Below are 72089 nucleotides of genomic sequence, written 5' to 3' on the forward strand. Positions count from 1 at the left end.
TTTAGCAAGCCTATCGCTCACCCTGTCAGGCGGCATTTAACCCGCGGCTTTGTAAGAGAAAAGGAAATGACATTACACCCAAGTGAAGGCCGCAGTTACCCCCGAAACGAGATGGCCCCTCGGAAAAAATAATGCCATTCTGAAAGCTGCATAATTCCCGGCACATCACTGAAGACTGATTTTGTGCTTCAAGCTGATAGTGGCCACAAAAGAGAGAGAGAACTTGGCCGCGTGACAGCCATTACCTTGATGAGGGATAGCCTTTGCTCAGAGAGAGTGACACAGCTGTCCTGCACAGGCTCCCGGCTGTACGCGTCTCGCAGCCATGGGAACTGTGCCTCGTGAACAAGCCTTAAAGGCACTGAGTTGAATTGAGGGGAGTTGTCTAGATGCCCTTTAGTCTCTCCAAACACCGCAGGCGTTGGGGGCAGTTTTCGGCCCTGCGGTGGATTTCCTCTAATCCCTCGGGTGCTGAATAAGTTCCTGTTTGCCCACCTTCATCCAGCTCGGAAGGAGAAGAGGATACAACTGTTCTTGTTCACCAAAGAATCCAGGATCCAGAAACTAGAAGGACAGTGCTTGCCCCCTCGTGTTCCAGATGCTCTGCACACGCCGGAGCACACGAAGTGAGGGCAAAGGGGAGGAATGTAACCAAACGCCGAAAGAAGGTCCTCCTGCCCGGGCGGCGTGTCCTCCTGGAAGACAGGGAGACGGCACAGGCGTTTGGTCCGGTGGAGGTAGCCAGTGACAAATCAGTCACATAGAGAAGAAAACCGTGTAATGAAAAGTGTCACTGTTTGAGAAACATTGAAAACCCTAGGAGAGACCTCGCGGCTGCGTGGAACACCTCCCGCCACGCCCCGCTAGGAAAGCCTCTGCTGCTGAATAGTGACTGGGCGGAGGGACGGTCACCGCCCCCAGTGCTGGCCGGGCTCCCGTATTGCCCCCAGAAGGAAGAGGAATCGCCTCTTGGTCCAGCCCTCGTGCCCTGAGCGGGCAGTCACTTAGTAGCAGAGGCCAGGATGCAGCCCGAGCTTCGGTAAACTAAGCATTTCCCAAAACTCCAATGTTGTTCAGGCCTCAGGAGATTAAATTTTGATCAGGATGTAGTTTAAAGAGCAAAGCAACCACATTTCCATTCCATAAAAATCAAACCAACCAACCAAAACACCCAAAACAAAAATCCATCTGTTGGGGTGTTTTAAATGGCATGATGAAGTTACTTTTCACCCTTTGCAACCCCGATGTTCACTGAAATCCAGCCACCAAGACCCGTGGCTGTGGACGGAGACTCTGGGCATTCAGGGCAAACGCTTGTTTTAGGGAGAGCGACTTGCCTGCAGCAGACACAGGCTGAAAGCTTTTCATGCTGAAGGAACATTCTGGGCTCCTGAAAGGAAGCAACAGATGCGCCGAGTGTGGGGCTGGAGCCGCTTCGGCCACACATGCCCATTCAGGTGAAACACACACACCCCTGGTGTCTGGTGACAGAGGCAGGTGCAAAAAAACAGGAGGCCACTCCACAGGACGCCAGGGGCCTCGGCTATGGAAAAGAACACCCTGCTCATTTGGGATAGGCAGCTAGGAAAATAACAAGCTATGTCTGCTTTGGTTTTTACGTAGGACATCCTAAGACTAAGACAGCTGCAGCATTGTCCCTTCCGGTTGCTGACCCAGTGAATGGGGCCATGGATAAGGCAGAAGAGAAAAAGGAACGGGGTCGCTGAGCTGATGGCTCCAGCAAGGCGGCCGAACCTGAGGCTGCAGCGCACGGCGCCCTGGCTGTCGGTCCCCCGTCAGCACGCCCGGGTCCTGTTCCCCTGGCTGCAGCCACTCGGCATCGGACCCGCGACCAAGGGCTCCCCTCTGCTCTGGCGCGCCCTCTCCTCCCGCCTTTGCCAACAGTGCCCAGTTGCTCTTCATGGCGTTGCACTGCTGCCACCAAGGGTACTTATAGCGGCATTGAAAACAAAATTTAAATTCCAAATATTCCAATATATCCATATATATTCTCTCTCTCACACACACACACACACACACACAGTCTTTTCAGAAAGTATCCAGCCATGGAATATGAAAAATAGATATTTCTTGAAGAAGATACAAGACACAAGAAACATTGTCCATAGGACAATGACGCTGACTGGGCCTTTGTTTTGGGATCACAGCTGTAGACCCACGATTCACCTCTGGTTGTGACCTTCTTGAGGAAACCTGGTTCATTACAGGCAGTTTGAATCAAGTCATTAAAAACTGCAGCATGATGTTCCTTCTGCTCTGGTAGCAGAAGCTGCGGAGTGAATTTTGCTGCGACACGTTTCCTGCCAAGACCCTGTGTCAAAATCTCGAACATGGTAGTTTTTAGGGTCCCCAGATCAGCTTGTAGTCCTTGCGCTGCCAGTTGCCGACCTGTGCTGCTTGCAGCCCACACACATTCAGCATTCAGTGGCAGGCCTTCCAGAACATGGGTCACTTTCAACAGATTCTTGACCATCTTTGGAATGTTCGTGCCACAGTTATTTGTGTTGCACTCATTGCATCGTCCCCGAAAGCCTTCTGAATCATCTGAATAGTTTCTGAGGAGAAATGTTCAAGTTTAACGCAAAATTTGATGCAGATTCATTGTTCTACTCATTTAGTCCTTTTTGAATGCGATGGCCACACAGTGCACATGCTCACTCAACGGCGTCCCCCACACTGATGAGTATAGAGAAGTTGTCATTGGTCACGCGTGCTCATCCCAGTCCACTCTCCTTGGCTGCCAGGTGACACTGATGTTGTGCAAACTGTTCTTGGAAAATTAACAATGGCTGGACTTTTTCTGGACGGGCTATATATAAAGCAGTTTGGAAAAAGGCACTTTGTTGATACAATTTTTAAAAGTAGGAAGAGGGCTCCCTGATCAGAAACAAACACTATTCGTGGCCTCACAGTTTTCCGGATTTAAATGTTTTCTGCTCTGTACAATTCCTTCAAATGTCTTCTGCAGAGAGTCTATTTAACATTACTGTATTCATATGGCTTTTGCCTCCTATTTCTAAAGATAGTGTGCAAGTAAAGATAGAAAATTCCAAATCATTTCTGATCATTTTATATCCGTCAGACACACAAAAGATGCAGTGATGTTTAGGAAGCACTAAGGGAAGGCGCAGAGGCATTACACTTACTTACTACACAGACACGCATGTTTATTGAGCATTAGCTGTGTCCCAGGAAGCTGACTGAATCCTCTCCATGCATGATTGCATTTAATCTTCCAGTGACCCCATCAAAGAAGGTGTAGGGACCACTGCAATTTTACAAATGAGAGGGGGAGGTTCAGTAGCACACTGAATTCCTCGTAGCTGCCAAGGAGGAGAGCCACAGCCGACACTGAGTCTGGAAACTTCAAACGGCTTACCATCCAAAATGGAAAGTTCGTTCCTCTTTTCCAGTTCTTCTCTAGCTGCTTTGCCAGAGTATGCCTCCAAAAAATTTCCTTTCACACCAGCAACTGGAGAAGTTCAAATAACAGAGTAACAAATGTCATCAAAGGACAAGAGCAGGTCACCTGGCAAAGCCTCCCCTTGTTATGGGAACAGCAAAGTCCTTGTCAGCAGAATTATTTCAGGTCATTGCCAAATCAGCCTGTCTAGACACCCTAACAGTCAAACACAGAAACAGACAAAATTGTATATTTATTTGGAGACATAAGGAGCCACCCAGCAGTAAATTTTAATAATCCCTCCCAGCTAAGAGCACCAGCCAAAGATCGCAGCAAGAGATCCTTTGCCAACATGAGGGGTCCTTATCAACCAGACTGGGAGGTCCTTGAGGGCAAGAAGGCATTCTTGCATGTGGATGGCCTTTGTAGCCTCACTAGTGCCCAATATTTATCGAACTGAGTTAAATTAATTAAGTTCATTGACCAGGGTAAGTAATCAGTTAGGTAGGGTTGTTGTTAATTTCTAAGTGGTGGTGTACATCTCAGGTGACGCACCGGGTAGAATGTCCCCCTGTTTATGGAATAACAAGACACTTCAGCTGGAAGAAAGTTGAGACATCCTCCAGCTCAACCTCCTCCTCCCACTTTTCCTAAATGTTAAACCGTACAACGCTCTTTTTTTTTTTGGCGAGAAGACTAATTTTGTCATTTTTAGGGTTTCCGCAGCTGACGTGGGTTGACAGAAAGCCTCTTGGTTAGGTGTACTGCTTCACACCAGGAGCTGGGACGCTTAGGTTCTAGCAAACCCTCAGCCCTGAGCCGGCAAGCATGGCTGACCTCCCCAAGCACGCGGAAACAGCTTCCCTGAGATCCGAGCAACTTCAGCTGGAGGAGCCAACCAGGCAGCCCCCAACTGTTGTGTAAGCGTATGTCTTTATGTTTATCTCTCTGTGTGTTTGTATGAGGACTGAGTGGGTCTTCTGATCTGAAGGCTCTAGAGTCTGTAGGCCAAATAAATCCATGCCAAAATCAAATATTTATACGCTCCGTGGGAAGGACCTTGGTGAGTTAGGGTTTGAAAGCAAGCTGACTTCAAGCTAGCCCTGTACTCTCAGCCAGAGGAGAAATATAGCCGATGAAACAAGAAAACGTGATTTAAATGAAGCAAGGGAAAGTTAAAGAGGGTGCCTGATGCCGTGGTTTTCAGACTGGGAGGTGGGAGAAACTACCCGGGCCGGGCCCGTGGCAGGGATTCGGCCGTTGTGCCGGCATGGCGGGGCCCAGGCAGGAGGTCCTTCCACAGCTCGACTGGTCAGTGGGGTCTGCGCTGCGTACTCCCCGAAATACTGTGTTCTGGCAGCAATAAATTCAACACAAAAGCATGACCAGAGTTGAAATGGGCCTTTGGTTCATAATAGATTAAAATTTACCTTTTCCTAGTACTATAAAAATGAAGAAATGTCTACATACACATTGGTCTTCTTTTAGTCTGCTTAGGAGTGGAGAATTTTTAACTTAGAAAACATAGCAAGATAGCGAGTTACTCAGGTGACAGCAATGTCTAGTGGAGACAGTGCTTATTTCCCATGTGTCTTTGCACAGCATGTGCTAGGACTTATCTGTGTGTACACAGGCATGCGTGCATGAAACAATGCATCACAATTGATTTTTTAATCAGATAAGGGAAGGGAACAAATTATCATCAGTAAAGCCCTTCCCTATAATGAAACCAAAGGACATATATAAAGAGAAATGAGCCTTTGGAATCAGTAATAGGATATGAACACATTGACCTCTTAAATGCTATTTTTAAATTTCCTCAGGTCAATAATAGGCAAATGTTCTAATATACTGACTTCTCAGTGACCCATGTCAGTTGCCTAGATAATGTAAGTCTTATACTAGTAAAAAAAAATCAATATTTTAGAGACAAAATTGCATACGTACTTTGTAAAATTTCTTCAATGAAAACCAATAAAAATATTTACATATGTAAAATAAAGTCAGAGTGATAGATAATTTTTAAAAGCCAAAAACTTGACCAGTAGAAATTGTGAATATTTGGAAATTAATTGACAACACTTTAAGAATTGATTTGCACCCAAATATTTGCTTTGAAAGCAGACATTAACCTGATAAATTAGATAGGGATCTCAGCACCATGTCATCTAAAAAGAGATTTCAATTTCTCTTCATTTAAGGATCCACTTCAAGACACAAAATGTATGAAAATGTATCATGAATCAACATCATGGTTAGTAAAAATTTATATGGGTGGTCAAGCCTATATATATATATTTCTGGGGCAAATTTTGTACTGAATCAACAATCATCTAACCATTAAAGTACTTTATGAAACATTGTAAGTTGGCTCTCAATAAAATTTATACCATCTATGAGTGCCCAGTAAGGAATATAAAATAAATACAACATCGAGTTTTATGTATGATAACCCTCCATATCATATTTCACATGTATAACATATGTGTTACATAAAGATTACCTAGAATCTTCTTGTGGCATACAAATGTGCAATAATGATGTGGAGAACTTACAGCAGAAGTCAAACAATCACATAATGGTTTCCACTTGTTTTGAAGGTCAAGGTTTGTTCACCCAATGACAAGACAGAGGAATGAGGGCTCCAACCAGACTCGAAGAGCAAGAAAGCTGGGTTGTCTTCATAGAATTATTTTGGGGGGCGTTGGAAAGTTATCCAAAATAATTTAGCTAACATGGCGGACAGTATACAGAATTCATTAGAAAACCATTCCTTACACTTCTTAAGTGAAGTTTACACTTTAACAGTTCTTCAAATTATTTAATGATGTGGTGATTTCCCATATGCCTTCTTTTTGCCCAGGGAGACTGGACAGCTTGAGGTCGGTGGCCACACGGGTGACGAGGAGGAGAGAAGAGCTGAAGGGAAATGAGAGTAGTGACAATGAAGTGGAACACTTGTCAAAAAAGAAAACGATCTCTGTCTTTGTTGCCACATTTGCCTAAACCATGCTGTGAGCTTAAAAAACATCAAGTACCAGGGAAGGAGTAAGCTAAATGGCTGGGAATACGGTACAGGTTATACTATTAAACAGTTTACTATATGGAATATTTTGGACTTCATTAAAAATGAAGACATGAAAAAAAAGCTTGAAGGAAACTTAAGTGAAAAAATAGATACATGAATTCATTCTGACTATGGCTATTATGTATATTACATACATACATGTATTAGCACACATATATGTATATCAATATGATATATGTGATAGTATGGTATGATCATTGGTGAACTTTTTTATTCCCATAATTTAAATTGTTCCAAAGGTAAATTATAGTTTATTGAAAAGAAGGAATTGTGACTACCCAAGTGACCCTTTTTAGGGAAAAATAAGCACCAAGAAGGAACCCTTGGGGTCAAACAGAGCACGCAGCCGCACACATAGCAAACATTGCTGTCCCACTTAAAGGGAAAGTGAGCGAGCGTGAGAAGCCAAGTAAAGCAAGAGGCTGTGAAAGTTACCGGGTAAGAATCGGTACAGGATACAGACTGTTAGGAAATTATAAACTGATTTCAGCCACCGTTGTCTGCAAGAGTCGGTTTTCTTCAACATTTCCCAACCCACGTTGCTCAAATATCACGTGACATTTTCCATTCCACTCACATGAAACCCTGTCAGGTCTCTTCCTCTCTTATCAGCCCCCCGCACCCCCATCCGAGTATCAATTTCGTGCCAAGGTGCTGACTTCGCAGAAACGCTGCGCGCAGCGGCGCGGTGACTTCCAGCCGGACCCTCAAGACTCCTCTCATTTATATTCATCAAGGAAACCCTCCGCAGGCTTCAAGCCCTGCACCCAGACCTCAGTTTGCTATTTGATTATCCAGCTTAATCCCATTAGACACTGATCTTTTAAATAGCACAGAAAATGCTGACAAAATGCCTCCGCAAACGTTAAAAATCGCCCCTGGGAGGAGAACTCCATTTCACAATTAGCCGTAGGAAAAGGGATGTTTACATTTATTTAAATATTTGCCGAAGACAATTTCAAGTGAAAAATGGAAAGACTTGAGGGCCTCAAGAAAATAAAACCTTGTGAGACACAGTGGGACTTAGTGAGCTGAGCCAACTGCTTCTTTCCCCACTCGGAACGCTGGGGGTTGTCCCGGCACTTCCTCCATAAATGGCCAGATGGCTCAGTCGCCTCAGAAACCGAGGTTTAACAGCCGATCTCCCTTTATGGGGAATATCTGATTTCACGCAATTTGCGGGGTGCATACTGTATATAGCGGTGTGCACTCCATAATAAGATACACAGGAAACATAAAATATCTATTGATATTTTATTATCTAGGAATTCAAAATATAAAGAAACAGGGAACTCCAAACTATATCAAGGTTATATGAGCACTTTTTGAACAAACAAAAACAGATGAAACTCAATATATAAAAAAATTATGAAATCATATGCAGAGGTGGTGTTCAATAATGGAGTGATTATGCACCACTCAGTAACACATTCATGGAGAGAGAGGTTATGAAAGATCTTCTGAGGTGACCGTTATGAACAGGGAGCCAGACCAAAGTCAGAAAAGCCGCATCACAAACAAATCACAGGAGTGACTCACAGCTCTGTTTCCTCATCGGCTGGGTGGGAGCTTAGGGGAAATATCATATTAATATTATTATATAAATGCACTTGTGGAAAGCAAAACTCTATAAATGGCAAAGTATCTTTTTTCACTTACATTGTATTCTTTACAAAAATGATCAAGAAACAGAATAAAAGGGAAAACTTAAAAGCACACTTCTACATAAAAGATTCCCACAAAACATAATGAGCTTCCTTTTTTTGAAAAACAAAAAATACAAATATGAAGTTTCTAGAATCAAAATAATATATCAACAAATGGTATAAAAATTCACAATATTGACAAATTTTTCCATATAAGTTACTGAATATTAAAAAACAATCCTTGTTAAAGAGACAAACCCGGTATTTTGTTCTGGCCCCACCGTTTTGGCACCATTTCGCCGGGGGCGGGGTGGGGGGGGAGAAAAGGAGGGGTCTGGTGGCGTCAAAATCAGGACCTGGGTTGAATAACAAACACGTTTTTCTCTGGCCCTGACCCACCATCCCTGTTTTCTTGATGTTTGTCCTAACTGGTCCTTAAGCGATTGGAAATCTAACCATTGCACGTTTATGGCGGACCTCTGTGAACTGACTCCCGAGCCAGGGGTCTGAACTGTCAACGAGGCAGGTAAGAGGTAGCCCCTGATCCGGAGGGCTCAGGGCTCGCTGGGAACCGTAGCTCGCTGGGAACCGTAGCGTGCGAACGCACAATAAAGGGGCGGCGCCCCCTGTTGGTAGGAGGGCGCACTGACACGCACATTTGTGATCAGTTGTTTCTTCTAAAGTTGAACAGGAATACATTCTACCACCCAATGATTACATCCCTTCAAAGCGATTCTTGTATGCATTCATTCATGCAATGCTCAAGAGTGCTCCTACCAACAAAATATTTAAAAACTGAGGGCACAAGCATTCATTTTAAAGGGATTTAAAGTAAATATACAGTAGTCTCAAATGGAATACAATGCAACTGTGAAAATAACTTACCTGCTGGCCAAAGACCATAGCAGGGAAGTATATTAGAAATACAGTGCGGAGTAGGCAAACCTGGGTGAAGACGACACCATTTTAGTAAAATTCAAAAGCAAGAAGATATATGCACTACATTTTTAAAGACACATGCGTACCTGCCTACACTGTTTTAAAATGCGGAATAAGCAAGAGCCCTAAACCCAGCACCGGGGTCGCTTGTCCCCGCAGGGGGAGGGGGCGGGGAAGGGGGTGGGCGGGCCACGAGCAAGCGCACCCAGGCAGCTCCAGTGGGATCGCCACAGCCATTGCTTGGAGGACTCTCAGCTCAACTCACCATTATGCCTCCTGATTTGTTATGTTATTATGCATCAAATTTCTCAAAATATAAACTTGATCATTGAAAGAAAATGTCCAACGTCATGAAGAGAGGCCATGACATGTCCACAGAGCTAGGGGAAAAAAACGAGTTCCCCAGGAGGGGAGGACCCCCAAGAGGAGGAGGCGGCGGGAGCCAGGCCCAGGACGTCGCACTGCAGAGGACGGCGGTGAGAAGGGGCAGGGCGGGGGCGGAGCACGGAGCCCCCGGGGAAGGGGCCACAGACGACGTTGGCGCAGTGGATCGTGGCCTCGGGGGGGCGCCTCGCTGCCGCAGAAGGAAGAAGCTTGCCGTGACGCGATGGGAGGCGGCGGATGTCTTGTTTTAGGGCAGGCGATGCTGGATGCTGTCTCCCCCTGACACCACGTGTCACTGCCAAGAATGCTCCGCAGGTGACATAAGAAAGTGGGTTCTGTGCTGGGGCAAAGAGGCGGTTACAGTTTTAAAGGAATAAAATAATGATGCGAGACTTCCCCGCGTGCCAGGCCTCTGCCGTCCGTGCTCTCGAGCGCCTAGGGCCGGCCGCTTAGTCTCTGGCTCGACTTCCTCATGACCAAGTGTTGCTGTCTCATTTGGGCGAAGGGTATGGTTATTAATGAAAGATAAGATTGTTTTTAAAATTTGCAGAAGTACCAAATACAAAATTAAATTGATATGGGGATGTGGGGAATCTGTCGTTTCATGCGCATTACCACGGACATTTCTCCAGGACGCCTTCCCTCTTCCTCTTGATCTGCTCCTGTCCTCGACAGTGATGGTCTTGCACTGTGAACTTCCGTTGCTTTTCAGAAAGTCAGGGGCAATTGACTTCCCGTATTTTGCAGCTCTCCTCCTGCTTCCCAAAATGTGCAATGTATCTAAGCTCATGCTTGATATTTTTAAGGTTAACCATTTCATAATAAAATAAAGGGACAATTTTAAATGGCTAAATAATGGAAATTTGAAGCCAAAACATTATGTGTAAAGAAATGAATAACAAGAAAAATAGTCTGCTGCTTCCTCTATTAGTGCCAATTCCAGACTGAATTTTCCTTCAAAGAGGAATTCATCAAAATGAACATGACTAGAGATATCTTCATTTATTAGTGCCCAAATTTTGTTAAAAATTATATTCACTCTTTTAAAAATCCACAGTTATTTTATAAAAGCAGTATGTTGCTGCCTTATGTATAAATGGATGAATTTGGAGGGGGGGGCTTATGTATCATAATGAGGTAAACATAAAATAAATGAAGGAAAGAAACAATTTTATTCTGGTTTTAATTGAGTTCGGTCACAGTGAGACAAAGAAAACCATGGCGTTCCCAAGACTTTTCTGCTTTTGACATCTTAAATTATCTGCTTCAGGTGAAATTGCGTTTTTTTATTTTCCTTAAATATTTTTCACCATAAGCTTGTTTTTGTGTGTCTGGTATTTCTTTCCATTTCGCATTCTCAGTGGTGGAAAGGAGCATCTCTGGTTTTACAACAGGACGGATGGCTCAGCCTCGGCCTAGGAGACGGCGCAGCGTTTCTGTAACGCAGGCCTGTGCTGCCCTCTTTTGGAATAAGCCAGCGAGCCAGGGTCCTTCCGGCCGGGGCATCTGACCATTGTCTGCCGCTGCCGCCCTGCTCGGGAAACAAAGGGCGAGGACCCAATGGTCAAACGCCCTGTTTTTTTTAAAAAAAATTGGAGATTTATTTTAATTTAAGAATGCAAAAACATGTTATCTAGCAAAGGGTTATTTAACAGCACACAGAAAAATATAATTGCATGGAATGCAAGACCAGATTACATGATAACCCTACAAACTAAAATAGTAACGCTATCATCAATAGTTGGGATTTCATTTAACCTTGTAAATAGTGACAATTATATAAGTGGAAATTTTCAGTATAAAGTGAAAATTATTTATGAAAAATATTAGGAAAGCTTTTAGTCTAACACAACCAAAAAGCAGCGCTGAGTTTATTTTACTTTCTAATATATTTATACCCATTTTGGTGGTAACATTGGAACTTACAGGTGGCATTACCATTATTCACAGGTGTACAAGAATGTTTGCCGAGCCTGTAGAGATTTGTAAAAGTAAGTCATTTCAGACAAAACTGAGATCTGATTCTACCACTTACTACGCTCCCCTTCTCCCACCAGGAAAACTAAAGCATCCACAATGTGTGATGGCAAATTTTTAACTTTGATAATAATAACTGTAAATTACAGCTGACACCAAACATAACAAAATCAACAAAATTAAATACACGCATGCTTTTGTTGAGATGATCAAAGTCACCCTCAGGTACAATGGGGCTCAAGGTCACAGGGACATTGAGATCTGGCCATGCTTGCCAGCGGCATGAGCACCATGGAGGGATCCATCTGGAAAGCAAGGTAAATGAATGACTGCATAGAGTTCGAGTGAGAAAGAACCTACTGCTCAGGATGCTGGACTACACCACCAACAAACAGAACTCAACGCAACAGCAAACAAAACAATTAAGTGGATTTGTCCCAAATGGCGCAGAAATCCTCAATATAAATAACAACCGTAATTTGCTTGAGAAAACACTTGTTTTTGATCATATTAAAAAAATGGAATTTTAGTAAATCTTATTCCTAATATTAAAATCTTCCACTGTGGAGGACAAATTATTTATAGCAGCTTCATGTGTGGACAAGTCTTGTTGTAATCCTTCCATGTTAAGAGAAAGTTTCAAAACTCTTGGGAACTAGCTCTTCAGATGTTAGCAGCCACTAATGTGTTTTAGTATATATATAATTTTACGTAAATAGAGTATAATCTATAAAATATCTATTCAATATATAGATTCTTACAATTAGTAGTCTTCATTCCTTTTTTAGGTATTTTTGCAACTCTATTCACTCATATTCCATGATCTTTAGATGCCTAAATCAAAATACTTGTTAACTGAATTAATATTAATTATAAACATGTATTATCATTCAAACCTCCATCTTATTTTTAAATTGTATACATTTTAATTTAATTATCATTATTCAAAAGGGACAAGATATTTCAACACAGATGGCAAACAAAAATTATCAACTGACAAAGATTACATTTCTGGAAGTAATATTTCTGGATAACCTTTGGGCTGGAAGGTCACCATGGCAATGAGGTATAAATGGAGCTAAATTATGTGGTCTTGTTGTAGGAGTCTGAATATCCAGGTGCAACAGACCATATTGAATATTGTCGAGTAAGCCTAGATCTATAGATAAGTAATTTGTTTGGTTTGGGGCAAGCAAATTAAATAGACTTTGTCTAGACAGAATGACCTCATTGCATACATTTGCTCCCACAGAAGCCTGAGTCTAATGAAAATTCCAAATTACTTTATTAAATAAATGTCTTTAGCTATGCATATATGTTGCCTTCTATTGAGGTCCCAGCAATTCTACTGTGGCAGTAGAAAATTTCATATTGCATTAAAGAGAATAGAAAATCCTGCAATATGAACATAAATTGTATAGAATTCACCACACTCTTGTTTACTACTTTTGTGTGGTTGTTGACTTTATATGAATTCACTACCATCAGTGAGTGAGCATGCAGTCTTGTAGGATCCTGCTGACTAAATTGGGTCATTTAAGGACATATTGTATAATTATTAAACAAGAATTGGCAAAAATAAGAACATAAGAAAATCTCAATTTGCTTTTGTCTATTTCTAATATGGTGTGCACACATATGGGACTGTTGCTTTATTTTAATTTAATGCTTTTGTTTCTGTTGTTGCTGTCCTTTTGATTTTGACTTGCTAGATTGGAGAAACAGAACATTTAACCGAAAGAAGTGTAGGGAAAGGTATGGATGGAGCTTTCGAGTTAGGATGGAAACTCTGCCTGGAGTGGCCTAAGATGTCAATAACACAACAGATGAGGGAAGTTAGCCGTTCCAGGGAGGCCCGCTGGCAGCGACACTGAACTTGATATGTGGACCACTCCTATCATCTTTTTATATAACCAGTACTTACTGAGTCATGTCACTGTGGGGGGACTGCATACTTAAAAATCAAGTGAAAGTGCTGACAATTTTTTGGGCTACTTTCAACTACAAACACACAGCAGTGAAGGGAGGGTCATGGTGAATAATCGAAGGAAGAAACAACGGTCGCTGTGGCTAGAGGCTCTGACAAAGATACACTGGTGTAAGTAAATGTCTTGAGATTTTGTAAACCATATAGATTAGCAGGCGTCGTGTTTAGGAAATGATTGAAGACTCCTAGAGCGACCGCAAAGCAGTTCCCACTAAAGACAAGAGCAGAGATACAGTGGGCAAGACGTATGGAGATGGTTCTTTCATTTAAAAACAAAAAGCCTGCTGACGTGGCTACTTCCAGCAGAGCTGAGAAGTCTATGGTGATCGGCATTTCAGCTTTCCTTAGTTATTGGTCGCTGCGTGCAATTGATTCTTACCGTCACGGGCAAGTCAAACTCACAACACGTCCATCTTTCAGAGCTTGGTGTAAAATCCCAGTTCTGCTCTGGCCCAGAGTGACCGCCTCTGATGCCCTGCTTCGCTAGACTGCCGGTGCCGAGATGGGACCAGGAGGCCAGCTGCGGGTGCGGGGCGGGGGGAGGCTGTCTCCCACCAGCCCACGTGCACAGGGCCAGAGGAAATGTGGGACCTGTGCAGGAGGGAACATGCGGACGGCAGAAAGCGGGTAACTCTTATGTACCCCGACCCCCACCCCGACACTCACAGAAGCCTGCCAGCACTGTGGCCTTTCCTCTAGAACTCGGTCCCCACCTTGGGCCAGTGGACTGACGACAGGAGGTCACAGTGAAAAGCGGTACTTAAGAGAGGTCATATGCATGGACGACAGCAGCTGCAGAAAAGAAAGGGGAAAAGGCAGAACAAGCTCACAGAGTCTACCACATTTTCCCAACGCCGGCCAGCGGTGCCCACGGGCCAGAAAAATGGTCAAAACTACCAGCCTTTAGGGGCCCTCTTGATGCTGCTTGCTGCCCAGGGTGTGGACTGGCAGCCTGATTGCCCAGAACCCATTTCGTCCGGGCCACACCCACCACCAGCATCTGGCAGGCGCGCTCCGCCACCGTGCACAAAGCATCGGGCCTCTTTTTTGCTGAGAGAGCCCTGGCCCGGTTTGTGTGACGATGTAACCAGCCTGGGATATACCATGTTTAGTGGCCCTGTTCCCTTTTGCCCAGTTCCCTGTTTGTGCAGGGATATATGTGCAACCCAGTTAAAGAGAAGTTTGAGAATTTCACGAACCAGAGAAATTAAGAGGGAATTGTCTGGGCGTGCAGAATGATAGATGCCATGAAGAATACGTTGCTTTGTTCCATTTCTCCCTCCCTGTTGTCCTCTACTCAGGGTGCTGCTGTAGGAAAGCACGTAGCACAGGGCCTGGCTGCCACAGTGGCTCCCTGTGGTGCTGGCCACTGAGCTGGGCAGGCGGAAGGAACCTGGGTCACCGCAATGCCACCACACTGCAGTGACCACCTTCGACCACCATTCCTCCTGTGCTTCCAATAATCAAGTGCCATGTTGTTTAAGCTATTGTTGTTAGAGAATTCTATGACCTGAGGCAAAATTCACTTGTCTCAGTTACATAAGAGGGGTGCAGGAAGTCTGGGTGAGGTAACGTAAGTGATTGCCGAGGATGGGGGTATTCCGGCTGCGCAAAGAGCAAGGTCGTGGCCAGCCAACCCCTCAGCAATTAATTGAGAGAATTACTGAGCATGTTACTCTTAATAAGTCTCAAGCGTTACCCTCTGATCAAGTCTGTGACAGGAAACTCCATGCCGGGGCACACAGACTGGGTAATGAGTGAAGTTGCAGAGACAGAGACAGAGCTGAGGTACAAGGTGAAATCGGCTGTTCTAGGTAGGAAGGTGCACCATGACCTGCTGGCAGGTTCACCTAGAGACAAGGTCGGCAGGCTGCTGCCCCGATCAGGGTTCAGTGAGCTGCAGTTTCCAAGGTCCAAGGAGGCACCAAGAGGGAGAAGCCTCCCCTCATTTCTCAGGTTTCTGCCCCTGGAGATAATAACAGGAACAAAAAGAAAACTAATAGCAGCCACTGCTATCTGTTGAACAGTTAGCATAGGCCAGACAGTAAATTAAATATTATTTTGATTAATCATAATAACCACACTACCCAGGAGACCCCCAGGTATACAATAGGTCTTCAATAAACTTATGTTCATTGTAAAAAATTATCATGTAAACAAATATCATAACTTTGATTAATTTTATTAGTGGGTGAGGAAATTAAGGCTCAGAAAGCTGAAGCAAATTGTCCAAGGCTACATAGATAGTAAGTGGAACAGCTAAGATTTAAGGCCATGTCTTTCTAATCTCAAAACCCATCTCCTAAAGAAGTCTGGCCCACACGTCGCTTCCAAGTTTTCTGGTGGGTGACCAATTTTAACACTTAAAAGTAGTCAGCACATGTATTCTGGTGTGACCTGAGATGTCTAATCTCTGATGTTCTGAGACCTCAGCTACCTGGGTAACAGGAGACTGAATATTGGACGACACCATTTCCTCAGAGCATTCTTGTGTTTTCCACTGAGTGGAGGTGGTTTCTTGAATGGCATGGTCTCCAAAAAAGGTCGTAAGCGGGCAATGACCCACCACAGTGATGGACATGGGGATCCATGTGCATTAGAGACCACTGGGCGTGGCTTTGTCCACAGAGATGCTTGAAATTAGAGCTTCAAACTGGGAGCAAGAGTTGATCAGCCCCAGTTCCTTAGAGACAGAACACGCCTCCCTGTTCTGCATGCTCATCACGGCCGAAGTGTTAGGAGTAAGGTTATAGAGCTTTGCAGGCACCCCTTGGTCCCCTGGTATCCTGGTTCTCACGGAGTTAACACCAACCCTGGTCTGCAAGCCACTTTCAAAGGGGCCAATGCAATTTATTATACACAAGGTCACCTGGACTTCAGTTGGCTCTGAGGGACTTGCTTGGAGTGTCTACTTATAAGTAGCTTTCTTTTATAACAAACCAAATGACATCATGGGGAAATAACTGACATGTGAAAAACACAAACAAAGGTTAACCTCAATCTTTAATATGAAATCCATTTAATGTAGGTGCTGATAAATTTGTACTGGAAATTCATACAGTCTTTGAGATTTGCAATATATAAATTTTCTTCCATATGGCATCTCTCTCCAGAGGAAAAATCATTATCAAATAACAATCAATTAACTTCTGTTACTTAGTGTTGGTTAATCATTGATTAATTTTAGTAAAAAAAAACACTATTAATTGTAACCAATAACCCACTATTAACTGTTGGTATGGAAAAAGAACTAATAATTCTTAGTTACTTAATGCGAAATACATTTAACATAATTGCTGATAAACATTTTCTGGAACAATAATGTGGTCTTTGATCTCTTTATGGCATAATATATCTTCATAAAATTATTTTATCTGAGAGAAAATTGTCCTCATCATCAAATAGTAATCAGTCATGTTTTTACATTGAATGTAAACTGTGTTTCTTGAATTTACTTATTACATCAGTGCCAGCCTTCAGTCTATCATCTACCTACAGACTGGCGGTGGAAGGCCCTTTGGTCCAGAATTGCTGAAAATGAGTAATTCGATTATAACTTCCAGTTCATAAAATTAGGAGGTGAGCTGACTCATTTATTTATCGCAGGTTGAAGAATTACTCTTTTAACTGATTTGAATTTATCATATGATACCAACTAAGCGATAAACAATACTTCTATTTTAAATTTAAAAATATTCATTGATAACCATTTATAGTTTGCTTCTTTTGTAAGTACCTGTTCAAGTCCTTTGCCCATTTTTTTCTACTTTCTTCTCTGACCTAGTTGCAATTGATTTTTAGGAGTTCTTTGCATTTTGTGGATCTGAGTGTTCATGAAATACATACTTCATATATACCCTCAACTTGATAACATACTGTTTCACTCTCTTAATAATAAATTATTGTCTTGTAACAATAGATTATTAATTAAGAAATTCTTAATTTTGTGATAGTCCAATTTTCCAAAGCTTCCTTCATGGTTAGCATTCTTTAAGTTAATAAATATTTGTCCATCTTCAAGATCATAAACATATTTTTTCTCCTAAAAATCTTTATTTTTCTAATTTGTCATATTGAGATCTGGAATGGATTTTGTATATAGTTTAAGGTCAAGTTTCATTTATTTAATGTAGATATTCAATTGGCCAAACGCTGTTTCTGGAAAATACCACTTTTCCTCCTGGCCCCACAGTGTCAGCCTTGAGCAGGGGGCGCACTACTTTTGTGTGTATGGGGGGAGGGGCCGGTGGAGTAGGGCACAGGGAGAGGGAGGTGCCCTCAGCTGGAGGGAAGGGTTGTTCCGGTCAGTCGCCTGGTCTGAGAGCAGACTTAGACCAGTCCGCTCTCAGAAGCCTCCTAATCTAAGAAGCCACCTTCTGCCATGTTGAACCATTGAGATCTGGGGCCTTGTCTGAGAAGCACAATCTAGCCCCTTCCGATGTAACAGCCAACCATGCCAAATGATTTGCAAGTAAATATATTCCACTCAGGACTGGTTGGAGGCCAGCTAGCTCATTTCCAGTCATGTGGCGTTTACTTGGCCAAGCTGCACCAATTTTACCTATCAGTGAATTGATTCTATAGAAATTCCAAAACATAACTTTAATTCAAAAGAGGGGTTTTAGAAAATTTTAAATTAACCATTTAACTCTCTACAATATGTCAATCAAAGCATTTAATATTATTTTTATGTCACCATTTGACAGAGTGGAAAATGATCAGTATTTTTAATTTTCTAAAAGCATTTCTCGTAAGGGATGCAGTCCTTTCATAAAGAAGAGACGACAGAGTAAGGGTGACATTTGTCCTGCCGAAGGGCATCACAGGCTTCTGATCTGGGCAAGCTCCAAGGTCAAGCTTGGAATGTCGGCGGCAGAGTGAAAACCAAACATACGCCTGTGACTTTCTACTCAGGGTCTCCAGCCACCTGCACTTCTCTGCAGCGCATGGGCCACGCGGATTTTCTCCAGTAGTGCCCAAGGGGCTACGTGACAGCCAGCGGGAGTCAAAGGCCGGGGGGAGGGGATCTCTGGCCATGAACTATTTTACTATCAATTCTTGTTTCCTTCAGGGTCTAAAACTGTTTCTCTGTTCAAAGGTCTGAGCACTGAGGACAGACTCAGGCAGCAGAAGAGTCGCGGTTCTACGATAATGTTCCACAGCGCGTGTTGCAGTGCGCTGTTCTCTGCTGAATGGCCGGGGGCGGGAGGGCAGAACCCCCGGGCGGCACCCTCTCTGTGACGGTGCCCAGGCGGAGCAGGGCTGCGACGCAGGGCCTCGGCGCGGTGCAGAAACGGTCTTTCCTTTCCCCTCGCTGTCACAGCCTCGTTTTTCCTGTTGGTTTTATTTCTGAAACATCTAAAGAAAACCGGTGAATCGTGAAGGTCTGAATGGGAAGGTAATAACTCACATGTCCAGAGACACTGTGAAAGTTTGTATGTTCTGTAATGTTGGCTTCTCATTCTCGAGGAGGTATCCGTTCTGAATTTTCATGAAAATGTACGAATGTCTATGAATCGATCGAATAAACTATAACTCCTTAAACATTTCCACTTGTTTACTCTGGGTTTTGTTATTTCAAACACAAACGAATACGCACGTAGGACCCAGTTTCCGCGTAAAGGCGCGTGGAGGAGGCAGGACGCACGGACCGCGGCGCGTGACCCCGCCTGTTACGGCTGCTTCCGGGTTAGCCGGCAAACACGAGGATTAGGGAAAAGCGATTTTTCTTTTCATTATGTTCCATTTTAAAGAGGGGCCCATTAATAACAGGACCAAAACATAAACGAAAACAAACCGCGCCTGACACCGCCGTCATTCGGCCGGTGTTGGAAAGGTCGGTGCGGCCCCCCCTCCCCGCCAACCAGCAGACGGCTAGAGCCCTGCCCTTGGCTTTTAGGGCTGCGTTTCTTCTGTTACAGAGGCCACCCAATCAAAATGGCCTTTTTTCTATACCAAAAAAGGAGGCACGGGTACCCATATGCTGGCAGAGAAATATTTTCTTATCTTTTATATTGGAATTTGGAAACTCTTGGTGAGTGCATTACTGGTCTTTCAAACGGCACCTGCTTGCTGCACTTATTACCTGGAGCAATAATTGAAAGTTATTTGAAGGCGTGCCAAAAATAACTCTCTAGGCAGAGGTCTCGAGCACGTTTCTCGTGTCCCTCAGCAACCCTGCAGCATCTTTGTCGTTGTCCTTTCACCGAAGGCCTCATGAGAACTGGCAGGCCAGCCACAGACTTGGAGAATATCTGTTCTTACTGTTTTTGCTAAGTGGGCTAACTAGTTACTGTTTTTGCTAACTAGTTACTAGTTGGCTCTTTTTGCTAACTAGTTGGCTAGAATATATCTGTCAAACGAACATCGTCCCGTCAAGGTAGCAGATTTTATTAAACATGTTTAAATTGGAATGTGTCGGAAATGCTCTGCCTCCTTTTTCGTAAGATAGAATTACTTCTGCAAAGGCCCAAGACGACTGGAACACTTACTTCCAAAACAGACACGTCGGGGGTGTCGTCTGTGAGCCACCTCTCCAGCCTTGAAGCAGGTCCCAGCCGGGGAAACTGAGAAGACCTTCCCGCCTGGACCTGTCTGCTTTCCTACTGGGGTCCGGATGGAGTGGAGGGGGCGGGAGCTGGGGAGGCCGACGCTGAACTACGGCGAAGTGTGACAAGGCACCTTTTAATAACAAATGTGATAGAGGAGGACCCTAACGTCGTGGAGAGCACCGGTACAGGAAGGTCTGATGTTGCTCCGAGGAGGTCAAAGAAGGCCCCTAGAGACAGATGCTTTTTGAGTTGGGCTGTGGGTAATGGAGGTCCCTGAGAGCGAGGAATAAAAGCAGAACACACATGGCTACGATCACGTTTCGGAGAAAAATCAAGCCCAAGAAGCACGAGAGGTATACTTCCCCTGAAAATGCTCTTGTCGTGCCGGCATGTTGGAGCGGACTGTGGGAGGCCCACCCTTGCCCGCGCCCACCTTTATGCGCACACCCTCGGCCTCTCGCTGCGCCCGGCGCCCTTGTCCGAAGGCTTCCCTGGGCTCAGGAGCCCATGAGGCCTGTGAGCGGAACAGGCGCGAATGTGCAGCCTTCGCCCCAGCAATGCCCTCAACCCAGCGCTGCCTGCCGTTTGGCCCCCTGGGGGATGGAAGCTCAGATACCCGCAGAATCTGCCCATCAGTGGATTCCTTGTAGGACTTCCTTCCCTTTCCTATCCCACGTCCCCGTTCCCTTCCCAGTACTCACCGCCTGTCTTAGCTGCCTGTCATTGGGTAACAAATTACCCCAAAACACGATGGCTCTCAATGACAACCACTTTATTTGCTTGCAATTTCATAGCCCAGGAGCACCGGCAGGGCCCACTGGGCGGCGCTCCTGGTCCGCGCCGGCTGGGCCAGTGGGCCGCGCAGTTAGTTAGTGGGTGGGCCGGGCTACAGGGTGCAAGACGGTTCCATCCGAGGGTCCAATGACTGGGCGGGGATGGCGGCAAGAGGCTGCACTCAGCTGGAAATGTCAACCGAAATGCTTGTTTCGGCCTCCCCAGCATGGCCGACTCGGGGTATTCAGGTCTGTTAGCGCACTCCGCAGCGCCCCCAAAGGAGACCTCTCGGAGTCAGCCCGCGGGCGCTGCCGTGTCCCTGCACGCCGGGCCCAGAGCCACACGCGAAGCAGCGAGTCGACCCAGGGAACAGGCCCTGGTCAAGGCGGTGGACCGCAGCCCTCACCTGGAAATACGGAAGTAGCAAGATCCTTCGAGGTCAGCTTCTAGGGCATCCCAGGTAAAACGGGCCCGTTCGGGGAATGCGCCGCAACGCAACGACGCACCGCGTCTCAGGGGCCGCAGTTCCACGCACTGGCGCGGTAGAAAGCGGCTGGACCGGAGGGGAGACCAGAGTTCCAGGCCGCCCAGCGGATCCCGGGGCAGCGGGGGAGGGCGACTCCCTCTGTTCTCAGAGAAGACCGTGGGCACCTGTTTCCTCGAACACTCATATGTGCCACCACCCTGTCCCCCCCCAAGGGCCACACGTGTCCTGAGGCCACTTCTCTCATGCTGGTTCTGAGTAACTCACCTCCCACCCTGGTCTCAACTGTGAAGCTGGCATTGTCCGCTCCCTTTGTGGGGGAGGGGGGAGGTGTTGGTGGACGGCCGTTTGGCTCCGCCTGTGACGCCACGGAGGGGCATGACCCGGGTGGGTGGCAGAAGACAACGGTGCGGTGCGTGTTCCAAGGTCGTCTAGGCAACGCTCAGCTGAGTCTGGTTGTTTAGGGTGGGTAGTGATATTTCAACTGAAGTTTTTTTCTTTTATTTTTTTCCGCTACTTCTTGTGTTTTTAGATGAACAAAGGGTGACTTCACACAAAGGGACCGTGTGGCTGACAGACCCTCACGGGCGCTACATCGTGCTGTTTCTATCACCTGCGCAAAAACTGTCAGTAATTTGAAGAACTAAGAATCCTGAATATTGTTTCCAAGTTATTTGCTAAATAACAGATCTTTGCGAGAAATAAGATTTATGTGATTTAGTTTCTCCCGACACGTTGCAGTAATAGTCACCTACTGCCTAGCTCCCCAATTAAGTGAACTAAGACACGGAGAAGCGATGTGAAAGCCTGGGTAAAGGAAAGCGCTGGTAAAATGTCTCAACTCTTTGAGGGCAAAGATTATCACTCTGCTTGGGTCATACTAAACATGCAATAACTATTTGTTAAAATAAATACAGCTATTATCATTAGCTCTACAAAATAATTAATAATAGCTTATAAATTTTACAGAAAAGATGCTTCGGTCCCACAGAACAAGAACCAGCAAGTAGTTAGAACAAATAAGTAATTATCCCCGAGAAAAAATTATTATGAATTGTCCCAGACTCGCACATTCAAAGAAATTGCAACATAGATAACTTTGAAAAACACAAAGAATCTTCGCCTGGTGCATTTCTGAGAAGAAACATTTGGGTTGCTTTGGAAATAGAAAGTCGTGAGGAGAGAGAATTTTTCTGTGAACCAGATGGATTATTTTTTAGCTCTTAGGAAATACTGTAACCAGCCACCATAAAAGCCTCCGGCTGAGATGTTTAAAGGTGAGCAGTGCCAGCCTTCAGCCAGGCAGGCTGGGGGAGGGGTGAGTGGCTGTGCAAAAGAACAGGGAGTCATGTGGTCCAACTGTAAAACAGAAAAATTGCATGTAATTATTTTACAAGCAGAGTGCGGCGATGTGAAAGGAAGAACTAATGATGATGCACTCAGCTTGTTAGAGGCTTTTCCTTCAGCAGAGCTCAAGGTTACAAGAAGTGCTGCTCACCGGAATTTTTTTTCTTCCTCTTCCCTGGATACATAATGTTACAATAAGCCCTGCACAGAGGGGGTTAATGCTGCAAGGATGTTTTTAAATAATTTCTGTGACCAAAGCCGGAGACAGAAGCCTGGCAATAATTCTCCCTGACTTCAAGCATCCTGTATTGATTGATTAATTATTCCACCAATGAACTAACAGGTATTGACCTTATCTGGTGGAGTAGCATTTAGCCAAAAGTCAGTAATCTACATCGATCACTTAATGGAACATCAAAGCTCAGCCTTCTGACAGGTTTATGTCATTCAGCAAAAATCTGTCTATGTTTTGCTGATACCTTGACCTTTTATATCAAGCAGTCTTTACAGAAAACAAAAAGCAATGACAAAATTAAATCTTGGAAATAATGCTTTGTTATGTAAAAGGAAGTTCCCCCTTGGACTGTTGCAAATAGCTTCTGCTAAGACCCCGCCGAGGGGTTTCTTGGCAGCTCTCTGCATGCATGCAATACGCGATACTCTGCTGAAGCACGAAAGAAATTATCGAAACAGTGAGCCCTAGGATAATCAACACTACATCAGAGCTCCACAGAGGGACCACTGAGCAAGTCAGGTTCTCTAGGGGCAGGCTTGGGACAATGATCCTGAATGGGGAGGACCAGGTGCTCTCTGTCCTTGCCCATTCTGACTGCCAGAATCCCGATGCAGATACGCACACAAGTCTGCTAATCCACTCAAATACCTCTATATCTACCTCAAAGACTGGAAGAGTTTGTTCCAGAAATAACAGAAGGATCAGTTGAACGTATCCAACCCCAGCTTCACAATGATAATGGTGTCCTTGGATACCATATTTAGGTAGTGAATATGAAAAATGCACCCTTGATTCTTAATGTCATCTGTCTCCTCCCCATTAAGCAATTGCTGATGAAACTGTTAGCAAGCAAAGCTGTTTCCTTATCAGCAGCACATGGAGGTTGGCCAAAGAGAAATTTAGCGACCATTCCATTACTCACCTACTATTATGCTTCATTGACTCTTAATTAGTAATCTACTGTAGGATATGTTGATAGTGAACTTACACCAAAACCAGAAAAAGTAGTATGCTGGCATAGCTTTTCCTCCAGGCTAAAACAAAATCAGAAAAGGCATGAAATAGGAAAGATACTCTGCGCTAACCTGAGATGACCACATGGAGTGATTTGATTGATTACAAATCAAGTTCGATGTCTTTTGAACTAAAAGTTGGTTTTGTTGAGAACCTGACCTAACAGGCACAGCTCATGTGGTGTCACAATCATGGGGTAAAAAAAGTAAACCACTCAACTGCTTAGGACATCTGAGGAAGGAAGGGCCTCTGGTCTCGGTCTTCTGCGCTCTCGCAGCTGATCGACAACGACAAGGTTCGGACGCTTAGTGAAAATCTTATGTGGATAGTTTCCCATTAGGCTTACTTTTCCTTTAAATACGAAGTGATTCAATCAAAGTAGCTAAGGAAAAGTGCACAACGATTTTGCTGTGTGTATGACATATCTGGTCTAAAATTAGTTCTTACTTTTGGCCAAGACGTACATATTAATACTGATTGCTGACTGACATTTTAGTCACTTGTTTGGGTTTTGTGTTCATTTTGTATAAACTAGAGAATTTTGTCTCCATATACATGTTGCCTCCCAGTATAAACTAGTCCATTGAATTTACATTAATGCTTATTTATCTTCATAATATGCAAAGAGACCCTATATGCTAAGTAGAAAATGCATCTTCCTCCTGGAGAATAAAGATGAGATTCACTTTTCCATAAGCACTAGCCCTTGAATTTCATAATTTGAAGAAGAATAACATGAGTCTTCTGAGTAAAACAAGTTAGCAGGTTAAATAGCCATACGATTAGGCAGAACTTGTTCCAAACAGCTTGGGAAAAAAGTATGAAACACGAACGGGTAGGATTAAATTAAGTAAATTCATACTAATTGGTAAACTTCTAGAAGCCCAAGTAATTGAAGAGAATGAGAACCCAGGAATCTAAATATATGCTGTCCAATGAGAGTAAACTTCCAGTCTTTCACTAACCCGTAAGATGCATTACTTTACCGCAGTTCGGCGGTCCCCAAATATTTGATCTCGGGACCTGTCTATGTTCTTAAATATCAGGACCCCCAAAGAACTTGGGTCTATGTGAGGTCTACTCATTGATATTTACCACATTACAAATGAAAACTGAGACTTTTAAAAAGGTACACATTAGTTTATTTTTAAGTAACAATAATATGCATTTTACATGTAAAATAACAGCTTTAAGAAAAATAACTATGCTTTTCAAAAAAAATACTGAAAAATGGTATTGTTTTACAATTTTTTTTTCAAATTTAACATGTATCTTAATTGAAGATGGCTGGACTTTTACATCTGCATTTACATTTAATCTCTGCCATACACTTTTTGGCTGGAGCAAGTGAAGAAAATCAGACGCAGATTTGTAGTTGGAATGGGGGGAGTATTTTAATAGATTTTTCAGATAAGTGTGGAGGTTCTTCTTTGGCACTATAGCAAAATTCAGCAAGTGGTGGTTTCCTAAAGCTCAGCTGCAATGAGGAGGCTATTTTCAAATCAATTAACTTTTGTATGCTTACATTAAAATTATTTGCTCTAGCCTTTGTATGAAATTTTTATTATGTACGGTATTTTGTACTGGCTTTTCACCTATAAGCGATTTTTAAATAGACAATTTTTTTAACAGAAGTTTTAGTTAGATACACAGCCAAACTGAGCAGAAAGTAAAAAGTTCCCATGTACCTCCTACCCCCAAATAGATTCCCCTGCTGTCAACATGCTGGACCCGACCGATACATTTGTTATAATCTATAAATCTACAGTGACATCTCAGTGTCACCCAAGGTCCGTCATTTACTTGAAGTTTCGCTCTTGGTGTCCTGCATTCTATGGGCTTTGACAAATGTACAGTGACATGTAGCCGCCACTATAGTTTCATACAGAATAGATTCACTGGCCCAAAAATCCTCTTGGCTCTGCCTATTCATCCCTCTCATCCCCTGTGACCCCTAGAAACCAGTCAGTATTCCTTTTATTCTCTCCGTAGTTTTGCCTTTTCCAGAATGCTCTAAGTTGGAATCATGCAAAGTGTAGCCTTTTCAGACTGACTTTTTTCACTTAGTTATATGCATTTAAGATTCCTCCATGTCTTTTTGTGGCTTGATAGCTCATTTCCTTTTTTTAAGCATATTTTATTGATTATGCTATTACAGTTGTCCTGAGTTTTCCCCTTTTGTCCCCCCCCCACCCAGCACCCCCACTCCCTCAGGCGATCCCCCCACCGCTGTTTATGTCCATGGGTCATGCGTGCAAGTTCTTTGGCTGCTCCATTTCCTAGACTGTAGTCTACATCCCCATGGGAGTTCAGAGGGAGTGAATCTGTGTAGGTGAGCCCATGAGTAGGTTTTCCAGGAGGAACTGCTTAGGGCTCCAGCAGTTTCTTCCACCCACTCGAGACCCGCTGGTTTTTGCAGCCAGAAGTTATGGGGACTTATCTTCCTGGCGCTGGAACCGTGGGATGGAGGGCTGGTGTGGGGCTGGGACTCCTCGCTCCTGAGATACCCTCCCAAATTTTTATCCACCACACTTGGGTGAGGGGCAAGCCCATTCCACATCTGTGCCCCTCCTACCAGTATGGATGGATGTGGTTTAATTCTATAGTTGTCAGGCTTCCATTTCAACTCTATTTCTATTTCTGCTGGTTATGAGTGATGGTAGCTCTATATTTTAGTTTTAATTTTGATGTGGTTGTGTGAAGAGGTGAGCCGCATTTGCCTGCACTGCCATCTTGACCGGAAGTACCTGATAGCTCAATTCTTTTCAGTGTTGTCATAGTCCATTGTCTAGATGGATCACAGTTTCCTTATCCATTCAACTACTGAAAGATATCTTAGTTGCTTCCAAAGTTTGGCAATTAGGAATAAAGCTGTTATAAGCTTCCATGTGGAGGTTTTTGTGTAGATGTGAATTTTCAACCCATTTGTGTAAATACCAAAAACTGTGATCACTGGGTCATGCGGTAACAGAAACCGCCACACAGTCTTGGAAAGCAGCTGCACCATCTTCATTCCCACAGCCGTGCGCCCTGCTGCTTGTCCGCATTGGTGGTATTGGAATTTTGGATTTTCACCAGTCTAACAGATGTGTAGAGGTATCTCATTGTTTTAATTAAGTTGCAATTTTCTCATAACATATGGCATAAGCACCTTTCCACACACTTACTGAACATCTCTATGTCTTCTTCGATGAGGCACATTGATGATTTTTTTTACATCACAAATTTGTCCTTTGGAAGCTCTCGGTTCCCTGAGTCATGCAGACTTTTCAAATGTGGACACACACTATAGCACAACAGAAATTCACGTCTGCTGCCCTCCCACGGCCAGTCGTTGCAGAGAAATGTCAGCTCGTCGTGGCAAACACAAGGCTTTCAGAATTCCAATTTCCTCTTGAATCCTCCCACGTTATTATTGGCAAACTATACTCTCAGTTGTTTAGCTCCAGCACGATCATTTCATTCACTTTTTAGAAAATGTGTGTCAAATAACACCAATCTGAATAACCCTCGTTTGTCACGTGTTCTTTAAAGCAAAAGTGTCACTTTGGAGGGAAAAGGACCCAGTCCAGCCGCAGTAACACACTGTGGTCTGCTTTGGGGTATAGCCATCCTACTTCTGTACACAGCACAGGTGTGCTATGCGTGCCTTCCGATTCCACACAAAGAGTATTCAAAAGGCACTTAGTAGTCATGATTCAATTTCATTAATTTTTATGCCACATCATCGGTAAGATAAATGACTTTTCCTTTCAACTGTGAGTGGATGATGGGTAGAACTACACCGATGATGGTATAATTTCATGTAAACCCTTTGTTTCTGTGCTAAGAGGCTACCAGCTTTACCTACTCTCGGTTTTGCCACAGTGAAAGGTAAATAACATCTTAGTATTATCATACAAATAGTTTTGAACTTTGGACCCTCTACAAGAGTCTCCAGGACCCCTACGGTTTTAAGTTGCAGGAGAACCAGCCTTTAAAAGCTGCCACTACTGCATGTTTTTACTTACTGGTTGTAGAAGTCTTGAGGGATTGCCAAAATCTGTACACCCTCATTCTAGACAAAGGCACAGACACAAAAACTTTACATATGGCTTTTGGGGTTCATAGACCACCATGAAGCCACCCCCGGACAACTAGAGCATCGTTAATAAGCCCTACTTAAGATCCATGGATTCTACTTGTTATCACTGTAGAGTTTTCTATCACAAAATTTTCAGGAGCTTTAAAGTTTGGTACTTATTTTAAATGATAAGATTCTGCTGTTTCTAAATAGTTTGCTGCACAGAATGTCATAAATAATTAAGAAGAAAATCATTTAAATAATAATGATATCTCTACAACCAAGGTTTAGAAATTCAAGTTCTCAAAATTAGTACTTCCGCCTCTTTAATTTCTTCCCTGTTAAGAAAACTAATATGAATTAATCATAAAGATTGTTTAAATTTTGATGTGCTTGACCTTGAGTGATCTGGTTGGATGCTCGTTTTCTGGTGAGTCCAGTTTTGTGTTTCCCCATCATACGCAAAGACCAGGAATATAAATACAGGCTTTCTACATTTCCATAGAGCTGCTGATGGCCTCAGGGGAGCATCCCGGGTGACAGCAGCCTCCAACCCATCTCTAAGGTGGCTCAGAACAGCATCCAGCCTGGTTCAGTAGCCCCGGACCTACCGAACTTGTAGACCATTATTGGTACCTGCAATTTTAGAAAACTATCGGTTTGGCACATTTTTTACTCCTACATATAGACACACATACTCACACCTTAATAGATGCATTTTCTGGGAAAAGGGAAAGTAGCTTTTTAGCACCTCATTGCACATAAACTGGGCTTTATGCACAGAAAGTTACTTTACATGGATAATAAACCTAACGTAAAACAGTGATTTCTGGCAGCTAATTTACCTTAGTAGTTTATAGAGGTGCGTTCTTCATAATGGTACCTTCTGATTCTACTTTCCCCGAGTTCAGTGATCAGTGTCAATTACTGCTGGTTTCCATAGAAACGAGACAACTAATGGTTTTAAAATCTTCATTCATGGACTAGTGTTACAAATAATGTAGAGTTTAGAGCGAGAGCTTGCCAAAGACATAATGCTTGAGACAGATGCCCCAAAATTTAACCCTTCAAGCGGCGTTTGGAGTTTGTTGAGCAGTTTTCACTAATAACAAACACATGTATTTAAATACAGTGATGTATGTATAGTTTGAACAGAGAGGGGATTCAGCGGCCCTCCCTCAAAGGGCTATTAAACGAACTGTATTATTCGAAAGCCACTCTTGAGCTGTCACGAAACTTGAGTTGTCAGTATGCATGGGCTACAGTTTGTCGGGAGCTTGTTGTTCTCATCCGTGTTACAGGAACTCCAGATTTTCCTTTAAATAAAATTAGACATTTAGAAAAACTTTCCATATCCCTCCAAAAATTAAGAAGAAAGAAACACTAATCAGGCTAAATTAATATTTTTCATTACATAGCTTTCAAAGACCTTCGTGTCGTTAAGTAGTGATGCCCCTTGTCGATCCTTCCTAAGTAGTAGTTTATTGAGGTGGTAGAGAACCCTCTGTATTTATAATATAAATGTGCTGTGTGGAACTCTTTAATTGGTTATTTCCTTCATACATGCTATGGTTATACCTGAATAATGCATTCACAATCCATTTATAGTACTTATTAATTAATCTAGCAATTAAAATACCATTATTAAGAGCAACACAAGTCAGAGTTCCAACAGCTGGTGTGTCCCGTTAGAGCGGGGATCCTTTCTCCCGCTGTGCGCCTCCCTTCAAACCACTGGCCAAGTGCTAATTGTGTTTTGTCAGCGTTGCTTCACACGGTTGAGCTGCCCCTACAATGGTAGATTTCCATATCATCTCCCACTAATATGACGGAAGAGTAGAGCACTACATTTCAACCTGAACAGTCCAAGGGAAGATGGACTAGCTATTCCCCAGTCTTAACATGAATGAGCAAGGCAAAAGAGCCCTAGTCTTCCGATTCTCGGGGCTCTGTATACATGTCTACTTGAGTTCACCCTAAAACTTCATCTTCTTCCCATTTCAGAACCAAGTCTGCAGGGGTCCTCCGGTAGGACGGCAGCCCACACTTTGTTGCAGGATATCATTTGCAGTCACCAGGTTCTTTGTCTGTGATGCTGAAGCTAATCCAAACCTCACCCTGATTACAGATCATGCCTCCGTGTGCACGTGTGCAGATTTGGCCTTAAGCAGAGGGTTGGCGGGACTCTTAGGTGTGTGTGTGGAAAGGGGGTAGGGGATGCTGGCCGCGGGGGGGACTACTTGTCCCACATTTGTTAATTCCAGGAGTTTGCCATAGCTGGAGCTCACTGTTATCTAGCATTTCAAAGGCGAGTTTAAAAAACCCAGCAGGGCCCAGCTGAAACGTTTCCTTTCAATACAGCCAAGCTGCAGGCATAAAACACAATGGAACAAAGTAAAAGGCCTTTATAGCAGATCTTTGTCATGCCACTGCATGTATTTCATAACATCAGCTACTGTTCTTCTCAATCGGCATCATATAGGTCTCAGTTAATGAAAAGAGACATGAAGCAGATTGCATCGGCTAGATGCTGGACAGGAAAAAGGAAATGGATCATCCGTCTGGGCCCCCGAGCTCAAGCGGCCGAGCCTCTGGATAGCAAAAGGACTAATGCGTTTTTGCCGTCCTCCCTTCCAGCCATAAACCCAAGAGCAGCACTGAAAGTGTTTTCTTTTCTAGGCGGCTCCCCCACCCTCTCTCCACCCCCACCCCACCGTGAAAGCCAGTCAGCAAGGATCAAAACCATTTCCTTTTAAATGAATCATGGCAATCCAATAAAGATGCAACACGCAGATTACGTTCAAATCAATGACAGAACCAAAGCCAGTATCAGCAGGCCTCAAGGAACAAAAATTGCTCACAGTCAGGGGGTATCTGTCCAATAATGAACTGGGGGCTAACAGCACAGAGCACACGCCACGCTCTGGGCCAAGGCCCTCGAGCTCCTCCGGCCCTGGCTTCTCTAAGTACCTCTGCTGTGCTGGACTATTGTCCCCGGCCGCCCCTGCCCCAGATGGACCGTGACAGATCAGCTGAGCTTTCGGAAGAGGGTCTTCAATGACACCGTGAACATCCAGGAAACACAGTGGACAACTGTAACGCCAACGCCTGGTAATGGGCACACATATTGTTCACAGAAATTTCAATGAGTTGATTACTACGCATGATCGTTTATAAAACTGAAAGCCACAAATAAACAAATAAGACAAACCAAAACTCACAGACACAAACAACCACATGGCAGTTACCAGAGGGATGGTGGGTGGGTGGGGGAGGGAGTAAAGGGTAAAAGGGGCCAAACATACGGTGATGGGAGGAGACTCGACTTAGAATGACGGGCACGCAATGTGCCGTGCAAATGAGGTGTCATGGAATTGTGTGCCTGGGGCCTATATAAATTTATTAACCAGTGTTATGGCAATACATTTAATTTAAAAAAGTAGAATTCTGAAAAATAAATACAAAAGGAGACTTGGAAGTGTTCACTTGCCAACAATGACCTGTCAATATTTGAGGGGGAAGAAGATATTTCCCCTTTTGAAAAGCAAAGGGATAAAATGGTTTTTTAACTATTGCTACATGTCTACCACGCACACTTTCATTCTCCGATCTCTCTGATTTCCTTAGGCACCTCTTCCCTGGTACTTGCTTTTGTTCTTTTCATATAACACTGGGTGTTAAGTTTCATAGCAGCACGGCAAGGAAACAATGACGGCGCTACGTTCAGGTGCTCAGGTGAGACGGAAAGAGCGAAAAATAAAATGGCCAGGCGTCAATCAGAAACATCACGGCACAGGTTTCGGACGCCCCGGGCGGGCACCCCGGAGTTCCAGCAACCGGGCCTGACGCTGCGCCCGGATCAGTTCTCCTCCCGCTGCCTCGGTTTCCTTATCTGCCGCGCCTTTTCAGACCGAAGAGCGCACTTCCAATTAAGAGGAGAGCGGTCCCAGGCCTTTCACATTTAATCAAAGGCAAGTTCATGGCTTTCAGACCCTTTCAAGAACATTTCATGTGCCGTGAAGAGATTTGACAACAGTTGATCTATCATGGGCTATTTTTCTTCTTTCCCATTAAAGACTTGTTATTAGTATGAGCCACCTTATTTAATCCATTACCTGCTAATAGCCTCCTTCATGATTAGCCCACAGGTCTAAAAGAATAACTAATAATCAGCTGCGTATTAGAAAACTATCTGCTCCTGAGGACACTCCTACTTCCCTGCAAACGCGACAGCCCATTGTCCTTCGCGTTTCTGTTCCCAGGGTTCGCTGATCTCTGAATAGTCGGGGCGTGTGGCGCTGTTCTCCTCTGTGGGAGGACAGAGCCAATTTAGTGCAAATGGAAAGAGCTTATCAGATCCAGACAGACCTCTAAAACACCTGTAAGATAATTTGGATTCACAGCAGTAATAAAATAGCAAACAAATTTCCCTCTCCTGAAAATGATAAATTACTGTATTTCATTGAGCAGACCTTTCCTTATCTGATTTGTTTTAAAAATGATAAATATATCTCCATAAATCTGAAGGCAAGCCAGGAGTCACCCGCTCCCTAATTGAATCAGAGCTTATATGATTCAAAGAGATAAGAACACATTAAACAAATGAGGATATCTTACATGGCAAGAGTGGATATAAAATTCACCTTTGAAGACGACGGGCTGAAGCATGAATGCTCAGAACAGATCAAGTATCACAATTGAAGCGTAATTAGTGAAAACTGTCTCCCTTTAGGAAAACCCTGCTTGAAACCTCCATTTTCCTTTAGCAAATACTCGGACCAGTTTTGTTATGTTTTCCTTCTACATTGACTGGTTGCTCACTGAGTTCCTGGCAGTTTAGGATGAAATCGTTGGTCAGTAAACCTTCCCTCCTGTGCATGACCTTAGTGTTTCCATTATGAAATACTAGATGTTCCTTGGCTTTGATGTTCAGGGAGAAAAAAATCTAACACGCTCTTGAATCTCCACACTTCCTGCCTTCAGCAGTTCGCTTGCTCCTGTCTCCCTCCGGCACCTCCCTTGGGCTCTGCCACCTCCTGGAGACTCTCTAATTGAAACCTCTGCTGCGCTTGCTCTTAACTCCTCGTCATTGTTCTTGATTTCCCACTTTTTCTTTAATTCTTCTCAAAGTGAGATGCTCGCTCCCTCTCCGCCCACCCCTGAACAAATGTTGGCTTTGGAATTCGGCTTCTGGCTCATCCCTGGTGGCGCAGGTAGGAAGAAACCAGGAGCTCTCGAGGCCTGAGGGCGAGGCCTGGGCTCTCCAGACACGCCAAGAACAGGCTCCCGGCTGATCTCCAGGAGCAGTGACACGAATGCCATTTGAAATTGGGGGTCCTCGCCACGGTCGCTCGGGACAGAAAAATGAAGTCTGCCTTTGGCATCAGGGTGGTGGGTAAAGGTTTCATTCTGTATCCGGGGAGCTTTCAAAACAAAACAAAATTCCTTCCTCTGAGGTAGCGTAAGCGACTACCCCATGAAATTAGTGAATCCTTTTCAGTTGATAAACATATGCATATGTATCTTTATTTTAACACAAGTAACAGGAAGAAAAAATGATGAGATAAAGAAATGTAAGGGGGAGTATGAGAAGGCCGAGCGGCATTCTGGGAAGAGCGTCCCCCAGAGCAGCCTGAGAGGATTCCGTGAACCATGACATCACAGTACTTCCCAGAGCAAACTCTCCCAGGGCTTCCTCTCATGTTTAGACTAAGGCCCCAACTTCCAATGAACATCCCCAGGGCCCCGTGTGCTCAGCCCTTGCCAGCGGCCCCCCCATTACACTCAGCGCTCCCCTCACCCCGCAACCCCAGCCCCGGCCCCGGGGGCCCCACTGGGGGTCTTGTTTTCTCTTCTGCGGGCCTATGGCCTCCTCACAGACACCTGCCCCAGTTCTTCCCTTAAAAAAAGAAAACAACCCACTGTTTCTTACCATTTCCCCCATCCCTTTCAGGCTTTTTTTCCTCGCACTGTAGAAAACAGTGCCCAGCACAAAATGCATTCACAAAAATTATTTGATACGTAAATGAATAGGACTAACAAGTTCACTTTAAAGTGAAATAATGCGTGAAGGGTACTGAGCACAGTGCCTGGCACGTAACATCAGTCAGTGCTCAGAAAGGGACCTTCCGCTGTAACGGTGGTTGAAGGGAACGTAACGTACTCACCAGGTGGCCATTACAGAATAGGCTGCCCGGACAAACTCAGAGACGCTTCGTGTGTGAGAAGTTATTTGTAAGTACCTCACAGTCACGAGCAGCTGCAGCTCCTGCTTAACCCAGGGGCAGCCCCGGCCACGAGACGCTGGGCGAGCGTCGCGACCTGTGTCACCGCAGCAGAGACGCCGCCTGCACCTCCCGTTAGCAGGTGTCAGCAGTGAACCTGCCGGTGGAGCGAGGGAGCCGCACGATGACGCGCAGGAGCTGACGCTGAAGCCACCCGAGAGCAGAGCTGAGAAACTGCGCGTCGCCAGAAATCCCTCAGCTCCCCTCTTCCCTCGGTCCCCAGTGTAAACTAGCCAGGAGGCCCGAGATGCTGAGATGGGCTTGGAGGCGAGAGTCCCCCACCGCCCAGGGGGCCGGCGCCTGAATGAGCCACTTTCCTCTTCGTCAGCACCTGTCTCTCCAGTATTGGCTTTCCAAGCGGTGGGCAGCCGGACCTGCGTTCCATGGCACTACGGTTACTACTTACTATTGGAATATGTTTTTTTCCCACCAGACTTTGAAGTTCTTCAGACAAATGACCATGTCCTTTCTGTTTACAACGCTATTCTCAGAGCCTAGGATAGTTCCCTGCCTGTAGGAAAGGCCCAGTTAATCTTTCTGTGTGAATGAATAGAAGAAAAATCATATGCTGGGCAACACCTTGCCATAGGCACTAATCAGACCAACAGCGAAAATCCAGATAACATGCCCAGCTCCGCCGCCTAACGCAGGAAATGAGCAAGGATTTAAATTTCCCTCATGCCATTATATTCCTTGAGAAGCTGTTATACACAAAGCGATGTTACATGCAACAGAACAAGAAAAGACAGACAGCAATAGGTGTCCCCACAAACTCAAGACAAGGCCGAGCACACCTCCCTGGCAGGCCAGGAGGGAGCGCGGCAGGCGAAGGTCTCACCATGTCACATTTGCATGCCTTGGAGAATGTATAATAACTGACTGGAGAAAGGCAAACGAAGCAAGTGGACGTTGAACTGTAATGAAACTAAAGGGGTAATGATTTTCGATCCATAGATCACATTTAATAATTTTTATGGTTTAATTAAAAACATGTACAGTTTTAAGAATTTTGGATGCAGTTATTCTCACATAGCAGGGAAAACAAAGTCATGCCATGTTCACTAAACTGTCATCTTCAAGTGCGTATGTGACACCTTCGCTACAATCTGTCTAATCTTCTCACTCATCACGTTCAATAGCAAATTCCACACCACGAAAATAAAATGCAAAGGTAAAGTATGTTAGCTAACAAGTCTAAAGATAAAATCCACAACGTGAGAGACACAAATATATGGGGGAAAAAACGATGACATTAGGGCACGAAGAATTAAATCTTCATTCAGATATCATAACCTACTTAAAGCCAGAGAGACTTTTAAGGCATTTTTGTATGTGTATTTTTAAAAGCTTGCAGCATCCGTTTATAGCACAGTAATGAATCTTAGTTTTCAAAATGTAGGTATTGAACTCTTGATTTTGAAGCAAGTTACATCTACAAAATTATTCAGGAAGTATGCGTGAAATTTTCCCTTCAACTACGATAAAAACAAATAATTCTGTTTTATACTCATCAGCCATTTTTTCTAAGTGTGCAACAGCTTGCGGGAGCCTTTTCCCATCTATTTTCTACCTAAGAATAAGGATTATTTGGATTATTTTCTCATAAAGTCAGGATAAGGTGACTTTTTAAACTGTTTTTATTAAATGTGCTTCCTAGCTAATTACTACAGTAGTTTCTTTTTTAACTAGTTCCCTTTGAATTATCACATTAAATTATGTTTATTTGGTAAATATGACATAATTTATAACTGGACCTTAACTGAAAGCTTCTTTAATGAGCTTGGAATGGATATTTTTCTGTGGATAAGCAGCTAACGCTCATTCCCTATTGTTCAACTTTAGTGATGAATTAAAGTCATTCATATAAAACAGCTCTTTTAAAAAAAATCACATACTTCTGCTCCTACATAGTCTAATTTATGGATGACTCTTACATCTGATATTAGACTTTAATCAATTCCACCACAGATGCACTCGATAAACCAGAAAGAGGAAAAAAATTACTCTAGGAAGCACGATCAAGCCCATGTTTATACTCCCTTATAAATGCAGTCATGAGCTGCGTAACAACATTTCAGTTAACAAAGGGCCGCATGGATGATGGTGGTCCCATAGATTACGGCGCGGCTGAAAACTCCTGTCGCCTGGTGACATCATCGCTGTCCTAACATCCTAGCTCGATGCATTGCTCGTCTGTCTGTACGGTGCTGACACCAACAGACCTCCTGCACTGCAGTCATATGAAAGTGCAGAACACACGGCTATGTCCAGTGCACGGTCCTCAATGCTGACAATAAATGTCTATGGTACAGACTTAGGTACTCACTATACTATACTTTTATTGTTATTTTAGCGTGCACTCTTTCTACTTAGTTTTTGAAAAGTTCACTATAAAACAGGGCCATGTTACCCTGGGCAGCCGCCTCACACGTTTTATGTTGACCACGTCTCGATTGCACCACCTTCTCTTGTGCCTAATTTAACCTCATGTCTTTTCACTCCTCATGGCCCCTAAGGGTACGGGATCCACAGCTAATGTTACCGGTGAGGGGCCATGTCGAGTGACTGAACTAGAAGCAAACTTAAAAGTGATAAAGGGCCACAAAAGTGGGAAATCAGAGATGGTTATCGCTTGCCGGTCAGGATAGGACAGGTTGCGCTGGGCTCGACAGTCCTTCCTTTCCAGGTTTGAAGGCGTTTACAGGTGAGCTCGTTCAATGGGCTGCTTCTCAGGCTGCTCAGAGGTTCCCTGTTAAACCTCTCTTGCATGTCCTTCGACTAGGATGGATGTTTCCTCTGGGCATTTAGCAAACCCAGGCTCTTTCTGCTGAGGCTTCCTTGTCTCTTGCGGATGTTACGGAAGAGAACCTGAGCTGCTTACCTTCTGGCTTCCCCTGCAGCGTGGCCACATCTGACTGGGTAGCACACAAGCCCCCTTTGACTCAACACGCTCTTGGACTGTTGCCCACACCACGCCGCTGGCTGTTTGGGCCCTTCCTGCCAAGCAGCCAAGCAGCCAAGCCGACCCTTCCCTTGCCTTTGGATTTCCCAAAAAGATACCATCTTCAGCGCCTCCCCATGTTCTCCAGGAGGCCCCTCCAAGCCCTCGTCACCGAGGTGGCAGTTGGCGTAAGTCTGCCCCACCCATTCCCAGAGATGGGTCAGGAACCTCCTGGTACCGTGACCGCTTGTGCCAAAGAAATCTACTCACCAGTTTCCTTTTCACAAACTCCTCTGCCTGGGCCCTTGTGAAAGCTCTTTGATCTTGCTGAGAATCTAAGAGTTACGGGAGTAACTCCATGCCTTTTGAAAACGCTGCATATTTGGGCAGGGGGTGGGAGGGTCTTATCTTCCAATACATTGGTATCTTGATTTCTGCCACCCTGCAACCTCACGTGGAACTACAGCTAGTCCGTTCTGTGAGTTATGGTAAGAGCTTGGTCACTCCATCCATGTGCAAATGGAAAAAATAAACAAAAAATGTTGAACTCTAATATGTATAATTATTTTCACCCCTGAGTTTTATGATACTTTAGCTTTTCAGCATAGGTCTTCATCATACCTGTACCTCTGTACTTGATTGTATTTCTCCCTCTGTACCGTCCTATAACATTGAATCAATTTTCCAGCTCTTTCCTCGGTGATTTGCATTAGAGGAGAGAGGATATTAAGCTTCCTGACATCCAAGTCTTGGGGTTGCCACTGAGGTTCTCTATTTTCAATTATGTATCAAGCAGCAGCAGCAATGCTGTGTTGTGAATTAAGTAGCTTTGATTCTCCATTAAGTGTGAATTCAAAGCTCAAATATAGATACAACCAGACATATAGAGGCGAAATGTAACAGGGGCCCTATGAATAACTGGATTTAGTTTAAATAGCTGCGTATTCAGCTTCAACTCTCCATTCTGTGCAGCAAGTAGTGACCATCATAACTAAGAATTAAAATGGAAAATAAATTGAGACGTCATCAACAACATTTATTAGGGCCTGTAATTACTTATTTATTTGGCAAATTGTTTATTTCCTGTCTGTATCACCAAAATGTATTTGCAAAGAGGACAGACACCTTGTCTTTCTCATTCATCCTGTGTTTCCAAGTAACTAGAAGAATAATGTCTGGGAGAGTAAGCATTGGTAAATATTTGATTGATTGAAACAGGTTGAAGACTCAATAAATAAATTAGTAAAAAATAAATTTTTGAATGAATACTGGAAATAATTCTAGAATGGAGACAATCTTTTCTGCTTCGTAGACTAAATCATCTAGACACTGATTTTTTTTTTTAGTATAATCATAGAATTTTAAAATCTTTAATTTATTCCTAGAGCTTAAAAACCAGATTTCACTATAAATAAAAGAGGAAAGGACAATGAAATGCAATTTAAAAAACACCCCTTTCACTTTAACTCGAAAATAAAATTGAGAGAACAGTAATGCCAGAAACCAGGCATGGGTAAGCGATTTGTTTTGTAGGGCTACTGTTGTTACAAGGTGTTACAAGCCAGGTGCTTAAAATAACAGACACCTATTGCCTCACATTTCTGGAGACTAGAAATCCAAAACCAAGGTGTTGGCAGTCTCTGGAGGCTGAGGGAGACTCTGTCCCTTGCCTGTCCCCTAAGTTCCGCTGACTGTGCAGCTCTTAGCGTCATTTGGCTTGAAGTTCCGTAACTTCACCCTCTGCCTCCAGCCTCCCGTGTCCCTTTCTCTGTGCATCAGATTTCTTCTCCTCTCTCCAGGATAAAGATACCAATCACTGGATTTAGAGCCTGCCCTAAATCCAGGTTGATCTTACTCGAGATCTTTAATTTAATTACATCTGCAAAGACCCTGTTGCCAAATAAAGTCATAACCCCTCAGAGTTACTGGGATTTAGGAGTTGGACGAATCCTTTTGTGAGACACAATTTAACCCACTACAGTAACTTTCAGGTATTGGCCAAAGGAAGCTAATAATAACCCTCTTCTGAACTGTAAGTCCAGTTAAGCTCACATTATTTCCCAAGTGCTCGGATTTTTCCCCTTGGAGGTTCAGATGCCTTCTAATCCCCAGCAAACCCAGGTGTCACGTGGTCCTTCTTGTCCACCTGGACCCTGCCTGGGAGCTCCTGCCTCACTGGAGTAATGACCACCTGTCTTCCAGCCAGTGTCACGTCCCACCTGCCATTAACAGGTGCTACCACTCCAGGTGCCGCCCCTTGTAACGGTGGAAAATTGTAATGGTGGGGAATGGTAACAGTGGGGAACTAACTGCGGCCGCCCGCCCTTCGTCTGCCGTCGTTTCTGTGAGTGCGCACCCCGGCTGATCTGCCGCTTTAGATGAACAGCATGTTGTGTAAGAACCCCAGGACCTGACTTTGGAAGATACACACCCCGACCTTCAGGCATCCCAGCTCCGGGAGACTGGCTGACCTTCAGCCGTGGAGCCAGGACGACGTGAGGCCGGCACGAAGGGAGGCCGGGGACTAAACCAGGATGACACACTCCAGCCACCACTCCCCTTATCGGAAGGGACTGCGCTCGTCGGCCGGTGGAGACCTCTTCAACCCCGCCCTTGATCGCTTTGTTCTGTTCCCTCTCCCTCTTTGTAAAACCTCTGCCTCCACAGAGAGGGGGCGTCGGGTTCTGAGATGTGAGTCCCCACCTTCCGGGAGACCAGCATCTGAATAAACCACTTCCCTTTACAGCAGCACCCGCCTCCTGAGGACCGGCTTCCACAGCGGCCGGACCTGCGTTTCGGCGCCCCCTCCTCCTTCGGCACCCTGTCCACATCACAGCGGAGGCCTGCACACGGAGCTTCGCTCACCTGCAGCTTCTTCTCTGCTCGCTGTCCTGCCTGTGGCCCAACACAGAGGACACAGTTCACACCGAGCACACAAGCCCGGTCTGTGCCGCATGTCCAGGAAATACCGTGACATCTTGTGTATCAACTGCCTAGAAAGCAACATCCCACTTCGGAAGTTACTTCTCCACTGAGCCAGGCAGTTGCCTGAAACTCAGCATCACAGGCATTTGATCTTCAAGGAAGTTGCTGAGATTGTGTCCCACCGAGAGGGGAGCTGGAGGAGCAACGCGAGCGGCCGGGACAGCACGGACCGCGGAACTGGGTCGGGCCGCGGCCGAGGGCCCGCTGAGCCCGCAAGTTCCTCTCCCTGACCGGCATCCCGTCTGCTCCTTGTCAATAGCCATCTCGTGTGCGCCTCCCTCTTCTTATCTCAGCCGGGAGGTGAGCAGGGCAGAGGGAGAATGCCACATTCTCCCAAACATGCAATCATTTTTGCTTCCCCTGAAATACTACGAGCCCTGTAGAAATTTTAGGAAGATCGAAATTCCTCTGACAGTCTAAGAAACAGTCTTTCTCACCGATACGAAATTTAATTGGACGTGGGTAGGCACCACGTTCTTCTGGAAAATACACTGAGCCAGACGGGGGGCCACCCGGCATTCTATCCCAGGTGAGCCACCGACGCGCTCTGTGAGCTCGGACCGCTGGTTCCCTGCAGCCACGTGAGCCGCACGGAGAGTAGATTTGTCTGAGCGCTACAGAGGCGCGGTGGTGGCTGTCGGGCAGGATTCGCCGGCACCGAAGGAAGAGGCTGGCGGAGGAGAGAGGGGCTGAGCCCGCGCAGGAGAGTCGTGAGCCGCGCTCCCCCGCCTGCTGACACGGTGCGGGAGGCGCGGTCTGCCTCCAATTGAAACGAGAGCCTTGTATACAGTAAAGAGAAAACAGAGGGCACAGGTGCTGGTCGTCTGTCCGATTCTTCTAAGGAAATTTCAACGGCTGTTGAAAAGTCAGAAACTCTCCTGTTCGGCATGTGCATGTTCATGAAGCCGTAGTGAGTGGGCTGAACAAGGCGGCCCGCGCCCCAGGTGAGGGGGCTCCCGGGTTCACCGCAGTTCCCACCTCCCCCGCTCGCTTCTCCGCGGACACGGACGGGCCTGAGATTCAGCGGCTGTGCCTGTGCTGGTTCTCCCGCTGGGCTTGTTGCAGGCATTTACAACACACCGGTAGCCCCTGGAGGCTGGCCAATCTGAGGCTGGCCAGCTGCGGTGTCACGTGTGCCAGGGCTCACCTAAAGGAAGGTGAGTCTGTCTGGGCCTCTTCTGTGAAGAAGGGATCCTGCGGAAGCCAGAACCTCTGGGCAAAGGACGGACCTGGATTGCAAGTCTCAGCTGCCGGCCCTCGCTGCTGAGCCGGAGACTTGCAGGCCGCAGCCACGTAGCCCGCGCGTGGACCGCTTCCGAGGGTTTCTGGGTCGGCAAAGTCTTACCATGGAAACTGGACGGCGCTCCGGTGGTGGCAGTGGGGACTGGGTGCCAATGAGAATTGAGCCTTTCCGTGCACCTGCAGCTTCCTCTTCAGCCTGAGCCTCTCCCCATCGTTGGCTCGAGATGCACCAGGATAGGAAGAGCCTGAAGCACTTGGGGAATACAACGAGCAGCACGTGCAGGGGCGGGCAAAGCGGGGTCACGGTGTGTGAGTGCATGAAAGTTTATTTTTGTAATTATTAGTTATTTATTACTGTGTTATTTATTTGTATCATTTGTTTTCCTATTATTGTTATTGCTATTATTTCATATGCTTACTTATGCTCTATCTTCCAGGTGGCGATGACTGTAACTTAACCTGCTTGCCCGCCCTCGCACTGACCTCTGTTGGAGCTTGCGGTCGCCTGTAGCTCTGCCCGCCGCTGGGGGGACCTGTGTCCTTCGGACAGGCTGGGTAGGAGCGCATTTTGGGCGTTCGCAGGCTTTGATCGAGCAGGCAGAATGGATCTGCTTGCAAGACAATACCTCAATTTGACCACAGATAAAATTTCATGGAGGAGAAACAAATCACATCCATGTCTGCTGCGCCTCGGCTAAACTTTGCTAATAGCAGGCTTGCTGTACATTTTTCAGTGGGTTAGTTGCTTTTATTTTCCCACGCCAGGGAAGGAGAAAAGTGAAAATGAAATTCCACCGTCGTGACTCAAGGCAGCCTATCCCCTTCCCTACACGAAAAAAGAGAAGGGGGTGGGGGTGGGGTGCGCCATCAAGACGTGACATGTTGGGGTGACTAGACGCAATATAATCGGTGTTTTGAGAACTTAGCAAGTTACCATCAAAGGAATGATGTTTCCTTTCCTTTTGTGTGACCGTTAGCAGGTACTTAGCATGGTGTACATGTTGTACAAGTTATGAAGTTTTCTAGGTAGTGGCAATGGTTAGAACCGCAAAACTATTTTTTTGCGCAAATTGCATGATGAAGTGAGGCACTGGTCTAAACGTACTATTTTAATGATTTGTACAGCTGGTTCTTCAGTGGATGGAGAGAATATTAGTTTCATAACCTGATAGCAGCATAGGTCAAAAAACTGAGAGTTTTAAAACCACTGAAATGGTTTCTGACTTCATCAATATCCCTTTAGCCTTTGCTGGGAAAGCTACATGATCCATCACAATCGAGAGAGTTTCCGTTAGAATCAGCCTTTACTCCGAGACTTCAGGCTCCTGAACGTACCTGACGTTCTCTTCTATCAGCTCAAAATAAACTTTGCTGATAAGGGAGATTATAAAAAGGATCTCTATTGGCCATTGTAGTCAGAAATGTCATCTTGGTCCACAAACTCCCGGCTCAAACATCAACTGTTCACAGCAGTTTTCCATTGGTTAAGCTATCATTGCATAGATTTTAGTTAGTCTGTGTGTCAAACTCCAAACACAAAACATGTTCAGCCCAGGTTTTTTGTTTGTTTGTTTGTTTGTTTGTTTTTTAAAGCCGTAAACAGAGACCAAACTCTAGTTAATGCCAAGTGTACAGAAGTGTGTACAGGTGAGCTCTGAAATTGACTTTTAAGAACATCAAAAGATAAGATGGATTGGTGGATGGCTAGACAAGTGAGGGATATTTGCATGATAACAGAAAAATAGCAAAATATTGAAGAATCTAGGTAGTGGGTATGTGAATGTACAATGTACAAGTCTTTCAATTTTCTGTGTGTTTAAAAATTATCATCATAAGATCTGAAAGGAAAAATTCACTTGAAGTAAGATTAAAATATTTAATCACCAAAACCATATGCGCACTGACCAATCAGGGCAAATGCTGGCAGTTTAAACCAGCAGGACAGGCCAGCAATCTCCATTGAATCAGCCCTACCCTCAGGGACATAAGAGGTATTATTGGAAGATGCTCAGCCATGATGAGAGATCATGCTTTGCACACCAGCATGGTCAAGAGTAAAATTGACACCACCTGAGAGTATTAGATATGGTTCTCCAGTGAAGTAGAACAAGTAGTGTCTATATAGATTTATTTCTAAGAGGGTATTTGTTACAGGAACTGGCTCATGTGGTTATAAAGGCCAAGAAGTCCCATGGTCTGCTGTCCAGGCTGGAGAACCAGAAGAGCTGGCAGTGGGACCGTACCCAAGTCCAAAAGCCTGAAAGTTAGGAGGCTGATGGTGTGGAGTCTGCTCTGAGTCCACAAGCCAAGACCCAAGAGCACGAATGCCTGAGAACAACAGGAGATGTCCAGCTCCAACTGAGAGCAAATTCCCTCTCCCTCCACCTCCAGGCTCCATTGGGCCCTCAACCAAGTGGGTGAAGCCAACCGCATAGGGAGGGGGCCTTCCTCACCCAGCTCCTGGTGCCTCTTCCACAGCCTTCCGCCCAGACTCACCCTCCCCAACTCACCCAGAAATTATATCTTACCTGCTAGCTGGGCACCCTCCAGCCAGTCAAGCTGACACACAAAATTAATATCACTGAGAGAAATAAAATCCTCCGGGTGTAGTCTTTCCTCCCAAGCCCCAGTTATTGTGAGCAGAATAGAAACCACTTTGGTCAGGTTTTTAACTTTATTGTGATCTGATTATTTAAATGGTTCCTTGAGGATGGCAAAGCTTATTCATAGAAAAATAACGTTTCATCTCAGACTCCTCGGTCCTCTCCCCATTTCCCTGGCTCCTCTCCAAAACTGCATCCCGCCGTACGTGCCCGCGGGCAGGAGCCCTGTGCTTCCTCCCGCCTCTCTCCCCGGAGAGGAGGGAATGAGCTGGGCTGCCTCTCTGAACACAGCCCTCTGGCCCTGGGTCTCCATGGCAATGTGATCTACCTCGTTGCAGGCTGCTTTATTCGTGTGTTCACCTGAATCCCCAATTGCGACAGCTCAGAATCTTGGCTCATCTTGGTCAGAGACCCCAAGGGCTCCCCGTGCCAATGGCCCCCCCACCAGGCTTCCAGCTGTCCCCCAAACCCTGCAGTGGAGTCTCCGGTGATTACCTGGTTTCACCTCTGCACACAGGAACTAGCCACTGTCCAAGAAAATTCAAGCTCAAGGCCTCCTCTCGTCTAAGCAAACACACGGCCCGGTGGCCCTCACCAAGAGGCAAGGATGCGCTGGTTCCCGGGCAGGTAGCACCCCCTGTTCAGAGACCACCTTCCAATGGCCCTGCCTTCTTGGCAGGGCCTCCAGCATGTGCCGCTTCTCCAGTCTTCAGCTTCAGGGGATTAAGGAGTGCGAGGTGGACAGGAACTGGAGCCACGTGCTCTGGTACCTCCTTCAATTTTTTCTCCCTCAGCCATCAGGGTAAATGAGTTTCCTATCACGCTGTAACACACTACCGCAGACAAGGTGGACGTAAACAACAGTGTTAAACATCTCACCGCGCTACAGACGAGGAGTCTGGGCACAGTGTGGCTGGCAGGGTCTTCGGCTCAGAGTCTTACAAGGACGAAATGAAGGTACGTCTGGGCTGCCTTCCTCTCTGGAAGGTCTAGGGGAAAATCCACTTCAAGCTCTTTCAGGTCATTTACCAACTCACTTCCTTCTGGTTGTAGGGCTGAGTCGCCCTCCTTGCAGGCTGCCATCTGGGATGAGTCCTGGGTGGGCTCCCTCTGGCAACAGCGAGTACATTTGCCGCACTTTGGGTCCTGTTCCCTTCTGCTGTGTGTGCCTCTCTGCTCCCAGCCAGGGCAAGTCCTCTGCTTGCGAGGGCTCATGGAAGGACACTGAGCCCATAGGGATCATGCAGGGTCTCGCCCCACTTTAAACTCTCCCATGTGTCCTCATCGCCAGGGACTCCTGTCTGCACACCTTCAGCAGGGGAAGGTGTTCTGGCTACTGCAGGGGGGGTAGGAATTTCCTTCCTCCTCTGCGGACCCTGAGGGGGGAACACTGTGATGCACTTAACCAAGCCTACCGTCGGGACACAGCCGTGCCCAAAAGCCAAGTAGCTGGGGCAGCAGGCGGGACCCCTGGAGCAGGAAAGACGCATGAGGCTCCGAGACTTGAGGGCCCTGCTTTCATTCCGCAGACCGCGTACTCTGTGCCGAGACATGAGCCGCTCAGCCCGTACGCCGACAGTTTTGTCCACATCCTCCCTCGCCCGGGGGTGCCATCGCTTTTCAGTTCCGATGACATCCTGGAGGGAGACCCGAGAAACGAGCGGTGTCTGCCGCCCACCGACCGATGCGAGGCCACTGCAGGGCAACGGCGCTGGCCTGTTGCGGGCGCGGGCTTCTCAGGCTCCCACCGCGCCTGTGCGCAGGGACCTAGAAGACTCTGTCTGCGACGAGCGTAGAAATCAAAATGTAAAGGGAAGGAGACGGTGTCCTTATCGGGAGGGCAGGAGGGCTTGACGCACAGCCAGCCCCTTGCTTCCTGAGTGGGCCCTGGCTTGTCAGAGGCCTGCCATCCGCCCGAGAGGCGGGATCCCAGAGCCTTTATCCCCTAACCTATTTTATAATATTGGAGGCGTCAGGCAATATGTAGAAAAATGTGACCCATTTAGACAGTACGGAAGAAGATGCCATTTGCTCTCATTTAATATAATAGGGATTTAAAAGGATGCTCATGAGCCATTTAGAACCTATCAGTTAGTTGAGCAGAACAAGTGGTTTTGCATAAGGTCTACCCTTAAATCACTTATGTCTTGTTGCACCATTAAAAGCAAATATGTATATATATGTATATATAAATGCACATATAGATATGTATATACACACACACACACATATATATTTATATATCCCCACAGGAATTGTAACAATTATCGTCTTAGGAGAACAATTCCACCAGCACTCAGAAGCCTTGCCGGGGTCAGAAGGACCACTTCTATTCCCAGGTGCTATCCCGTTGAGATATCCCGGTGCCTTTTTCCCCTGGCTGGGGGACGGGGCAATGGAACCTGCTTGCGTCCTTTGTAACAGTCTCCAGTGACGGTGTGTTAACTGGCCCTGGGCACTCCGGCCAGCAGGAGAGAGACGCTGCCCCAGCCAATCTGAGACAAGAACCCTGAACACAGAGCAGGGCCCAAGGAAAGGGCAGCTTTGTGCAGAGGGCTGGTCCGCACATTCAGATGCCTTCCCGCCAGGCCGTGTGTGTGTGTGTGTGTGTGTGTGTGTGTGTGTGTGTGTGTGTGTGTAAGGTCACGGTCAAAGCAGTTCGCATCTCCCACACACCCCCAGTTGACATCAGAAGCATAGCCTGGGATCTCTTCGTGGCTCATGACGCGATGATCTCCTGGGGACACAGGAGACTGAAAACTACAGTGAAGGGACTCCTTCAAGCACCAGGTACAACTCCTCCTGAGAAGGCGGAGACCCTGGTAACAGACACGCTCAGAACCACCAAGGACACTGCCAACGTCCTGCTTTCGAATCCATGTGCTCGTCTGAGAAACGAAGGCACACAAGGTGTCAGTGATCCGTGAGCATTCCCACTGGACCGCACCGCAGCTATCGTAACGTCGTTTTCAGTGTCCACTCTTACAGCTTTTGTCACAATACATCAAAATTGTTTATCGAGATAATAATTGCAGTAAGTTAAACTTTACATATGTGATGTCCACTGCCCCATGCAGTGATTGGAAGAAGTAGCCACCATGGTTGTCCTGTGCTACAGGCCAGGAAACCGAGTGGCGGAGAGGTTAGGCCCTTCCCCTGGGTCCCACGGCAACTGCTAGCCCAGGCCCCGCTCCGGAGCCTCGCGCCTGGGCTCTGCGTGGCGGGCGCCTGCCGTGGACTGCCTCCCCGCAGGGCGGCCGGCTCCCTGAGGGCCCGGGCTGCTGCTCACACCTCTCCGCCCAGTGCCTGACCTATAACAGATCCTTAGAAAATGGTAAATAAATGTCACATGAGTAGTCCCACAGCTTGTCCGACCCACTCTGGTGAAACATACTTTCTTAGGGTCATAGGCAAAGACTCATTCACTTTAAAAAATAAAACAGGTTAACTGGTCCAGTGGGCAGGGACTCTCTTGAACTGGCTATAGAGCACCGGTCACAGGCTCTTACAAGCTCCTGGAGGCCAAGCTGACAAACTCATTTGCCAAACTTTCCTCGCTTCAGTGTTATTCTATTATGTATGACATGAGTCATTGACCAAGCTTACTTACTCTTCTATTAAAACAGATAAGACCTACATAATCATTGGTGAACAAGTATCACTGTTTTGTTTATCACCCAATGGGAGATGATTTTGGAGTGTAAATTCAAATAAAGAAGTACATGCAGGAAAAGATCAGTTCCCCCTGACATTCTCTTAACTGTGCTTTCCTCCCAGAGATAACAACCATAAACAATTCAGGGTGTAGCTTGCTTTGCACTTAGATACAACTTTTCTCCCAAAGCAATGAGGATGCGTAAACATGTGTGAGACCCGGTACACAAGGTTCGGCTCACAACAAAGACAGACCAAGGGGGCCTGTTTAGCACAATGGCTCTGCAGAGGCTGCTTGTAGAGTCACTGGGGGTCTTGGGGTCCAGGTCTCCTCCTTCCCCCGACACCCTGTTTCCCCTGTCCTGAGAGACTCCTCACTTCTCACAGGCTCTGGGGGCCTGCAGACTTTCTAGAAATGAGCCTCCGTGAGGACAGCAGTATCAGGGCCACTTGCTGACGTGCCCAAGCTCTGAGGCACGTGTCAGCCCGCTCAGGTGTTGCTTGAGTAGGAAATAAAAAAGAGCATGTCATGGAATTAATATAGAATAAAAGTGCTCAACTAGTCATACTAGTAATAATACTAGGTAAAATCTGTGGCTGCCACCCATGGGCTCTATGACCAGTAAATTAAAATAAAGAGGACAAACCAAAACAGAAAAATATAAAATAAATAGAAAAAAAAAAAAAAAGAATGAACAGTGAGGAGGATGAAGGCAGATACATGAAGGAGGCATTTTCAAAAAATCGCAACAAGTAGCACTGAATGCAACCAGAAATATACATTATGCTTTTCAGTAATAATTTCAAGAAAAATGTAGTTCTGTGTTGGACATTATAAAGCACTGCATGCAGTATAAGCCGTATATCACATCTCTGCCGTAAGTCTCTATCAGAAGTGGGTCTTACAGACATCTTATAATCAGTATCTCCACCCCACCTACCACAGCCATGGAAGGAGCCTCTTTCTCAGCTTTAGGTTCCTCAGCAAGAAAGGAGTTCGCTTAGAAGTGGCGAGTCTCACCCAGTCCCCAAAACTGTGTTGTAGCCAGTCCTCCTTCTGGGGCCAAATATCCCGCCTCCCACAGATGATCCTAATTCCCGGTCCCAAGCTCTGCCTCATCTCAACCATCCTTCTTCCAGTCAGGAAATCAAAACTTTTCTCAGGTCTTTGGAAATGCCTACATATCAAATGGCTCAAACTAGCTGACCACGGAGGAAGAAAATAGTCGGCTGATGTTCCTGTAAGTGCAAAGGACGGCCTGGCTGGGAGAAGCGTGAGCCAGCAGCCTCAGGGAGTCACAAACACTCGGGTCCCTGCCCTTGGTTCCGCCATCAGCGGCACCTGCGCCATCCTCAGACTCTCCCAAGAGCTCTGGGCTCTGCGCTGGGGACAGCAAGCAGCCGCCACGGTTCTGACCTTGCATCCTCACACCGTGTGAACCGCAGCAGAGGGAAAACGTTTGTGTTCCAGAAACATCAGTCAGCATCTCCTGGCATCTCAAGAACTCTGACCAGGTTGTTGGCAACTTCTGAACTGACTGGAAGGATGGAATTCATTGATCAGGGTCAGTCACGTACAGTCCGAGGCTGTACCCTGGAGGAGAGTGGACACTCCGCTGCTATTAGGAGACATTCGGGACCCCAAACCAAAGCTGAGCTATTCTTAAATGAGAGGTGGGCTGGACGCCCAGCAAGAAGAGCAACAACAATCCCACAAATGCTTTTTACTCTGCTGTACAGAATATTTTAGATGCGTGAAGATGGTAAGGAAGTGAAAGGTAATGATACCTGGACGGTGAGTGAGATCCAGACGTGGCTGTAGGCCCATGAAACCAAACAAAATCAAGAAAGAGTTAAATCAGACCCCCTCACACGCCAGCAGGTGCCACCTCAGGAAAAGTACCCTAATGGTCCTTTTTCTGGGCCTCACAGCCCTGTAAGAAGTGCGTAGCACCATGGACCTCCTCGTTACTGACGTCAGTCAGCTTTGAAAGAGCACTTATTAAAAGTTACAGCAATTGAAATAAAACTGCGATCTTCAGAAAACATTTCAACATACATTAATATAATGGCAAGCCTTCTAAAATGCAGATAGTAATAAATAATGTAGACGAGCTCAGTCTTTTAAAGCATGAGAGGGAAAACATTCAGACCCACCCTAGATGGAATACAAATTTTCTGTGGGAGACAGATTGCAATGCCGCTCTGAGAAAGCTGCTGGAGCCTATTGTGCCAGCGCTCGCACCTCCCACAACACGTCTCTGTCACCGCGCAGCCATTCAAAACATGAAAAATCACAGACCTCGCAATGTTTAGAATCTGTGGTTCGCTGGTGGTGCATTAGAAGAAAACATTTAATCAGATCAGAAAATCCAGCCAAAGTCAGTCATTTCTGGATCAGAAAGCTGCAATGTTTTCTCTGCGGGGAGTGAGAGAGGCTGGCATCACACCAACGGATCCTGAGTCTCGGGCGCCCCAGGAACTGCCTTACAGCCATTCCTCCCTATTACACTGCTCGGCCCCGCTCTCGCCTTAGACACGGGCATCTGACCCGGGGGCCGGAGGAGCTCAGGATGCAAGTGTGCAGGGCTCAGCCCGCTACCCCTAATTTCATCCTGACACAAGAAATCGCGGGCTAAGAACACATGTGACGTTCCCGACAAAGGTATTTAAACTCACTCATTTATTTCATAGACAAATGGCTGAATATATTTTTGTGCCGAGTATTCCACTAGGAATATCAGCCGTGAGTGATCAAGTTTAGCAAAGGATAGTGACAAAACTACTGTCCAGGTTTGTACCTGAGAAGCAAGGCAAGGGGCAGGTCAACGGGCTCTCAGAGAAAGAGAAACCGATCTGGAAGGGCCAGGTGTAGGGCCAAAGCGGGGAGGGGCGCCCAGGTGGGGGAGCCTGGAAAATGCACAGAGCCGGAGTACTCAGAGTCCGGGATTCAAGAGCTTCATTCCCTGTTAATGGAATTAGTGCTTTCTAAAGGTGTCGTTTCAGACCCGTAGGCAAACCATTGGAGTCTATTCTGAGTTGTACCCGGGGGACAATCATTTGTCCCAGCGTAATGCACGCAGGGACACCTGCTGGTGGGCACCTGCTGTGTTACCTTATGTGTTCACAGAACTCCCCCTGCCATCCCCAAAAGTATCCTGTTTGGATGGCACCTACACAGGTGCATTATTCCAACAGAATACCTACGGGGGCCTCTCTTCACCTTGAGAGCTTCAGGTGAGTCTGGCCAGAGCCCTCCCCTGCTCCTCACGCGTCCTGATCTTCGGAGGCCCAAAGCGCTCTCTGAGATTTGGACAGATTCCCAGGGCCTTAACAGGAACCCTGACTTCTGGGCCGCCCTGTGACCCCAGGCGGGAACCTCGTGCCTGCACATTCTGTGAGAAGCACACTCTGACCATGAACGTCGAGGCTCCGTCCGTGACTCCAAGGAGAAAACAGAGCAAAGGGGCGTGACACTCATCACCCGGAAAACCGATTTGACCTGTGAAGCACGTGTCTGCGTTCTACGTCAGAGGTTTCCTTCTTCCCGTCTCCGCTGGGTAATGTCCGGTCTCCCATTCGTCCAAATCCTCTTGCTTCCCATTTTCCTTTCTTCCCCTTCTTTATCCTTTCTCTTCTCTCACGGAATCAATGTAACCATTTTCCCCTTTGTCTTACACCTTCACTGTGACGTCGCGCAACCTGCTGACATCTATGCTAACCCACCAGGTGGCCGTTCTCTCTCTGGCTGCAGTTCCAGGGCCTGTGAAAGTGGAGCTGGAAATGTGGGGAAAAAGAAAACAAAGACTTCGGGGCAGATCGTGTTGGGGATGGCAAGGACGAGCGGGCACAGAAACCCGTATCAATACACCGGCGTCCATTAGTACTGGCATTTCAACATTATTACCCTAAACATCGACCTGACAGTCCTCTGCTCTCAATTTTCCTTTCCAAATCAGATTCTCTATTGGAAATTTTTCTTATGTTCTTTTCATTGCAACTCATTGTGGGTTTTTGTTTGTGGGTTGGTTGGTTTGTTTTGTTTGTTTTTGGACACACACCACCATTTTATAAGCTTGAGTAGCAGGATACAAGTTTTCTTAGGATTGGATTACTTTATGTATGTTTACACGTTGCTATTATTCTGGAAAAAAATCTGTGGCTTCTCAAAACGCAAGCAAGAATGGAAAATGCATAGAAGGGGAATGGAGGGGATGGAAGAGGGTGGGGTTAGTATTTCTTAAACACATGTCGTGAGCATGTCTGCATGTACTAGAGCCAGGCTGCAAATGAGACCCTGTGCTTCCTAGACATAAAAGCAAACAGTGACACAAAACCAGGGAAGAAATCCATGGTGTCCATAAGAATTGTTTAAACCCTCCGAGGTAGATGAGTTTTTGTTACTGAGACCTAGGACTTCTCCTGTTTATTTCCATGACAAGGGCACACCAATAGGCAATGGCGCCTCCACAGCCAAGTGCCTTTGCTCCTGCATAGCTGCTCCGCCCGTGCCAGCGGATGGCACGTGCCCAATGCGACTGATTCAAAATATTTTTAGGGGAGGCTAAAACTAGGAGCTATGAATATGTAACATTCTGAGGGCTTGATACATTTTCATACCTTCAGCTTATGCTGGTGTGCATAACTTTCAGCCCATTCTCCTCAATTATAACTTCTCAAAGCCAAGCTTTTGATAAACTTCGAACGGTAAAGGGTTCAAAACTGTATTCTCTGGCTAGAACTTACAGGGCAGCCAGATGCTGTGCGCTGCTGATTAAGGCAAATCCACATTCTCCGACAATCCACTGAGTAGGGTTTCTACAGCAATTAAATCGCTGCATCAAGATCTGTTGCTGAGTAGATGGCCGTCCCCGCAATGCACAGCAGTGGGTCAAGGAATCCCTTCTGGCAGAGCACAGAATTCCGTAGAGCGCAGTTCTGAGTTTGCTCTGTCACACTGACAAGCATGCAGTCAAGACCCAAGGATGCTCTGTGCCCACAGAGCACGGGCGCAAGACAGCACCCACAGACGTTTCCCCTCCGGCCACGCAACTGCCTGCTGCACTCCAGGTCCGGTCACAAAACGCCTAAGATGGTGTTTTACCTGCTGAGTAGAATTCAGGGGTCTTAAACTGGTAAAGATTGGGCTGGAAACAGCAATTTGGGTTTCGAAACAGATTATCAACTAACAGAAGTTGCTCAAAGCCATTCATCCCTTACTACAGAAGAATAAGTTTCTATTTTCTCCTCATGCCACGAGAGAAAAGGCTGAACAATACCTTGACGGGGTGCGAGCTCCCTGCTCAAAACACAGAGAGGGACCGGCCCGATTTCCTGAGACGATGTGAGGCAGGGAGTGGGGCACAGAGCCGCAGCCTGGAGGCCGGGCCTGGGTGGGTCCCGGGGCAGTTCTGCCATGTACAAGGTGTGAGCTGAGTCGGCACTTAGACCCTTTGGCTCTTTGTTCTCTTTCTCTAAAATGAGGACAAAAGAAGGTCCAGAACACATTAGTGGTTCTCAAGTGTTTTAAGGTACAGAATTGCTTCAGATAAAAACTTACTTGTTACTCCGCTGTAAAATAGAGGCGATTGCATCGATGCACCCTCACCAGATGCCCCGTCACCAGGGCTTGGCAACAATTTTTCTTCCCCAAGCTTAATCGGCCTTCCAATTTAGAATAATTAATATACGTAATATACCTTCATCAAAAGAGAGCATTCAGGAGCTAAAGAAAACTGCATAATATTCTCACCTATACAAACAGTACTCTAATAATATTCATATTTTTCCTCCATTATTTGTATGCAAATTCTGTGAGATTTCATAAATTTGAGGAAAGCTACCAAAATAGTTTCTAGGTTCTCACAATGAGTGAAAAACCCTGAGTCCCTTCATCTGTACATCTTTACTTAGATGAAACCATTTTCTTTAATGTTGTCTAGGAATAAACTTAATTATAAAACATTTGCATTATTTTACCACACAGATCAGTTTATACAAATAGCCTTCCACAGGGAACAAACGTTGCGCTCACTTTTCAATAACCTTGACATTTGCTAACTGGTAAGGCCACGCGTGCATGGGGCTCCCACATATTTTACTGGCAACTGTTTTGCGCAGGACCAAAGCGGGTCCTTCGCAGGCAACGGAATCCACCTGCGGCCTGGAATCTACTTAAATAAGGCGGCGATGAGCGTCTGCGGCCCGACGCCCTGCGGAAGAGGAGCCCGTACTCCTGTGCTCAAGCCCCCTGAACAAGGCACGCCCAGGAGGCCGGGCCCAGGAGGCCACAGCTCCCCCCAGCGCCGCGCTCATTGGTAGATTTCCTCTCATCTTAATGGAGTGCCTCTCTTACAGGTCTTTAAACTAAGACTGTACTTTATAGCTACTTCACTTTCATTTCACCAAAACAATGAAAATTATTACTAAAACAATTAACCGAAGCCTTGGATTGTGCCGTATACGATTTAAATTATGCCTGGTATTTCACCAAAGTGCACATTTGGAACTCCATTTTCCCTTTTATTCTCATAAACAAATGTGAAGACTGAGGAGAAACTTCATTACCTAGAGAAGCATCATGCCCACATCAAAAGGGATCAAAACTGATTCAGAATTTTTCAGGAAAAACAAAAATAGGTGATAAGTTTACCAAGATATGTAATCTGTAGCAGCATTGAAGCTGGGATATGTTGACCAGGTATGTGATAAAACTACCCTCGTTGAGGTTAAAAAAAATGAATCACTTCATTTGTTCTACAAGGAAGTAGCTAAAGAAAAACACTCAAGGCCTTCGACCAAGTAATTATGAAAGAAAAATGGAGAGAGTTAACCACCCCGTGGAAAGGTAAATACTCCCATCTTGTGGCTGCTGTTGAAATAACATGCTTCACAGGAGGGTCGGTTGCTGTGGAAACTTAATTGAAGACACCCTTGCAAACAGCACTCACTGGTCTTTATGGATCCTTCCCACGTGCCAGGCACCAGATTAGCAACTGGACATCACCTATCTTATTTAATACTCAGAACACAACATTCATTGTGCCACCTACATTTCACAGTAAATCATGTAATTTTATATTATCAAAGTAACTTAGTGCTCCTATAATCTCACTTCTTGATTCCACTAATGAAAACAACTAAAGTCCTAGCTGGACTCATAGTCATTAATTAGTTATTTATTCTAATAGAGCTTAGGCTGCTGGGTTTACAGGCTCAGATATCCCATTTTTTCTTACACTACATTAATATCGGTCATATGTGAATGGAAAATACAGACTTCAATATTAAAACTATCACAATTTTATGATCTTCCAGGTCTTTGTTTTCCAAATAAAGAATATTGACTTCCTTTTGTTTTTTGGTGATTAATTCCCGTCCAGGGATTGGAAGGAAAGCATTTAATGACCTGATGCTAGATCAGGGCAAAATCCTCTTTCTGATTGGTCCAAGTCCACTGAACAAACTTTCAGAGCAAAGAACAATTGGTCTTCAGACAAATGGCAGAAGTTCAAAACAGGACATATGAAACTCCGTGGCTAGAAACATACATTATTCACAAACTAATTTTAGAAAGGAATGGCCAAGCTGCACGCTGCCACGAGCTCATTGCACGGCATCCTCTAATCCCAGCAAAACCAGGGGGAGGCAGAGACAGACAAGGGCAGAGACAGAAGCACGCAGCCCATTCGCATCTCTCCTAAAAAGAAAGTAGCAGTTTCTAGTGCTCTTCCTTAGTGAACGTTTGTTACACTCGCTCTGAAGACCCCCCGGCAGATGCAGGGGACAGAACTGGCATCGCTGTGGGTGGTGACCCATGGGAGTCACCGCACTTGCTGGTTCCTGCGCGGGAGGCCTTCGCTTCAGCGTGGAAGGGAGCAAAGCTCCAGTAAGTACTTCCGTTTTCTAAAGCCGCTTAAGCTTGGAGGAGGTCAGCTTGGCCAGAGGAAGCTGGCTGTCCGAATCGCGGCCACCGGTCCCTTCCAACCGGCGATGCGTGCGGATTCTCCGTGGTGAGACAGGTGGCAAGCCATGGCTGCCCCCTCCGCGGGCCCACCCGCACTCATGTAGCACAGACAGACGGTCAGAGCTGCGGGCACCGAAGAGAACTTCCTCCCCTCAGCTGGTGTGGGCAGGAAGGATGGAGCTTTCGGAGCTTTTTGTATATTATTATTGGGAATACATAGCTTTCTCATTTTAATTAATTTGAATATGGTAAACATTTACGTTAAATAAGAAAACAATAATATTATATGTTATTACTAAAAAGAGAGCAAGAACTGTGCTAATGTCACACACTAAGTCTTATGCAATAAGATTTTTTAAGTAAATTTAGTGTTAGAAGAGTGTAATGAATAAAAGTTTTAAAATTATTTGGAAATCTTCTAAATATTGTTTCATCTTTTTATACTAAAAACACTTGGACCATCAGGGCAGAGTTTCCAGCTCAGCAAAATACAGTTTTGTTCATCAAAGGTATGCAGCACAGCCTACCATAACCCAAATAAATGATTGATTCATCTTCATATTTTTAAAAATAAGCCCATTTTAAAGTGAGCTTTCATTCTTGCATATCTCAGATGTGCAGCTATCTCCACAATTCAAACGCTACATCCCTAGTTTTCCATGTTTCGCCCCCCCCTCCACTGCCCTCACGTGACTTCTGAACTAAATCGTACGGAGACGCTAGCACTGCACGTTGAGAGCTTGCCTTAGAATTGTGTGTATTCTGTCAATAAGCAGATCACGTGCACTGGGTCAATTAGCTGCTTTCTGGTCTCGGTGATGAAGTACACTGGGTATAATGGTCTTCACAGCCTGAAGGAGCCCCCGAGGTCAGGTCTGCAACATCTGCATGCCTGCCTTAGCGCTTGGACGACTGCTGCAATTGAGACACCAAGCTGGGATGTGCACAATGACCAAATTAGCCCACCACTGCTTCCGGCTCCTGTCAACTGCCACGAGGCTTGCTTTCTCCAGAATTATGTCATTAACTCCTTCCATGGAGAACGGCAATGAGACGGAAAGGAAACATACGCAGATGGTTTCACGCCTGAAAGTACCACCTAGATGAAGTTCTCTGAAATAATAGCACGCCTATAGAATAGCCGGAAAACAGTATGTGGAGAGTGGTCTGGATGAGACTTATCGAGGATAACATCTATTAATAAAACATGTGGGTTCCTGCCCACCTGCGGAGAGAAACAGGATCCCCCTAAGTTCGGGACGCCCCCCCACACTGTGGAAGAGGAAGAAGAGGTAGAAAGCGTGTAATAGCTCTGGTAAGTGTGCCCCCGGGCCTTCCCCTGAGGGAACATTCTCCTTCCCGGCAGAAATGCAAGCGGCACGCCAGCCGGCGTTACGCTGGAGGCAGAGGGCGCACCCGGAGCAGGAGGGCCTAGATGACAGCTGTGGCCCCACCTGCACTTGTGACCCCATGGGAGGAGCACCCAGGTGTCCTCAGAAGTATCAGCCTTTCTCTGTGAAGGGCTGGAGCATCCTGGATTCCTTCCTTTAATTTTGAAGTCAGGCTTTTGACTTCCAGGCGTTCCTTATTAAAAGGCAAATATTCCTTTTTTGCAGATGAAAAAAAAGCCCTTTTGCAATGAACCTTTCAGTGGGTGTGGAGAGCAGGACTGGACTAAGGGAGCATCAGTCCAGTTAACGTAGAAGCCATGTTCAGAGCATGCTCAGTAGAGTGATGACTCAGAGGGATGACTCAATCCCTTGAGCATGCGCGGTGCAACATGATAGACAACAGGCGCTTATTTGAAGGGCAACACCACCGTCTCAGAGCATGTGCAATGGAGTGACACAATCAATGTGTGCTTATCCAGGTGGCACAAGACAACGTGTGTTAATCAGAGGCCGATGCCACGTTGCAGCCTTCAAGAGCAGGAAAGCAAAGGCCTTCGAGCAGACAGCTGAGAGGCCGAGAGGACCCGAGACAGCCAGGAGCCAGTTGGCGGCTCCCACGGACCCTGCTGCTGCTGACTCCGAAGCCCCCCAAACCTTGCCTTGCAAGACACTGAGCGGCTGCCTCCTGGCCACGGACTCCAATCTGGGCTCTTGGGACTCGCGTTCCTTACCCCCCAGTTCCCTTGTGAGATGTTACTGCTGATTGTTTCCATGATTATTGAGTGTTACTGGGACTTTGTAGACTTGGATCGCAACTGCATTAATAAAAAGTGGAGAGGAAAGCACAGTCCTGTGTGTTGACTCCCTGTTATTCCGTGGGGCTGGCGTTGCCTGCAGGACCGCTGGCTGCGTTAGGTGGCCCTGTGCTTCAGTCCGCGGCAGGGCTGGCGCTGGCTTGTGGGAAAGACTATCGCGTGGATACCGCAAGGTTAGAGTATGGCTTAGACAGTAAGGATTAGCTGACCCTTTATCAAAAAGAAGTTGGAGAAGATCGTTGCTGGTAACCTAGCAGCAGAGAGAACAAATGACGAGCACAGCTTTACTAAAATACACCTTGTCTAGCATCTCATTTTTCCTGGGCCTGGTACTATGCTCCAACTCAAAACAACTTCTTTTGGTGGCCCTTCTTACGAGCTATGATCTGGGCCTTGCAAATAAATACAAAGGCTGTGGGAATCGCTTGCATCCTAACTCACAGGCACGGGATATGTTTTATATTTGGAAAACCTGTGCTCTGATATCCGTCACTGAGATTTCCACTCAGCCAGCTCTCAGAAATGTCACATAACTGAGACGTTTTACTCTGAAAGGGAGAAGTCATTGATGGGTCTCGACCTCTTGATTCCTACTCAGCAGCCCTCTGCCTCCCTCTTATTAAAAGGTAGTTCTTCAACATTCGTATGTTCACCAGTAAACCACTGTTCTGCGTCACAAGACGTAGCCTACTCGTCTCTGTCCTGGTTAGGTTGTCTGTCCTCTGTAAATGGGGGAAGAGGTCACTGGAAGAAAGTGGGGGAAGCCAACCTGAAAAGGGGCGTGTGCAGGCAGCAGCTAAGATATCCCAGGAGACCTCCGTCTCCAGGCTCAGATTTTTCCAGGGGCGCCCCAGCTGCCAGTGGCAACACAGTCCCACTCTCCTTAAAGCCTCATCCTCTAGAAAAAAAAAAAAACCTGACACTGAGCTCATTTCAAGGAGGTCATCTAGGCCTTCTAATTGGGGCCCCTCATTCTCTCTTTGGGCCCCAAAGTAGGAACAACCGTTGGTGAAACCAATACTTTTAATATGAGGAAGAAAATCTGCTCTTCGGCTATGGGCCCTCACCTTTGCCCCAAAGTACTTTTCTAAGTCACCGTTCCCTCTGGGTAGAGGGAGTCATTGGTCAAGCTTCTCTCTTCACATAAAACTCCTAAATTCAATTTAACTATCAAGGTCCTTCCCCCAATCCAAATAAGAAATATAAGTAAGTGTCAAATCTCCTAAAACGTGGTTAATATTTCTTTCTTTTCTACCCTAGATTAAAATATTTCTCCTCTGTTTCGAGTAGACTGAACCCGTTTTTGGCTGTCTGTTTTGACTGCATATAAGTCCTGAACTGTATTCTCTAGGTTAAGAATAAAGGCCATAAATATCACTGAACAATGCATTACTTTTCTGGAAGTTTTTAAATAGGAGGCAGTTCAGAATGGGGGGAAGTCCTGGATGCTTCAAAGTTTAGAATGTTTTGTAGGTTCTTTGTCGAAAGATAAACCAGGAAATAGGAAACAGACACTGGGCAATAGACTGAGTTGATAAGTATTTCTTCCAATGATATGGAAAGTATTTATTAAGTTCTTTTCACCTTAGCTGTGTCACGCTAATTGTTTGCGCTGCATTTGGAACTGCGGGCCCCCAGTTACAAGAGCAGCTCCCTCTCCAGTGCCCAGTTTTGTTTATGTTTGGCAAATGGTCTTCCTGCTTGTAGGAAAGGAAGGCTTAAGGAGGCTTATGGCCACCTACACATCAAATAGCTGCTACTCGTATTGTCCTTCTTAACTACAAGTTAGATTTGTAGATGATAATTAGAAAATGGAAACTGAAATGGTCAGAACAAAATACAGCGGACAATTCCAGTCACCTCTTTCCTATTTGAAATCACTCTGGAAGTGTTCATGGAATCAAACGACAGCTGAATTCTCACTTCCTTCACCGAAAACCATCTCGGCTGTAAAACCTTGGCTTACCTCCCCTAGCGGGTGTTCAGTTGACCAATCTCAGAAAAACAGAGTGAGCAAAACCCACACTTTATTCTCAAGATTCTTGAGAGCCAGAGAGCATGCAAATGAGACTTCTAGAGCTTCCAATGATTTTCCTTGTTAAAAATGTGTATAGAATCACATACATTTAAATCATAGTTTTATACACATGCAAGCATTTGGTGGGAGTGATGTTTTATGAAGCTTGATAACAACTCTATGCCTAAAATAGGTTAAAACTTTTCATTAACCCTTTAATGTTCTGTCCTTTAGTTCAACTCACTTTTCAAACACAGTGCTACCTCCGTAGTGTAGTTAATTCATTCCGACGGGTGGTGAGCAAGCGATAAATGATCGAGCATTTTCTCTCGTGGGACAGCGGCGTGACTCATACAAGTTCTAGCAAGTGCCACAAGTGGAGAGCAAGTAAGTGCTGAGGGCTGGGATGTTTTTTTCTTGTCCGAATGCGACGAGTCCCAGGTTTGATGAGTTCCGAGGCCGGTGAGTACTGCGGTGCCACCGTATTTCCAAGCTGGCCCATGGGTTTTGAAGAGAAAATCCGAGACCTGCCACCTGTCTACTCAGGTCTACTTGGCTGTCTGTGGACAAGTGTCCTATACAAAGGAAAACAAGTGAAACCAGACACTGGTGCTGACCAATCCCACAACAAAGTCTGAGGAAGGAGGCTGCCCCCAGACCCGGCCCCCAAACCGCCTGATCGCTGCCCTTCAAGCCCTGCCCCAAGGCGCATTTAAAGATTAACCCGGGAAATTATCCCCGTGGCAGTTACAAACATTTCCGTCAGTCCTGAAAGAAAATCTGAGTAAATGACAAAACTCAATCAGACAGGACTTGGAGGCGCTCTGGGCAGAGTGGGGAAAGAACCCCAGGCAGGTGAGCAGCAAAACCTAAGCTCTCTCCACTCTCCACCGAGGAGTTCACGCTCCGCCGGTGTAAGGAATCCGAAAGCCTACAGCCGTTTGGATTCAGCCTTAAAATGCAAAACTGTCATGCATCCAAAAAGGTGTTTTTTTCCGTGCATCTCACAGCAGAACATCACACACAGCAGCAATCGAACATGGACCGGCTCCAACCCATCTGGAGCTGTCAGACCGTAGGAAGGGTTTTTAATCACACAGCGAAGACGTATCAAAAACTATAGGCATTTCATACACCCGAAGCTAATACAAAATAGTATTGAATGTAAACTGTAATTGGAAAAAAAATTTTTTTCAAATAGTCATAAGAGAAGGGAAACTTCCTTCCTCTACACCCAACCCCTCCACACACCACCTCACCCTACGACCTCAAATAATCCCCAAATCTGGGAGCCGTTAGCAAAGTTGCTCCACCAGACCCCACCTGCCCCACCGTAAGAAGGCAGTGTCCGAGGTAGCAAACGTCAAGGTCTAGTATAAAGCATGCCGTTCTTTTTGGGCGCAGAGGTGCTCCATAAGACATAAACAGGCCCTTAAGGGAGTAGCACTCGAGTGTTCTGTGGGCCGAGAGCAAGAGCCTGGGTGAAAAAGTGGTAAATAGCAGGGCGGCCGAGCACACCTGCTGCTTGTTAGGAGACAGAAGCCGCCAGGACACTGTTCAGACTTTCTGCCTCTGCAGGAGGAAACAGAGGGCTTTGTCAAGGACAAGATGTTTGTCAAAGGTGGTGGCAGGACCAAGCAGATGTGTCTGCTCACTGGCTACACAGCAGCGAAATTCAGTGGCTCATGGTTTAGTCGCTGAAGCTGAAGCAGAAGCACAAGCACCAACAACATAGACCAAACACAATTTAGCAAAGAAACTGAGGAGATTCGACTCAACTCAGAGACTGGGGGCCAGTAGCCACTGTGCCGTCAACACTGCGTCAATACAAGTTATTATTATTACCAACTCTTGGGGCGTCCTTCAGAGTTCTTGTAAAATGAGGCCTTTGGGAGCTAGTTTTCAGATTTTTGGAATAAGGGGGAAAGGAAGGCTATAAATAGAAGCCAGTCCTTTCCCAAGATGGGAAGTGAGCTTCCTGGCGGGTCTGCCGTAGTGACCTGAAGTGACCGCGGCTGCTTTCTCAAAGCCCTCTGTTGTGGGGACAAGGGCAGCCGTGTGGGGAGGGCCCTTGAGCTTTCTCAGTCCCAGCATAGGAGCCGCCCCAGGAAGGGCCACAGGTGCTTGGGAATGGGGGTAAGGAAACCGGCAGAACTGCACATCTCTGAAAACACTGAAAATGGTATTTTATTTTTCACATCCCCACCTCTGCCTTCCCTCCAGCCATCACTGCCGGGCCCGAAACAAAGCAAGCTGCCCTGGGAAACACGCCCGTAAGGCGGGCTCCCCCTTCCGTGCAGCCCTGCCCCCGAGAGGCTGGCTGGGGTGTGCACAGGTACCTGGTTACCTGCGGGGAACCGATGTCTCCATTGGAAAATCACTGGGTATGAGTGCTCAGAGTCTGAGTCTCCAGAAGAAATCTAGTAGGTGCTTTAATCCTTGAGGACCTTGAAGGGATCATAAACCACTACTGTGTTCAGCTGAAATCTGTCCCCCCGCCCGTCACTGGTGACTTCGCAGTGTGACTGACTTCTTCCAGAATCTTCCCAGGCACTGAGGAGAAGTGGTTTGATAACTGTAAAAACTTTTGATGAAAATCAAGTATTAGCTCAGGATACATATGGCTGCCTCTCAGTGATCTGATGTGCTTTCCTCTTTCAACAACTTAGCATGAAGTCTAGCTCTTGAATCCAGCTTTTGCTATTTCAAGTTGCAACCACAAGATAGCAGAATAACTTAATTTGAGTTCCATCCACTGGGGTAATGGATTCCAAAACTGGTAAGAGTAAACCAGGAAATATGTAGAAAACATGTCAGAAATATGATTATGTGGTACAAGACAATGTAAAACTAAATGAAGTAAGCTTAACTATTTAAAAATAATTTTAAGAATTTAATACCTAAATATATTATTTTAATAGTCAATCATAAAGCAAATTTATAAACCATACACCAAACTGAATAATACATATGTATATTATAAATCTGTGTGCTTGTGAATGAGTCCCAGACCTAATTATTTGGAATGGAGCTCTATAAACTTGGTAGCTTTATCACAGAATGAACATTAAAAAGAAAGAGACTATGGTAATAGTGTCTTGGTTAACTATTATGGGAACGAAATGGTCTCTAAGAACATGGCACTAGAGTAGCATGCCTCATCTTCGCAGTCATGGGAGATTCTCCGCAGAGATAAGCTCCAAACATGTCCCAGACTCCTCGCCAGCCCCTGGAGATTTCGCAGCGCTTCCCTCTCACATCCCTCCCCAAGCGCAGAGCCTGAGAAAACAGCTGGCCCCGCAGGCAGCAGCCTCAGCCTCTGGGAAGAGTCGAGGGGAAGACTTCCAGGGCCAAGGCCCTTCTCAAAAAAAAATTCTGCTTGCTTTGACTCCGAATTCAAGCGAGACTGCAGTTCACGGGTCATTGGGTCCGCGCCGCTCAACAAAGGACTGCATGTCCCACCCGATTCAGTAAAAAAGAAGAGAAGGAAAAGATAGATATGGGGGAGTAGGCGGACCACTGACAAGAGACGCTGTGAGCCGCAGAAGTCAAATAGTCCGCGAGGTGTATCGGTGCTGTTAAAGGGACATGGGCACATGGCGGGGAGGAGGGCGAAGAGCGTAAGTGGGAGCGAATACACGGCGACGGAGACTAGACTTTGGGTGGTGAGCACACAATGCAACATGCACGCCATGTGTTATAAAATCGTGCACCTGAAACCTATAAAATCTTATGAACCAATGTCACCCCAATAAATGTAATGCAAAAAATCAAGGAATTTAGCCTTTATTAATGCTCATAAAGAGGAGGTACTAACCATTTAACTGTGTCTGCAAGAATGAACAGTTAATGCTACAGTTGTGTGTATAAGTCTAAATAATGCACAATCTGGTGGGAAATGATACAACATATTTTCTCAGCCTAAGGATTTTTGAAAATTGCTTGTGAGGATAAGGAAATCTCAACACCTATGTTAAGAACAAAGGAGGAACTCAGCAAATGCATGCTAGAAATGCTGTACTGCCTAATTTTTATTTCTGTCTCCGAAAAGACTTACTTCCTAACAAAGAAAGAAGAGTTCGGGGCTATGACCTACTTTATATAATCATACTTGGGAGTGAGGCACCAAAACATCTTATTCTGTATTCATTTAAAATGTTCCAAAATTATAATTACATTTTGAATACATTATTCCTCAGATACACACCGACACAAATTATCTTTAATTTTCAGCTTGTAATTAGAAAAGAATAGCAGACACTATGGTTACTCTACTAAATATTATAATTGCTTTCTTCCTTCGTAACTCCCCTTCCGTAGCCTAGAGCAGGAGAGATGAAATTAGTCTCCTTTGAGCATTAACTTTTTCTTCACAACACGGGGAGGGGGAAAAGTCTCTGAAAAGACTTTCAGCCCATTTGTCCTCACATCCTGTCCCAAAACCATGTTTATATTTTCACAGAAAAGCCGACAGGCCTCAGACCACAGTGTCGCCCCAGACTGCTCCCAGACGCCTGTGCTCAGCCACCCCCGGGCCACCTGCGTGGCCCCGAGACCCCACCAGCTCAGCAAGTCAGAAACTCAGAGGAGTCGATGAGTTCATACCTTTTCTTGCGGAGCATTTTCTCTTCGCCCATCCCCCAATTGTTCGTTGGGTTCCTTCTCCTCATCCACTCTGTCCCTTAATGTAGGACGTCCGCCATCTTGCCTCAGATACTGCAACAGCTTTTAAATTACCTTGCTGCCTCCCATATTGAATCCTTTCATTTTGCCACCAGAGATAACTTTCTAAACAACAAATCTAATGAAGTTCCTCCCCGTATGGAAAATGCTGAATGGCGCCCCTCCAGGAGGAAGCCGAAACTTCTTAGGTGACAGGCAAGGTCCTTCATGTGCGCTTGAAGTTAAGGCTTCATGCCAACCCCTGCCCTCTCCGCTCCACTAACTCCTCTATGTATTAATAACCTTGTGTTCTGGGCACTCAGAGATCCAAGCAGTCCTTCAGCGAGTGTCACGTCAGTCCTCCCCACGAGACCCCTGCTCGAACTCTCCACACCCCGTAGGTACACTGCCATCTTCAGCCTCCTGAATAAACTCTTTATTCACGTACTTTAACAACCAGCGATCTCAAAGTGTCTTATGCTGCTAAATGTGCCTCAAAGCCACCCGTTCATGTCTGATTACCCTCTCCTTACTGCCAGACTATGTCTAGGACATATGTCCACTACTGTATGCATAACGCTCTAGCTCAAAATAGTCTTTAGAATGTCTTTCCTACTAGGCTTTGCGAGCCTTATAACAGAAAAACAATACCTTTTTTCCCCCTTGTGTTCACAAAAACTTGGAGAGTTTGGTGTAAAAGCTCTAAAAATTAAATTAAAAAGTAGATCAGATCAGAATTGAAATTATATAAATTCTATGATTTGTAAGTCATCATTCTAGCTATTATGGGGGTTATAGGCACAAATAAAACAATGCTCTACATTTATGAAACCAGTAGAAGCCACAAGATGTATAGGTAAGTGAAAGTATAGCAAGATAGTAAGTTCTATCACTGTGGAAAATTAGAGGAAGAGATATTTTTTCTTACCAAAAGGACTAGGAAGATTTCATGGGGAAAGAAGAAATTGTTGTGGAAATTGACATAGTCATGAAGCCAAAACCTGGACTGAAGCGCATGAGCTTTAACTGGAATGAATCAGGAGCCCTCAGAGTTTTGCAAACATGAAAATAAGTGTTCAGAGCAAGGCTTATAAATAATTAATTAGATAGGAATAGGTAGGAGAGATTGCAGAAACAAAGGCTGGATGCAGAGGCCATTTAGAGAATCATTATAACATGCCAGACAAACCATTATACAAACCATTACGAGGGGCTTGCTTTTTAAATTCCAGAGTGGAGATGCAGGTGGGAAAGCGAAGAAGGGGGAACAAACTTGGGATGTTTGCCAGACAGGACCAGTGAAACTTAGCAACTAATATCACAGGAGCAAATAAAAGAGATACTCACTGAAGAAAAATTAGAAGTTTTTTGTTTGTCTGTTTTTTAAAAGATTATTTATTATTTTTAGAGAGAGGGGAAGGGAGGGAGAAAGGAAAGGAGAGAAACATCAATGCATGGTTGCCTCTAGCACGCCCCCAACTGGGGACCTGGCCCACAACCCAGGCCTGTGCCCTGACTGGGAATCGAATCAGTGACCTTTTGGTTCACAGGCTGGTGCTCAGTCCACTGAGCCACACCAGCCAGGACAAATTAGAAGTTTTAAGTATGAAGAATTGGAAGGACAGCAATGCCATTAGCAGAAACAAGGAATAGATGATGAGCTTTGGAAGGAAGTGGTGCTTCTGTTTTAGTCACATACTTGGACACAGTGGTACATGCAAGCAGGGATGCTCCGTAAGCCAAAGGAAAGGTGTCCAGAAAAGGGATTGTACCTCACAGTACAATCTAGGTGGTCGTTCGTCTAGAAAAGATACCTAAAACCACAAGAACGAGTATTATGGTCGAGGGATGAAATGTAAGGCAAGAAGTGGTTTGAGAAAGAAACTTAGGAACATCTTACATTTAGGAAACTAGAGGAAGGGAAAAAAAAAAAACCAGGAGAGCAGAAAACAAGAAAACAATCAAAAGATCAAGGTCATGGGAACCAAGGGAAAGCAAACTGTAAATATAAAGAAGCCATTGACAAGATCTAATGACGTCAAGGTGCTGAAGTTGTGCTATAAATGAGGTGGCCACTAGCTGCATGTGCCAATCTAAATTTAAATTTAATTAAAAATATACCACCTTATTTGCGTTAGTCATATTGCAAGTGCTTACAACCCCGTGTGCCAAGGTGCTTCCATAAAAAAGCAGTGCAGATAGAGAACAAATTCTTCATGGCAGAAATAAGAATTTTATTTTTTTGACAATGTTGAACTGAGAATTATAAAGACCAAAAGAAAAGTCAACATAAAAGTAGTTTTTTTGTTTCAGGCCTTTAAGGAAATTGGCTTTACAATTAGATCAGGGTTAATTCATCTTTTTTCCACTTACTCTATGTGAGTCACGCCACGAGGCACTTCACCTCTGTGTACCCAGTTCCTAGCACGGAGCGCTTCGAGCTCTTCTCTAAGTGATCCGGTAGGAAGGAGTATAATGACAGTGACCACAATACCGGTCCCTGTCGTAAAATACATGTCTAGGACCGTCTCGTCAAGAGGAAGTCAGGTTAAAGTCTCAGTGTCGGGAGTTCTTTTCAAGTAAGTGCCCGAGAAGAGGCATGAGCATAAGCGGGTGACTTAGAGAACCAATGAGGAAGAAACAGGAGAAACCTGGAAGGATGTGTAAGAACGGGTTTATATGGTCTCACTGTCGAAGGGACGGTTAGGTTCTGTCAAAGACACGATCGTGTAGCAGTACAGAGGTTTGCTGGGGGCATGCTTACGGGGAGGGGCCAGAAGAAATCAAAATAGGAGCAAGAAGCGTCTCTCACCGCCCCCGAAGTCACGGCAGGGACCGATTTTACTTCTGACACGCAAGTCCGACTTTGTGGACAGCTGCTGGCTGAAGTCTTAGTTTGAAAAGGATACGGAGGCTGCAGTTCACCTCGTTGGAAAGAGTTCATGACTAAAGACTGTAACTGCACAGAAACCCTGCTTTTTAAACACAACCCTTTCTCCTTTCTGTTTGACCACTCATTTTCTTAATCATTAAGCCCCTAGGACCTCAGGTTCTGGTCAGCATCGAACTGTCTTAAGGGCAAAGCCTCGGGTCTCTTCCCCTCAGATGCAGTGCCAGGCGAGCTAGAGGCAACACCTTGACCTCGGTTGTGTTTTGGCCGAGGCCCATGAAAGCTGAGTCAAACCACATCCTCAGGAAAGCGGGCAGAACAGTGCCATCCGTGGCCGACACCGGGACCTGACGCAGCCGTCACGGCCCCCTGCCCTGGTTCCAGCCCATCAGGAGAGGCCGGGGCCCCCGCTCCCTCCGTCACCAGGATCGATGATTTTTCCCTACAGCACCCACCCCCGGAAGCCATCGGGGAGCCAGGTCTTTGAGCAGGAGCTCACCTGTGTCTCCAGACTTGGTGCTGTTTTCTCAACTAATAAACCCTTGCTTTCTTGGCTGTCAGCTCCGGGTCCCATTCGATCAGGTTTTGATGCGCACAGGCAAATGGACCCCATTGGAACAGGAACCAGAGCTCTTCAGCACAGATAGAGAAATGTCAGCTGAAAGTCAACTTCGCACATGAACCCGGTTCAGTTGGGTTCAGGTAACTAGATGGTCACGGGCTGGCCATCCTCGGCTTTCTCTCCCAGCGGCCCCCCGCTCCTGTAGCACAGGGGCTGGAAGGGCTCGGGTGTGTCCCTGAAGCGCTGTGCTCTAGCGTCTCGCCCCCACTTCCCTCACCAAAGGCCGGCGGAGTCACCCACGCCAGCAGCCCTCAGCCTTCCTGTGCCGCACGCGCAGGCCCGCAGCCTCCAGGTGGCCTCAATGCAAAGCTCATCCGCGCTTCCTCTCCGAGGCTCCCTGGGCCACCTCCGGTCCCACCCGATGAATGTCCCCATTCTTGCCACAGGCCGCTCACAGCCCCTTGAACCTTAAAAGGCAGGGAGCAGTGATTCGAACTGGTCAAGGGCACCTAGGTCACGAAAGATTGAAAAAACAAAAGTAGTTACACAGAGAATGTAATCAAGGCCCTTTCTGAATGAACTCATATGAAGAAATGCATCAGCAAACATGACTACACAAATTGGGAACCTCAAAGGGCGTACTTTAAAGATCTTTTAGAACAGGCCCTCTGCACTATTCACTTCCATATGTACTTTGAGTACCCACCAATCATCAGCCAGTGTATTTCACCATGGTGATAAGATGAGAGCTCCCTCAACTTCAGGGCAATGAAGATCTAAATTATAGTACATACACATGATTTCTGTTGTTTTTAAGTGAGTTAAGAAAAATAATGAGGGTCTTCTTTGATATGTATAAGGGACATTAATTGCAGTCAGCACGTGCTCTTTTACGTGCATCGTGCCTAGAAACTTCTAGAGCAATACTGATCACTCTCATCATTAAATGTGTCAAGAATAACCTGTCTGTGAGATTTATTTCATTAGGTAAAAGGTAAGAATTTTGCAGATTCCTTTCATGATTTTTAATCACAGTGCAGTATCTTCCATACTTGGGAGAAAGGGGGACTTTCCCATACCATAGTTCCCAAGCAGTTAAAACCCCAGCACGGTCCTTTACGTTCCCCCTTTCCTACTCCCCCCACCCAACAAAAATACTTCATTTTGAAAGAGATGTAAATTCCTGGATTAGATCAACTTTTGCCAAAAATGTAGCGGCCAGACATTACCACATGTTTAGCTGTTCTGCAGGAACATTATTTTTCTTCCTTAAATTAGATTGCTTGTGGCAGGTTTATGGAGAACTCAGAGAAAAATGGAAGAATCCGTTTTGAATTATCCTGTTCAGTAGGAGGGGGAAAAAAGGTGGAATGAGGCCATTTTCCCCTTTACCTGAAAGGTGGCTAATCCTTAAGGTTTTATCCTCCGTGATCAAATGACTTTGAAAAACTAAAGAGTTTGGGAAGCGAGACAAGGCGTGCTTAAGCTAAACAGAGGCCCCTCTCAAGGCTGTGGGGCCGCTCGGAAAGGCCAGGGTGACGCGGCATCGGAAGAAGCGTTCCTCCCTCTCTCTCCGCGTGTCAACCGGGAGCCATCGCGGCCCAAGGCGGCCTTTCATTTCTCTCCGAGGAGCAATGTCGCGGCGCCGCGGGCGGAGGGCCCCGCAAACCACCCGGGCCCCCCAAGTCTCTGCCTCCGCTCGCCTTCTGTTTATGCACATTCAGCGCAGGCTTCCTGTGACCACTTCAAAAGAAATATAACTTTCTTAAATATTATTTAAGTGCAGCACTATGGCTGTGAAAGAGGGAAAGTATAACTGACTTTGAATCTTTTACTGCGCAGGTGGAGAAAGCAGGGAGGAGTGATTGAAATGTTACCCTGACCAGTCTAGGAAATGGGTAATAACTTGTGATTAACTGCAGATGTTAACCTGAAAAATTCAGTTAATCACAGATATTAAACGTGCCTAGAAGCCGTAAAAAAGCAGAGAGTACACCAATGAATAACCGACCTTTCACTGAAGTAGTGTAGTGGTACACAATTCACACTGGAAAAAAAAATAAGGGACTAAATTTAAATTACTTCAACTTTTCCATCTTGTATAAATGTTTATGTACAAATGAACAGACCATTAAATAGACTAGTAACCAGGGAACACTGGCAAATTGAATAAATCAAACCAGAGCAGAAAGAGCCATGGATGACAGGTGGGTAAGTAGCACTTGGAAAGGAACAAGCTGAAAAATATTCCGTCTAAGTTAGCGTAGACCACACTAGAAACATTATAAATGGGTTTTAAAATCCAGAATGCCAGTCGTATCTAAAGGCGGAGCAACAACGTAGAAAGCAGATGGTGACTTTTCATAAGTGGTACTTGGGGATCACAAGTAGCTATTTCCTAGCCGCAGCGCTCCCCAGCCTAACACGGGGCTGGGCGCAGAGCTGACACGCATGAGATGCTGCTTCTGATGTACTGTCAGGAGTGCTCCACAAAATAAAAAACTGGCATGTGATGATAATAAGAGGACTTCAAATAGAATCCAAGTAAGTAAGTGTATTTGCTATCTTATAAGTACACACATACATGTATATGTATTCATACACTTCCCAGCATTCATCGCCCTTTCCCGTGCTCAGCTTCCTACCTAATATTGTTGAAAAGCGCCTATATTTCACCTGAGCTCCGATGAGTCCCTCGTGCATCATTTGCAGAGGTTGATCTATTCCTTTCAGCAGCTGGCTCCTCAAAGCCCTGCTGTGAATGCAGTCAGGAGTTTGGTGAAAGGATAGGGTAACTGCAGGTTACAGAGTGACTTTTTTGGAAAACAAAACTAAACTATTTCCTACCATATTTCTTTCCAACACAGCTTTCAAGATGCATCCTAGCAAAATGTGTTGATGTCCCACATCCATTCCTCCCAAAAAAAATGGAGTCCTGAGAGCTACGATATTGGTCAAATCACATGAAGAAGATTGGTAGGGAGTTTCAAAGTTTTGAATAGTAAACAAGCAAATTGAAGAGAGTTTGATGTAGAAGAAACCACTGAGACTAACAATTTCTGATGTCATCAGTGGGATCATTTCTGTTTTTTCTCCACCAGATTAAAGGATTGGTACAGTGTTGCTGGTCTAGAGGGAGTGTTTCTTTGAAACACGAAGGAAAAGGATGTTGATGGAATCCTTTAAAAAAAACAACAAACACTGCTGGGATTATCCCCTAAGAATCCTGAGTCACCAATTCAAAAGAACCTGTGCCCCACAATGTTCATCGCGGCACAATTTACAATAGCCAGGGGCGAGAAGCAACCTAAATGCCCATCAGTAAATGAGTGGATCAAAAACTATGGTATATTTATACAATAGAATACTACACAGCAGAAAGAAAGAAGGAACTCATACCCTCCACGACAGCACGGATGGAACTGGAGAGCATTATGCTGAGTGAAGTGTAAGTCAGGTGATGAAAGACAAATACCATGTGATCTCACCTGTAAGTGGAACCTAATCAACACAACAAACAAGTAAGCAAAATAGAACCAGAGACACTGAAATAAAGAACAAACTGACAGTGACCAGAGGGAAGGGGGGGAGAGAGGTAACAGGGGAAGGAAGGGGAAGGGTCATCAAGGAACATGTGTGAAGGACCCATGGACAAAGCCACAGGGGGTGGGAGGTGGGGTGGAGGAAACTGGTGGCGGGAAAATGGAGACACCTGTACTTGAACAACAACAACAACTTTTTTTTTAATTTTAAAAATGGAAAAATAAAAAAAGAAAAGAAAAACAAAACCATAACTGAACAAGTCACCTAGAATAGAAAATAAAGGAAGCGAGTCCACACGGAAGTTTGCAAACTGAAATAAAGGGAGAGAGCAGAGGGAAAGGAGCCTCGAGGTCAAGGGCAGCGGGGATGTGAGGGAGTTTGTCGGCTCAGCTCTCTCACTGTTACCATGTTGAGCTTGAACAACTAGTCTACAGTCTTTCCGAAGCAGAAAAGGAGAGACGGAGATATGAAAGCTGAAAAGTCACCAAATCTCCTTAATAATAATTACAGAGAAAAATTCTAATGATGAAGCACATAGAGATTCCATCAAATGTCATTTCTGCCCTTAATATAAGCGGCATTTGTAAAATCCCACATTTCTGATAGACCAGTGTTTGCAAA

The sequence above is a fragment of the Pteronotus mesoamericanus genome, unplaced genomic scaffold, assembly GCF_021234165.1.
Source record: "Pteronotus mesoamericanus isolate MK-2021 breed Mesoamerican mustached bat unplaced genomic scaffold, CSHL_Meso_final contig_29, whole genome shotgun sequence".
Lineage (NCBI taxonomy): Eukaryota > Metazoa > Chordata > Mammalia > Chiroptera > Mormoopidae > Pteronotus > Pteronotus mesoamericanus.